Raw genomic sequence first — 71,322 nt, 5'->3', positions numbered from 1 at the left:
CAGAAACACATGTTCTCCCCACCCCTCATGGAGCATTGCATCACTGGGTGTGGCCCCTGAGGCTCCTGAGCAGCATATCAGAGTTCCCCAAATTAAAACATTCTATATGGCAAGTTTCATTTGGTGGTTCTAGTGTAGAGGAAGAGACATGCAATCAGGAAATTGAGTCAGAGGAGACCCCGAACCCAGCTGGGTTTTGCCTACTTGAAGTCCTCCCAATGGGCCAAGCCCATTCCCAGCATACTCCAGGACTCTGGGCCTCAGTGACAGACCCAAGTCTAGCAACTAAGGCCTTTAAAGAGAAATGGCTATAGTTCCCAGGCGTGGGCAAGAGGGTGGTGTGTGCAACTGATACCATAAGAATAACCATATCTAGTACTTGGTGTCTACAGAACTCTCTTTCTCTCTGACTCTCATCTTCTCAGTTTTTATTGTCTCAGTTTCTTTGTATAAGATGTCTTCCGTTTTTCTCACTGCCGCCTATCTATGCTCTGTGATGACAAAAATAGATGACCTCAAGCACCTACATGTACCCTGTGATTCTAAAGGCAAGAGACAATTTCTCTCATCAACTCCAGGAGAAAAGTCCAGGAAAGGCTTTGATTGGCATCTTACGGGTGCTGCACCCTGATTGGCCAGTTTGGGTTGACCTGGATAACTTGGGTTACCAAGAAGAGCATGCTTCTTATGCTCCAACCTGGAAAGGGTAGGGCTGAAGAACTGTAGTTGATGGGAGATCAACAATGAAAGCCTGCAGAGCAACAAGGCTGGTGACCAGCACATCAAAAAACAAGCCAACCACAAATAAGCAATGAGTAAATATATAAGCTCACAGTTAGATATTCTAAGCATGTAAAGATACTCTTTAAGATTTCACTCTGGTATCACCTCCCACAGACTCTGACAGCCCCTCCCATGTCCCAATAACATCCTGCCTTGAATCCATCAAGTTTGTCTCCCCCGTGTGACAACAAATTCTGGAGGACTGGGGTCCGACTCATCCATGCCCAGTTGGCACAAGTGCTGTAATGTCTGGCCAATTGTTGTACAGTTTCCCATCTTTCCTAGGGCTATTTCATCGAAACAGGCTAAAAACCACCCAAACAAGAGATCCATCCAACCTGCAGTCAGTATAAGACAGAGGTGGGAGAAAGTCAGAGCAGCTGCACATACCACCCACAGGGCTGTGGTGACATGTCTCTAAATAGCTGCACAGATGGGAGAGTGCGTGGAGTTGGCAGTGTGGCCAGGGGCTGTCCAAGAGCAGGAGTATGCAGTGGCCCATTGAACAAAAGGACAGATGCCCTTCGTTCTGCCTCTACTGCCTGCAACAAGCAGTCACCTGGAACCCATAGCCCAAACTTTCCCCCAGCTTCCTGGGGCCTCAGACAAGATGTAGCATAATAAATATGACAGCCTAGAAAATCCACATCTGTGTTGCAACACCAGTCACATTCTCATGTGCACACAAAGGGGTCACAAAGAGATGCTATGGCATAACTTTATAGAGGTAAAAAAGAAAGGAACCTAAATTTCTGTTAATGAGAAAATCTTTTTCTTAAAAATGTAAATCTAGGGGCCAGAGAGATAGCACAGTGGTATGGCATTTGCCAATCCAAGATAGAAGGTGGTTTGAATCCTGGCATTCCATGTGATCATCTGAGCCTGCCAGGAGCGATTTCTGAGTGCAGAACACGGAGTAACCCCTGTGCGCTGCCAGGTATGACCCAAAAACAAAAAAATGTAAATTTATGGGGTTAGAGACATAGTACAGGTGCTTGCCTTGCATATAGCCAATCCTAATTCAATACATAGTCTTCAGAAACTGCCAGGTACATTGCTACAACTGCCAGTACATCCTAACCACCATAAACAAGGAATCCTTGCATTGTCAAGCAGTACAACATCCTTATAACCTTGCATAGACCCACAAATCAGTTAGCCAGGAATAGCCAGGAGAAACCTTTAAACCTCAAGAGCACAGCTTAGGAACGGGTTCCTCCTCAATAAGAAGGAAAAAAAAAAAAAACATTAATTCAAATCCAAGGGCCAGAAAGGTAGTACAAGATGTAAAGCACTTTCCTGGCATGCAATCAATCCTAATTTGACCCAAGCAACACATATAGTTTCTTAAGCACTGCCAAGATTAATTCTTGAGCACAGAGTCAGGAGTAAGCCCTGAACACATCTGGAGGTGCCCACACAAAAGAAATATGAAAATGAAAATCTGTGCCATAGAACTAGACATATGGCTTCATTAAGATAAATGAGATGCTGTCCAGAAAGAAAATACAATGGGTAGAGCACTTGCCTTGCCTGAGGTCAAAACAAGTTCAACCCCCAGTACCCCATATGGACCCCCAAGCACTGCCAAGAGTAATTCCTGAGCACAGAGCCAGGCAGTTTGCTAAGCACTACCAGGTGATGCCCCAATATTTGTGTGTGTTATTTTAAAATGTTATAAAGAATGAGGTTAGCTTTGTGTTCACCAACATATAAAAATATCTGCAATGCTAGAAAGAGGGGCAAAGGAGAGCAGATACATCAAAATCCCTCTTGTTGAATATCCTTGATGCTTCTTAAAGTGTCCAGAACAAAACCACACACATGTGTATCTATATAAATGAAAGGAACTGAGTCTGTCAGGGTTATAACACACTGACGAATAGTTTCACTGTGGAGAAGGAATTAAAATGTGGAGGTGAGTGATAGAGGAGAGTAGCCCAGGGAAGCTTCTCTGTATCAAAATTGCACACTGATGTGACAAAGAGAATATATGCATAGGGCACTTGTATAATCAAAATTAATATTTGCAACAAAAATAAGAAAGTCAGAGAGTTCTGTGCACAGCAGCACCAGCAGTATTAGCAGAAAACGCCAAACTACCTAAGCATTCACCTTTCAGAACCAGCTAAACCAAGGCGGCACTGCTGACAATAGGCTACCGGCAGCTGCTGGAACATAATGGGACAGATCCACATAGGAAAATATTCTCAAATGGAGAAAATAAGATGCAAACTGGTGCTTTGAGCATGAGCCCACGCTCATAGGAGCTGGATTAGTTTACACTAGGAAATCCCATTTATGCCAAAGCACGAACAGTGAGTAAAAAGAGGGATGTTGTTTCCTGAGGACATGTGGAGGTGGGTTCAGTCCCTGCCCTGAATCCATAAAGTAGTCACCAGGGGCCAACAGTTAGTATGCCACTCAGAACACTTTTGCTTCTCCTCAAAAATGACATATTAGAAAGGGTGCAAGGGTAAGGTTGGGCTGGAGTGAGACTCAGACATGGGAACAACTGCACAGTGACAGATGGAGGCTCACTTTGGTGGTGATTATGACAGAGTATATTGAGATGGAGTTAGAATTTATGCACCTGCAGTGTGCATGTTATTGACCAATATAAAAAATGTTCTTATGCACATTTAATATACTCATGAAAAAGGAGCAGGATGGCAGAATCTATCTTCTGGGTCCTCCTCCAGCCCAGTAGCCCAGCGTGTCCTGGCATAGGAGCCCCCAATTCACTTGCTTGGTACACCAGGTTACAAGTACGTAGATCCATGGCCCACCCATGTCAGTGAAACCTCCCAGGTAGTCTAATTTTAAGACTGATTATGGAGAAGCACAGGTAAAGTGAGACCCTCAGAGCATGACACCCCCTCCCTGCTTCTGGTTTGGCACCAGGGAATAGACAAGAGTTGGTGATAAGGTTCATGCCTCCTGTTTGCATTGTGTGGTTTTAGAGAGTGCAGGCATTTCTCCAGAAATTCTGCAGTTAAAAAATTAGGGGAAAAGGTGGAAACAAGGGTCACCGGGACTCTGGCTCTCTGGCACTTTTCACTCAGTTCTGCCAAGAAAAGCTGGCACCTAAAGCTGAGGTCAGTGCGGAAATGGATGAGAATGAGGGAGAAGACATTGAGAATTCCAAAAATGCTCATCCTTGAGAGTACCTGAGTCTATTACTGGTTTCCTGTCAGAAGGATGCCAGGAGGCTCCATGCAGCTGAGCAGGAGACACAAACACGCATATATGTGCACACCTAGGCATGTACATACATGCATGCACATGCACACACAGTGCTGGCAGTGGATGCTGTGCACCTACTGTGCGTCCAGTTACAAGAGCCCCTATCCAGTTACACAGGGATGCAGTGACAGATCAGGCCCTGCCCCATTGTCATGGTACAGAGAAATCATTGGTAGTATAGTAACAGCATCATGGTTCTTGGGTGACTGCCCTTTACCCTCTCTATGCCACATGTTCTTCGTGCAGAACAGTGCTTCAGAGAAGGCAGCTCAGAGCAAAAGCTGTGCAAAGGCATAGTTTTGCAAAGAGCTCTCTGCAAGGTAGCTTTGAGCATTGAGCGTGGGGTCTCTTGTGTGGGTACACAGCCGGGTAGGCCCTTCTCATCTTTACAAACCACTCTGGGTATTCAGGCATGTGTATCCACCACAGTTGAGAAAGTATGGCACTGAGTGAGCCAAAAAAACCTGTCCAATTAGCAATGCCACTCCCATATTGTCCATGCTTAGGTAAGTGTGGGGCAGAGTCGGGCACTCAAATTCTCCCAGTGGCTCCTCTGAGCAAGCGCAGAGCTGAGCTTAGAAGTGGCCAGTAAATTATGCCCCAGCTGCCTGTGATAACTGTGCTTCACCCTCTCACATGGTTGCACCAAAGTACAGTTACTAGGATCCACTCTGGGTGTCTGGGGACAGAGACATGAGAAACCCTGTGCATCCAGAACTGCTCTGTGCTGCATGCTATGCATAGTGCTGAACATAGCTCAATGAAGTGAGGAACACAAAGCAATGAGTATGTAAAACTGGGAAATAGCTCAAAGAGCATGATGTACATTTTGATCCCCAGCACCTCAAGATTTCTGTAACTCCATTAGGACTATCCCTGCTGACCCCCAGTATCCCTGGGGATGATCCTGTGAGTTCAAAAAAAAAGACATAGTAAATGTATGGATGTCTCTAAGCAGCCAGGAAGCACTTGGTGGATGCCTGGAGTGGTTGGCATCTTTTGGTTGATTTGGATGGTTCTCACCTCTGGAAAAACCTCCCAGATACAGCACTGGCACTTTCAATTCACAAAGGTGGCCTGCAGGAATGAGTTAGTGATGGAACTGGGACTGGACCCCAGGTCTTTGTGATTCAAACCCAGCCCCTGCCCAGAGCCAAAGCTTCTGCTTCTGGCTCAGACCTGACTTGCAGGTAATGGACAATGTGGCCAGACCTAGAAATGAGCACTCAAGGCAGAGCTTCGCAGCCTGCCAGACAGCTGGCCCAGCACTAGCATCAGTCTGCAGTGGCCAAAGAAGGGCCAGAAACAGAGCAAGCAAGGGAATAATCAGAGATCCCTTCCCCTGCCATGCGCGTGTCCCACTATCCTCAGGGTCAGCCACTACTCTGAGACACAGCTCCTATCTTGACGCTATTCTTTTCTTCTCAAAGGCATTGTTTCATATGTGGTCAACTCCTATTGATCCAGTAAAACCTGACTTGGGTCCCCAGCTTCTACCTTTCCTTCTAGACCAGAGTCTCTCAATCTCTTCTGATCGTATGTCTTTATAGCTTTCTGTTGTACCAGCTGGCTCCTAATCTTGTGCCATAGCTCTCTCTCCATCAGCATAATTTTCACCTGAGCTATGATGGTAATATTTGGTAATATTTGAGAGTCTAAGGGGCATATGGCACCCCGTTGAGAAACACTTCTACAGTGATCTTCTCCCTCCTCTCAGAATCTTCTTAGCTACACAATGTTCATTGTTAGGTGTGTTTCCTGTCTACTAGACAAGAGGATTTTAACGTGAGTTAAACCCCATAGTACCTGACTCACTGCCCACTCTCTCAACCTCTGGAGCAGGCTGGCACTGATGAAGTGATGTCACCTCTCCTCCCAAAAGTCTGATCCATAGACACACCTGAGGGATTGTTCTTTTGGTTTTGAAGTCAGTCAGCCGTGCTTAGGGAGCACTTCTGGTGATGCTCAGAGGACCACTTGTGATGCCAGAGATTGAACCTAAGTTTACAACATTCAAAGCAAGTTCCCTGCCTATTGTACTACTTCACCAGCCCCCTTAAGACTGGTTTCTGATACACAATCCCAGACCAAAGAACAGTAGACATAACACCTTCCCTATGCTTTCCACTTTGTCTTCACTCCCTTTACACTCAGAGCTTCTTGTCCTAGTAAGGGGAATGGAGTGGGAAGGTGTGACAGTCTGGTCTTGCCCACCTTGCTTGAGAGCAAAGGGGTTCGCACAAAGTAGATGTTCAATAAACACACACCAATGTCAGGTCTTGGTTTTTGTTGGGTTTTTTGTCCTAAGAATATGTTTACAATTCCTTTTACTGTTTATTTGCCTTCTTGATTTTCCTCTTAAACAAAGTCCTACAGGCTTTGTCTCTCTCCTCTGAGCCATGTCACCTTCCATGCCACTGTTGGCAAGTGACTGTGCTCCATCTGCTCCTCCCAGCTGAATTGTTTCTCTGTATATATAAGCCACTCCTTTAACCACTCAGCCAATGGCTATTCAAGCTGCTTCAAAGTCTCAGTTATTGTAAAGAGTGAGAACATATATCTTTTCTGTTCCGTATTTTCCTGACCTCTGGATTAATATCTACAAGTGGAATTATTGAATCCAGATGGAACTGGATGGTTCCATGTTGCATTTCTCAAGAATCACCCATTACCATCTTCCATAGTAGCTATACCAAGTTCCCTTTCACCCACACCCTCACCTTCTTGACCTCTCAATAATCTAACCAATGCTAACCAATGTGAGGTGACATCCTATTGCATTTCTCTGATAAGTGACATAGAGCATTCCTCTTTTATCTATTGGGCATCTGAAAGCCTTCATTTGACAAATGCCTGTTTACATCCTCTGTTCATTTTTTAATACTGTTAAGTGTTGTTTTGTGTCTGAGCTGTGTACGTTTTATGGTTTTGAATATCAACCCCTTGTCTGACATATGGTTTGCAAATCTCTTCTCCCATTCAGGATGGCTCTCTTTTCATTTTAATGATAACTTCTTCTGCTGTGCAGAAGCTTTTTAGTTTGATTTAAGCCCATTTGTTTATACTCTCTTTTGTTTCCCTAGCTGTTGGAGATGACTCTGCAAAGACATCACTAAGACTGATGTCAGAGAGCTCATCACCCTTATTTTCTTCTCAGCATTTATGGTTTCCCGCCACTTTTAAATGAGTTCTTGATCCAGCAACCCGAGTCCTCCAACCCCATCCCTCCCTCCCAGGTTGTAGCTCCACTTCTAACTGACCTCAGCTGTATTTTTTACATCATTTATCTGGATTGTGTCTGTCAGGGGAGGGGCATTGATTCTATCCAGATATTCAAATTTTCATTTTTTTTCTTTGTATTCCCCCAGACCCACACCTAAAGAGCATAGACCAGAAGGTGGAGACAGGACTCAAGAATGGGAGGTGTCCTGCCTCTAAGAGAGGGAGCCACAAGCTCCTTCCTCAGCAGACATCCTCAGGCTGCAAACCCAGAAGGGGCACCTCCCTTTCCCACCCCCAACCCATCTCTGACTCCTTTAGGAGCCCCAAAATTTGCTTCCCTAGTAACACAATTTTGACTCCTGAGCCTCTGCATTCAGGGATCCAGTCCTGCCTATATAGGATCACTATCTAATTACATTATGCCCCCAGGGGTATATAAGAGAGGGACTAGGATGTGGAGCAGTGGTCCTCAAACTATGGCCCGCGGGCCACATATTGTATTTGTATCTGTTTTGTTTCTTCATTGCAAAATAAGATATATGCAGTGTGCATAAGAATTCGTTCATAAGTTTTGTTTTTACTATAGTCAGACCCTCCAATGGTCTAAGGGACAGTGAACTGGCCCCCTGTTTAAAAAGTTTGAGGACCCCTGATTGTGGAGCATGGAACTGCTGCTGACTCACAGCCCCTGCCTCTCTCCCCTCTTTCCTATTCCATGAGAGCACAGGAGGGCTATGAAAGGCAGGGGTGAGCAAAAAAACCAGGAGAACCCTCAGCAGGCAAAATTCAGGTACCCAACTCTTCGGCCATTTGCATCTATCTACATCTATGACTCCCAAGGCCTCGGGCACAGGCAATAAAATAGACTAATGAGTGCAGCCAGCCAGCAGGCTTGAGCTGCGGAAAGCCCTTAGATAGAGTACGCTAACTACTCTCATCACCTCTGGGTCAGTAAAGCAGCCTGAAGCTCCCCAAGAGCCCCCATTCCAGTTCAGAAATGAGATATTGACAGGACAAAAAAATCTATAATTCTCAGACTAAAGAGTCTGCTATATTGTGTTCTTGTGTCATAATACAGCCAATAAATGCAGAGCCGTGAGTAGCAGGCAGCAGGTGCTCCCGGGCTGAGCTCAGCAGGTTCAAATAGCTCTCCTGTGGGGCCAGGCCCTGGGGGAGAGCGAGGGCACTGCCCCAGCCCACATTGACTGTGCTTTGAGCACCAGCCCCACTCCCACATGATTGATCTGATTATTTCTTAAGGCCACTGACTGTAAGGGTCACCCTGACCCATTCAGTCGGAGAGAAAGCAGATTGGGGATCTAGGGGTCCTGAGGAGCTGTGGGATGCAAAACACATAGGGTGCACAGCTGGGACTCTCAACTAGGTAGTATACCCAGAATCTACACTTCAGCTCTGTTTTGAGTTGGTCCCAAGCCTGATGCTCATTGGGAAAACCAGGCTTTTCCTCTTGCCCCCATCCCAATAGACATCCAAAACTCTGAACTCTGCTCCTGTTGTCAAATGGTGCTGGCTTCACCATCAAGCCATCTTCTTGTTGGCAGAAATCTGGCTGGAAGAACATCTCCCTTTGCCAGTTTGCAGAGGGTTCAACATGCTGAGTCAGGAGTCTCTGCAGCTGGCCAGGTGACCTGAAGGCAGGCAGGCTGTAGGGGCTTGTTGTGTCCAGGCAAAGCCTAGAAAGAGGTAGTGGCTGTTGGTGACAACTGTCATGGCCAACACCTTTCTCAGACCATGCTCTCAAGCATTGTGTACATTAGTCAGGAGGTAGTTATGTCTCTGCCTCATCTGTGAAACTTGTTCCACACACCTCTTCCAGGTGGATAAAGAAAGGCAGAGATGGGGCAAGAAGAGAATAGAAGGACAGATATAAATATATGTAGCTATATATACATATACATACATATACATATATATATATATGGTCTGTAGTGAGACATTTTGTCCTGGCAGGTAACAAGCAGCCTGTCCCTAAAAGAGATCAGACAGTGAAGAGAATTTTCTATAGGACAAGAGGGAGTTAGACTAAGGTCATATTCTCTGCTAATACCCTGATTCCAAGATTTCTATTTCAGCTCAGAGCTGACTCTCTGATTCTCTGTTGTTCCAAGTCTTTTGTAGAGATTCCTAAATCTGAAGGTTCTGTGGTACTTGTGAGCCCATGATTGCATCTGTGATCCTCTAATTCTAGGATTCAGTAAAAAGCCAAGATGCTCAGATCCTGCAATTCAACAATTCTATAAAATGTATCTTTGAGACTATGAAAGATGTGCTAATTCTGGGACTCTGGGCCGCTCAGATGCTATGAATGGTGCTGACAGATTTGAAAAAGCCCCAGCTGCCTGGGAAACATGGGAAGAACCTGGGCTTCTTATATTCAGTATCTTTAGGGGAAAAAAGTGGTTCCACTGATTGTCTCAGCACTAAGTGGAGTCCCTGGGAGTTCCCACTCTCCCCTGTTCCTCAGTCTCACCTGGCTCACCCCAGCCTCTCTTCAAGGATGCAGAGCCATGAAAGCTGACAAGCATCCACCTGAGCCAGGTTAATCTGCCAGTAGAGACTCTGTGTGTGTGTGTGTGTGTGTGTGTGTGTGTGTGTGTGTGTGTGTGTGCATGCACACTGGGGCTCTCTTTTATTAAGGGGGATTTGGACCACACCTGATGATGCTCAGGGGCTAGCTGTGCTAGGTGAGGGGCTATAGTTCCTGCTGGTACTTTGGGGACAGTAAGGTCAGAGATCAAACCAGGAAATCAAACAAGGAAACGCACTAACCCTTGAATTTTCTTTCTCTTTCTCTCTTTCTCTCTTTCTCTCTCTCTCCCTCTCTCCCTCCCCTCTCTCCTCCCTCTCCCCCCCCCCCCCATTGGTTTTCCACCTGGCATAATCAGGTAAGTTCATCACAGATACTTACTCATGCACTTCCCTATGATTGTTTGGGCTTAGAAAACCTCAAAAGCCCAGTTAGCAAGAGGTATTTGATAAGCCCCAGGCAGGTGTTGTTGGTTCTGCTCCTGGGAAGCTATATGAGCTTCATTAGAGTGTTCCAAGCCCAACGGGCAGCTCTAAATGCCAGGAGCTGGGTGCCCACTTTCATGCATCCTGCATGCATCCTACTCAGCCCTCACCCATTCCTCCTATCCTCGCTGCTCACGTAGGTCGTGCACTTAGCAACTCTGACCTGCGGATGTGGCTGAATTTTTCCTAGAAAGAATTGTGCAGAAAGGGGAAGTGGCAGTCAGGAGGCAGAGGCTGGGATCTGGGCAGAGACCATCTCTGAGGTCAGTTCTCCTGGGCACCCCACAGTGCCAACCATTCCAACCTCAGCAAGGAGGTAAGATTCTGGTAGCCCATGGCAGAGGGTGGCTGGGAGGTGGAACCCAGTAGAACTTGTCATAAAGTTGGGGACAGGAACAGGTAAATAGGTTGAAGTCCAGACCTCACATGCAGAGGATTGAATATGAACAGATGGGGAGTCATTCAGATAAGGGGTCCCCATAGTCTACATCCTTCATCCTCAGGCATGGCTAGAGTGTCCTGGCCAGGCCAGCCCCTCTCTGGCTGGATGTGAACAGTAGCCTTGTACCTACCTAGTGCCAAGGCAGGACAGACCTTCCTCCAGCATCCAGCTCTGGTGCTTTGTCTCTGTCTTGTCTGTGAAACTTGTTCTTCACATTCTCCTCTTCCAGGTGGTTGAGGGAAGAATGGGCCAGGAAGAAAGAGGTGGGACAGATGGAGACATTTCTGCGGTGAGACATTTTGTCCTGGCAGGTAACAAGCTGGCAGGGGATAGCAGAGGAGAGACTGACATCAGGAGGGCAGTACACTGCAGGGCAGATGCAAGAGGGACACAACTCAAACTGGGGGCAGTGCAAAGGTGAGTATGTTGGAGACAAAGGACGCAGGGAGAAGAATCAGCCTAGAAACAGGGAGGCCAGACTCCCTGGAGCTCAGTGTGATCCCAACTGCAGTGAATTGCCTCTGAGAGCCCTGGGCCTTCAGGTCACAGACTCTATCAGAAGGAACTGAGAGAGAGCTCAGCAGACCTAGACTCATCCCCACTACCTCTGGTCCTCTGAGCATGGAGTCAGGAGTAAATTTTTGTTTGTTTTTGTTTTTGGGGCCACACTTGGTGGTGCTCAGGGGTTATTCCTGGCTCTGCACTCAGAAATCACTCCTGGCAGGCTCAAGGGACCATATGGGATGCCAAGGATCAAATCCTGGTAAGCCACATGCAAGGCAAACGCTCTATCTGCTATACTATAACCCTGGCCCCTAGGAATAACTAAAGCACTGCCAGGAAAACAAAAATAAAAACAAAGGAGAGAGAGAGAGAGAAAGAGAGCCCCCTGCTGGCTGCAATAGTAGAGATGGGGGTGAAGTGAGGGCTGCAGAAGAGGCTGCATCTCAGAGCCAGCTCACCTGTTGGGCCTCTTCTCACTTAGAGGCTCCTGGTTTGGGGCTGTAGGGGCCAATAACTCAGGTCCTAATATCAGAAGAGAGCATACCCTCTGTACCTCCAAGAGAGTCAGCCCCCACCAGGACAGTATCACCAGAGACCCTCACTGACTCTCTCCTGCAGGCTGGATTCTGCTGGTCATGTTCATGGCTTCCTTCCTGATAGGGATCCTTGGCAGGGCCACAGCAGCTGTTGCTCCTCCTCACTCACCCTCACACCTCATGATGATGGGTGCTCCATGCTGGCTTCTTGGCTTTTCACAGGTACCATGAAGTGGGACCTCAGCTGAGTCATTAAGGGTTTTCTGTACCACAGTACCTGGCACAGGGTAGGTGCTTCATCACATGTATAAGATAAAAAAATGGATGGATGGGTCAATAAGGGAGGGAGGGAGGGAGGGAGGGAGGGAGGAAGGAAGGAAGGAAGGAAGGAAGGAAGGAAGGAAGGAAGGAAGGAAGGAAGGAAGGAAGGAAGGAAGAAAGGAAGGAAGGAAGGAAGGAAGGAAGGAAGGAAGGAAGGAAGGAAGGAAGGAAGGAAGGAAGGAAGGAAGGAAGGAAGGAAGGAAGGAGGGAGGGAGGGAGGGAGGGAGGGAGGAAGGAGGGAGGGAGGGAGGAAGGAGGGAGGGAGGAAGGAAGGAGGGAGGAAGGGAGGAAGGAAGGAAGGAAGGAGGAAGGAAGGAGGGAGGGAGGAAGGAGGGAGGGAGGAAGGAAGGAGGGAGGAAGGAAGGAAGGAAGGAAGGAAGGAAGGAAGGAAGGAAGGAAGGAAGGAAGGAAGGAAGGAAGGAAGGAGGGAGGGAGGGAAGGAAGGAAGGAGGGAGGGAAGGACGGAAGGAGGGAAGGAAGGAGGGAAGGAAGGAAGGAGGGAAGGAGGGAGGTGGGAGGGAGGGAGGTGGGAGGGAGGGAGGAGAGAAAAGGAAGAAAGGGGGGAGGGAGGAAAGGAGAAAAGGAAGGAAGGAAGGAAGGAAGGAAGGAAGGAAGGAAGGAAGGAAGGAAGGAAGGAAGGAAGGAAGGAAGGAAGGAAGGAAGGAGGGAGGGAGGGAAGGAAGGAGGGAAGGAAGGAAGGAAGGAAGGAAGGAAGGAAGGAAGGAAGGAAGGAAGGAAGGAAGGAAGGAGGGAAGGAAGGAGGGAAGGAAGGAGGGAAGGAAGGAGGGAGGGAAGGAAGGAGGAAAGGAAGGAAGGAAGGAAGGAAGAAGGAAGGAGGGAAGGAAGGAGGGAAGGAAGGAAGGAAGGAGGGAAGGAAGGAGGGAAGGAGGGAAGGAAGGAAGGAAGGAAGGAAGGAAGGAAGGAAGGAAGGAAGGAAGGAAGGAAGGAAGGAAGGAAGGAAGGAAGGAAGGAAGGAAGGAAGGAAGGAGGGGGGGAGGGAAGAAAGGAGGGAAGAAAGGAGGGAAGAAAGGAGGGAAGGAAGGAGGGAAGGAAGGAAGGAAGGAGGGAAGGAAGGAAGGAAGGAAGGAAGGAAGGAAGGAGGAAGGAAGGAAGGAAGGAAGGAAGGAAGGAAGGAAGGAAGGAAGGAAGGAAGGAAGGAAGGAAGGAAGGAAGGAAGGAGGGAGGGAGGGAAGGAAGGAAGGAAGGAAGGAAGGAAGGAAGGAAGGAAGGAAGGAAGGAAGGAAGGAAGGAAGGAAGGAAGGAAGGAAGGAAGGAAGGAAGGAAGGAAGGAGGGAGGGAGGGAAGAAAGGAGGGAAGAAAGGAGGGAAGGAAGGAGGGAAGGAAGGATGGAAGGAAGGAGGGAGGGAAGGAAGGAAGGAAGGAAGGAAGGAAGGAAAGGAAGGAAGGAAGGAAGGAAGGAAGGAAGGAAGGAAGGAAGGAAGGAAGGAAAGGAAGGAAGGAAGGAGGGAGGGAGGGAAGAAAGGAGGGAAGAAAGGAGGGAAGGAAGGAGGGAAGGAAGGAAGGAAGGAAGGAGGGAAGGAAGGAAGGAAAGGAAGGAAGGAAGGAAGGAAGGAAGGAAGGAAGGAAGGAAGGAAGGAAGGAAGGAAGGAAGGAAGGAAGGGAAGGAGGGAAGGAAGATTGAATGACTAATGAATGACAGATGGACAGATGAATGAATAGAATAGAAGGTTGGATGAATGGATGGATAAATGGATGGATGGATGGATGAATGCAAGGTTGGTTGGATGGATGAATGGATGGATGGATAGATGGATGGATAATAGATGAACATCCATGTCAAAGAAAACAAACCTGACACTCAGATTATCCAGAATAGCCAAGATTGCTCCAAATTCTGTCAACAGTTCTTCACCCTGTGGAAAGACTAAGTCTCAAACAGAATGAAGCTCTGCCTGCCTGTGAATTTGACTAGCTTCTCATTACTCATGGCCCTGGGGAGTGGATCTCCTGGTCTCAGCCCACAAACAAAAATGTCAGACCCCCCAAAGGCTTTCACTGCTCCAGGGTGACCATGTTGACCATCTCCCCATGCCTGCCTGGCTGAGCTGTGGGTAAAAACAAGATGCTCCCAGAGGGGTGGTGGTTGCTTACCTGGCACTGTGCTGAGGTTGGTGACACGAGCTCCCAGCCCCTCCATGGTGAAGGTCTTCATTCCTCCAGCCAGAACAGCCCTGATGATAACCAGGATGCTGAGGCTAAAATACTAAATACTAAATCCACCAGCCCCCACAGTACAGGATGCTGACCCTGTTAAGTCCATGTCAGCTCCCTCTCTCATTCCCATTGATCCCTCACACAGGGGCACTGTTCTACTGCTCACCCCACATTATAGGTGAGGAAACTGAGTCTCGTGGAGGTAAAGAAACCTGCCTAAAGTCCCTCAGTCATGAGAAGAACCAGGCTGGACCTTTGGACTCTCTTCCAGACTCATAGATCCACCCCTCCATGTTTTGGTAGCTTCTCCAACTCAGTTAAGTATAGCAGCAGATTCTCCTCCTGGGGTCCCTGTCTCACCACTGTGCCCAGACTCAGCCTTGTAGAGGGCACAGGATGGCAGCTGAAGGGGTCCTGGCCTGCCCTCTGGAAAAAAAATCCCTAGATTTGAGAGCCAATTCCTGGCACCGTTCACCCACAGCTAAGCAGCAGGGAGGTACTGGCTATCAGCAGGCCAAGGACTTCCACGGGAACTAAGACAGGAGAGTACTAGGGAGGGTCCGAGACTCAGAGTCTGAAGCTCCCTGAGCAGCCCTACCAGCCTTGAGTACGGGGTGACAGCCACAGACCTGTGGATGGGATGCAAGCAGTGGCCAAGCTGAAGAGATCCTGAGGAGGACAAAACCCCAAAGAAAGCCCAGGGTCATGTTGGGCAGTCTATGCTCCTGTCATGGAACTTCTGCTGCAAGTTCATGGCTCTGACTTACTTTACAGGACCTGTAAAATGTTGATGGACACTTTTGGGGGTGGGGGGGTCACATATCTGGCTGTGCTCAGGAGACTCAAGAGACTATGCTGTGACAGAAATTTTACCCGGGCCTCCTGCAAAGCATTCAATCCATCTTCACCAGCAGCCCTGGTTCAGAAAAAAAAAAAACTCTGGACTCTCCACCCAGGACCCTCCCAGAGGCTGGAAAATTGGCCAGGCTGGTACATAGTGACACCTCTGGGGACAGTGGTTGCCCCTGGAGGAAGGCCTCTGTCCCCTTGATGCCTTTGTGTGTCTGAGGAAGGGGACACTCAACCAGTGCAGCTCCCAGAACCACAGCTAACCAACCACCCACTTACCCCACGCCAACAAATAGACCCTCATTCCTGGATCAATGCTGCCATCTGATGGCCAGACTTCTCCACAGCAGCCCAAGATGAGATTCCAGCCCTTCTAAGATCCCAGAACCCCAAGGTCCAAGATCTCGGTTTCCCAGGAGTCCACTTCACAGAAGAGGAAACAGGGTCACCCACATAGCAACCAACAGTGGTGGGAATCAGGGAAATTTTGCAGTCCCCAGGCCTGTGTAGCAGCCAAACCATAGAGTGCCTAGAGCAAGCGTCTGTATGGGATTGTCTATGCTGTCACAGATTGTCCAGTAGCAGTGTGCAGCACGTACTAAGAATCAGGGAGCTGCCATGGTCATAATCAGTGAGAAATACCAAAAGTCGTGTGTACTTGGGAAGAGCCAGGAAAGGGCCCAGCACTGCCCACAGGACCGGGTGACATGTAGCACCCAGCCACGCTGGTGAAACAAACATATGAAAACAGTCACTGAGACGTTTGTATTAAGACTGTATCTATCATCCAGCACCTAGAGTTGGTCAAAAACAGTGAGACTGTGGAGGGTTAGCTCAATTCCATTGACCGGAACCACTGAACAGGAGCTGCCATACCCATGAACAGCATCAGGGGTGAACCTCCAAGCTGCAACCACATGGTAGCTCTCAGAGTACAGAAAGCTAGAGAAGCACCCCATTCCTGTGGTGGTAATTGCACTCGCATTTGCAACAGATGGATGCCTGCACCTTCCCATCCCCTGCCCCCATTTTTACAAAGTACTAGTCCAGGAGAAAGGGGTATAATTAAAAGAGGAGATGCAGAACAATCCCCTGAAGCACTGTGCCCTCTTCTTTCCCTTGTAAATCCATTAATGAACTCTATTTGCAAAGACAAACCTCCTATTGAAACCCAGGAACCAAATCTCTGGGGACCCAGAGACTCCCATTGTGTTCACGGCCTGAGAAAGGGAAGAAAAAGAAATCCTAATTACTTTAGTCCTGTTTATCTACACAATCATCAGGAAAACAAAACTATCGGTTACAGCACCACTTGTCACCTGCCTGCCCCTGATGCCTGGCTGCCTGATGTCTAGCTCTGGCTCGAGCAAGGCTGCCTGGGGAAAGGCACTTTTCTCTCTTTCTAGGAGGTGTTTTTAACCTCCTGTTAGTCTGCAGGAGTGGAACAGAGGATGGATCACAGGACTCAGAGCAACTGTGGGTGGAGGGAATTGAGATAAGTTAATGGGTTCGAAAGGCCCCACAGAAGCTGACTCCCCTTCTGGGAGCCCTGTGATATGGGAGCCCCTCAGAGAGCACAAGGTCCAGAGTCTCCCAGAGAGAGACCCTGCTTGGTTGGTTCTGTATACCCAGTTCCCAGGCTCCCTCCTGCAGGAGCCATAACTTAGCCTTCTCAGGCATTAGCCTCGCCCAGCAGGGCCTCACATCATCCTGGCCATGGCAATGCTCAGGGCTGGAACCTGGGGTCTGAATTCTGGGAATGCCAGGGCACCAGGAGGGGTCTCCTGGGTGGAGGTCCTCACAGTGGAGAGCCGAGGCAATGGATAAAGTGGGTCCCCAGTGGATAGAGTGGGGACTATACAGCAGGCAGGGCACTTGCCTTGCATGCCACCAAGCTGGATTGGTTTCCAGCACCAGATATGGTCTCCCAAGATCCCTAGGGAATAATTCCTGAGAATAGAGCCAGTAGAAAACACTGAGCACTGAAAGGTGTAGCCCCAGACCAACAACAAAAAGAGTAGACAGACAATGCCTGTGGGCTTTGCTGATTGTGTAGCTTCTGGGTCACAAGCAACCAAGAACCCTAGCTAACCTTTCTGACCCCAGCCTGGGGCTGGCTGCTGGTGGCTGGTTCACAGCTTCTCCCCCAGTGTTCCTGCCACATAATTCCAGGAATATTGTTAATGGGAAAGACCGGACCTCAGTCTCCAACCTCCTTCCAAATGGCTAAATTCCAAGCATGTGTGTGTGTATGCCCACACACACACACACATGTGTGCATACACACACAAATGTGCACATGCACACACCCTCTGTGTTTGCTTTCCTGAGAACTCTTTGCAGCAGACTCTCAAAGAGAGTGAATGGGTCACACTGTGCTGCAGCTGAGACCCAGCTGATGACACAAAGGACAGAACCACCCACCATGCAGCCCACAGAGCTGCGATAGCCAAAGGTTTGTCTTAGGTACTGGAGTGATGTGTTATAATCGGTACATAATTGACTTAGCCCAGGACTAGAAAGCTACCAGCTGGCCAGGAAATGTCACTTCTTTTTTTTTCCTGAGGGCGGTGAGGTCCTGTCTCTGCCCTTGGACACACCTGGAAGAAGATAAAACCCTGCCTGCTGGATAAGCAGAATCCCCACCTCGACCTAATTCCCACGAAAGACTTAGTGGCCTGCCTCAGTCTGCGTATTCAGCCACATCCATCAGCTGCACCCAGATGACAGGTCTGGGACACAGGGCAGGAGGCAGGGATTGTCTCAGAAGAAAGGAAGCAAGGCCACAGGAGGGAAATGACCAGCATCCTTAGGACCCAGACCCAGAAAGAGCTTGTGAAAGTGGAGGACAGGGGCATCCTATGTGCCAGGGGGTGGCTGCGATGGCCCAGCTGTCTATGAAGCTGGGCTGGGCTCAGATGTGGTTCTGCCACTTCCAACTCTCCCCTTAGGATTTTCTTGAAAACTTTACAGACTTTTTCATGTGAATCTAGTCAGAGGACCCATTAAACCAGTCTTTCAGAATATCACCCCCAGGGATACAAGGAGTCAGCTCTATCGTAATATCTGAACCCCGGGATTCTGGGAGAACTTAAGGAAGAGCAGGTGCTGATTTTCAAAACTGCACCTGAACCTGTCAAACATTATAAGACAAAGCTGCTTTAATTCTACAATAACAAATAAAAGGAGTCCTAGGTGACTCAGGGGTAGCCCTCCTGTCTGCACCTCAAGGACTCATTTAGACCCTCACCATCCCCCAGCCCAGCAGCACTGCCCCCTGGAGTCCCAAAAACTACAGCCAACGTGTGTCACCTCCAGTGACACTGCCCAACTGTGTGTGACTGAAGTATGCCACTCCTGGAAGCACTGCAATTTGGAAGCCACTGTCCTCACTGTCACTCAACAGCCATACCTATGCCCAGCACCTCCCACTGCCCAATGTGGAGGCACTGCAGGTAATGGCTATGTACATGGAGCAGTGAACTCAGGAACCACCAAGCACTGCTCTGTCGCCCTCCTCCCGACTGGTTCTTCTGGTGTCTTGTGGTGTTGCTGCTCTGCCCTCCCACTCCCACCTTCCCATCTGCAACATGCCTCTTCTGGAAACCCTAGGATGAAGAAACAAGATCACATCAAAGCATTGGTGGCTGAAAGGCCAGAATGGGAGGTGGTTATACCCCTGGCATCTCTGCTGCCACCCCAATTATCTCACTACCCCCAGCCTCACGGAAACTTTCTCCACTCCCCCAAAGAAGCATGCAGACAGTGCTCCTCTTAAATCATGTTTAATTGTTCTCCCAAAGACAGGATTCATCAAAAAAGAGTTCACAGCACTTACAATCAAGAAAGGTCAACTAAGAAAAAAAAAAAAAGGGAATATATTAGGCTTTCGATTGAAAAAAAATAAAATGCAAACACCATCCTTTTCATTTGCACCCTTATGTTCTCACTCCCATACAAGCATCCCTGTGCCTAGATACACATACATGTATGTGTAAGCACACAAACACACACACACACACACACACACACACACACACACACACGGACAGGGGCAAGAGGTACAGGGGAAAGAGGGAGGGGAAAGGGGATAGGTCCCCAGGACCCTGGCTCACCCAACCCTCTCAGTAACGGGCAGAGCAGTGCTACATGTGGGACTCAAGGGGACACACGCAGAACTCCTCAACTGTGCAGGGCAGAAATGGGGGTGAGGTGGTGGACACTGGTGGGGACAGTTGCCTTAGATGACTCTGTTCTCCAGGACCGCCAGCCGCTTACTCACAGCTTCCAGTGGGCATGCAGTTAAGGAGCCAGCATTGCCAGCAGGCCAGAGTAGCAGGCGTGAGGTCGCCACCACCCTGAACTTCACTTCCTGCTTTCTCCAGACCCCTTTTCCAGATCTTCCTTTCTCTCACCCCCACATGTGTTCACACCAGTGTGTGCCCCACCCCAACCTCAAACCCCATTACTGTGAGCAAGTGCCTGCCTGCACACACCCTGTGCAGAGCTCCACCACAGAGGCTGGTGGTGGTCTGGGTCATTCCCCTGAGTCCTGAGGGAGGAGGAGTCCATGGGAGCACTGTGACTTTCTGAAAATGTCTAGGAACCTGTGAGGGGCGTGTTCAGTCTAGGCTTCTCAGTTTCTCTACTTTCTCTTTCCTTGGAACAGGCCAGCGCCCAAGCTGTCACCAGTCCTCCTGCTGAACTCAAGGAGGCACAATTTCCCTCTCCTGTTCCCCTCCTTCCCCTGTATCATGTACTTTTACCCTAACCTCCCTGCCCTACCCAAGTGGCCTCTGGGAAAGGATATGTTTCCTGGTCAGCGCCTGCAGCAGCTCCTCCACTTTGCCCTGAAATTTGACAATGGACTCACAGGCACAAGGGTCCTCCTCTGGAACAAAAGGAAACAGAGAGAAAAATGGGAACAGTGAGTGGACACGGGGTAGTCACTGACCAGGTTGAGGACCATGGAGTTTGGGGGCTAATGAGGTCCAGGAGCAGAGATCTCTGAAACAGAGCACCCAAGAGGAATAAAGAGGGTCACTCTTGAGAGTTGTCCTGAGAATTCCTGTCTTAGCTACCAGGCAAGTGGCCAATGCACGGGCTGAAAAAAATAAAATGCAAACACCATCCTTTTCATTTGCACCTTATGCTCTGTCATCTCAGTGTCTGCAGCTTAATCTTACATTTTACAAGTACAAACCCAGAGAAGTAAAATTCTTGTTTTTTGTGGCCAACAGTGTCCAAGCAAAGAGGCAAACTTCAGGCATGCCTGGTTCTGGGCCCATGTTCCTTACAGACAGCTGTTTAGATCAGGGAGATGTCAGGGTTCAAACCACCCCATCACTCTGATCCATCTAACATGGGAATGATACTCAGACAAATAGGATTAAAGATTTAATATTCCAACAACACTGAGCACATCTATCCTTGCCATAAACATGCCCTGTGTCTGCTGGTCTTGTCAACCAGGCCACCTCCAGATTCCATACTCCTGATGCCACCAAAATCCCACTCCAGGATGGGTCCACCCCAACCTGCCATTGATGCAGACACTGACCACACTCACCCACACAGATCTTCTTCTGCAACTTCTTGCCAATCTGGTTGATGGTCCTAAAATCTGCAGTGTAGAAGTAGTGCTCTGCCACAGGCTCTGAGGCAATCTCTCTTAGCTCATCCTCCACAGCATTGCCCACGCCCACAGCAAACATCCTAAAGCCTGCCAAAGGAATAAAACAGGGAGGAGTGGCCTTGGGAGCCAAGAGCCACTGAAGAGCCCTCTGGCAAAACCAGCCTTCCAAAACCAGATACCTCCTGGTGGCAGCTCCTTGGAATTGCAAGCACAGTATTTAGGTCAAAGACATGGAAATCACATTCGACTTTCTGACTTCTTTTCCTGAGAGTTTGCTGGTATCACTTATCATCTATCTTGTGATTATTATTACCTTATTTAACAGGTGACAAAGCAGATGTAGGCTTGTCCCAATACAAGATTGCCTTCCAAAACCATTAATATGCACTTGGGAACATTCAACAATTCCATGCTCCACCTACAAAGGGTCTATCAAAACAAGTCACACACTGTTGTGAGGAGCTCGGTCTTGTCACCAATTTAAGAAAGAGTTGTACAAACCAGCTTAACAAATCTTATGAGAATAGACATGAAGTTGGGCTGTGCCACGTGTCACATCAGCCAGGGTGTTTAGAATCTAGGCAGTCAGTACCTACCAAGGTCCTTGGCCTTCTTAGCTGCATCATTAATGTAGTCCTGGCTCCGACCATCAGTGAAGACAATGCCCACCTTCTGGGCCCCAGGCCTGGCACCACTGGACACAGTGAAGGAATTGTCAATGAGATACTTGAGGGCGGCCCCTGTCATGGTGCCTTTCTCCATGTATGACATGCTGCGCACTGCTGCCTTGATGTCCTTCTTGGTGTGGAAGCGGCCCAGAGGGAACTCCTGGCGCACAGAGCTGGAGTACTGCACCAGCCCCACCTGAGCCAGCTTGTCCGACACATCCAGTGTATCCACGATCTGGTTGATGAACTTCTTCACCAGCTCAAAGTTCTCTGGCCTCACGCTCTTGGATCCATCAATGAGAAAGACCAGGTCCGTGGCTGAGCTGCTGCCACCACCAGTGCACACTGGGAAGGGAGAGAAGTCCACAAAAAGAAGCTTGAGGTTCATAAAACCCTGCTGCTCACTGGGCTTGGGGCCCATGACATGCCCAGCTCTGTGCTGGGGAGCAGCCCCTTTTGCCCTCAAACCCCTCTTTTCAAAGTCAAAGTTACTGGCTAACTTTATAGCAGATTATCCCAAAGCTGTTAAATCACACAGCTCAAATATGGGGGCATTGAGACTTGAACACAAACCATGTGGCTCCTTATTTCTTCATAGGGACACAGTAGGGCCAGTGAGATTATACAGAAGTTAAGGTGCTTGCCTTGCACACAGCTAACTGGGTTCAACTCCTGCACCATACATGGTCCCCTGAGCACAGCCGAAAGTGATCCCTGAGCATAAATCTAAGGGTAAACCCTGAGCACAGCTGGGTTAAAATTAAATTAAAATTAAAAGAGAGATTGAGAGAAGAACCAAAATCATAGAGGCTTTCTGCAGACACCAACTTCTAGAAAGGCATCTTTGCAGAGTGGTTCAGAGGCAAAGTGCACTGAAATCTGGGTAAATTCCTGGGGAGTAATCAAGACCCTGCCTCTTCCCTCCCCATTCTCCCTGGGCTTGCCTGTGTCCAACCCACTGACCATTGCAGGTCTTGCCATCACTGTTCAAGGTGAAGCCCTCTCGGCACGCACAGGTGTAGGAGCCTGGGGAGCTGACACACACCTGCTCGCAGTCGTGATCTCCAGTAGCACACAGGTCTGACACCACTGTAGAACACAAGACAGCACTTCTCACAATCACAGGCTAGAAGAGATCCTAACCTCAGGGAAACTTAGCACCCCCAACAGTCTCCAGGCCCCAAAGCCTAAATCAAGACACCAAGGCTGAAATCCCTAAAGAAGTTGATAAAAACTGCTATATAAAACTTTCTGCTTAAAAGGTAAGGGTCGAAGGGACATGTCTCTAGAACAGCAAAGAAAATAGCACATGGCACTTTATCTGATACTGAGACTGGTATCACACCCTGGATCAATGACTCCATTAACACAGCACAGGCCATCTTTAGAGCTCCCTTAAGACCATGTGTTTTGAGTCCACACCGCAGCGGTGATCAGGGCTGGTTACTCCTGATTCTGCACTCAGGAATTACTCTTGGTGCTGCTCAAGGGACTAGATGGAGTGTCTGTGAGCAGACAAGCACCTTATCTGCCATATTATCTCTCCAGCCCTCTGCACAAGCCACGTTTAAAGAAGATGGGTAGTCACCATCCCTCCAGACCCACCTCCCTCTGCAATGGCTCTTAGTCAGTCCAGTGCCCAGGTGCTCAGAGCCTCTAGCATCACAGTAGACTTGGAATCCAATTCCTACCTTGGTATACAAGCTCTTGTGGGTATTTAGATCTTTGCTTCACTGGGTGCCCGACCCTGCTCTGGCACACTGCTCAGCGCTAAACCTAACTCAACATAGCCCAATCTCTACTTCCAACCTTGCACCCAATGCACAGTTTCCAGTGCTGTTTCCTTACTGGGCCAGACCCTGCTAGGAACTCTGACTCTGCCAGGACCTAATCAGCATCTCCCAGACAATGACCCCTCAAGCCCACCCCTGCCCAGACCTGTGCAAGGTCCCCCTGATCCACCCTTCCCACCCACATACTGACTCTCAGGAACTCCAGTAAAGCCACGGCCCCACCCAACCCTATCCCAAACCAGGCTCGATCTCATCCACATCCCGGCCCAGCTCAGATTCTGCCTCCAGGCCCTGCCCCTCACGGACTCTCAGCCCAGCCCCAGGTCCTGCCCCCTTCGGACCCTCAGCCCTGCCCGGTAACCCTCCACCCTCCAGCCCCAGCTGCCGTCCAGCGCACAGCAGAAGGCCTCCTGGAATTTCTTGGACAGCTTCTCGATGACATTGTAGCTCTCCACGTAGTCCACGTGCTCGTCCTGGGGCTCGCTGGCGATCTGTCGCAGAGTGGCCTTGTCCACGCGACCCACACCGATTGCAAACAGCTCGATGCCATTGGCCCGAGCCTGGGCGGACACGTCCCGCACGCTGTCCTGGGGCCTCCCGTCCGTCACCACGATGACCACCTGCGGCATGAGGAGGAGAGAGTGATGAGTCAGCCCTCTCTCCCCACGTTGGTCCTGGGCAACAGACCTCCAGTGAGTCTTGGAGAGCCTAGACTGGCACAGCCAGAGAGGTTGTGACTGCCCAGGTCACAGCAGTAGTTAGATCTGGGCCTTCCCGCCTGAGTTCTTCCCCCATCCGGCTAGCAGAAGAGTTTGACTCGGACTGAAAAAGACATGGTGGTGTTCTTCCATCCGACTAGCTAATGTCTCCAGAGGTCTCCTCCCTCTGTCCCGCAGCTCTGAGATCTCTGAGAAAAGGCCACGTCTACCCTCTAGTCATTAGGGCCCCGCAGACTCGCCCTGCAAACCTATGCATCCCACCCCTGCAGCTCTGCTCTTAGCCAGCAGAGGGAAGCAGAGGCTGGATTATAAAAAGCTATTCTGTGGGGCCCGGAGAGATAGCACAGCGGCCTTTGCCTTGCAAGCAGCAGATCCAGGACCAAAGGTGGTTGGTTCGAATCCCGGTGTCCCATATGGTGCCCCATGCCTGCCAGGAGCTATTTCTGAGCAGACAGCCAGGAGTAGCCCCTGAGCACCGCCGGGTGTGCCCCCCCCCCCACAAAAAAAAAAAACTGAGAACTGGCAAGGGAAGTCAGGAAGATGTCGCCTTTTCTCCCTGTATTCCCAGGATGCTCCTTGCCAGGGATCTCAGGGAGGAAGGTACTGCCCAGCCCTCCCACAAGGTCTTCCTGCTCTGTATCTGGGAGAATCTGAGTCTGAACCCGGTGCTCTTATCTATGCCTAAGTGTGGGGCTCAACTTCCAGGCCCTCTCTTGGTACTGGCTCCAAACAGACTGGGATACCTGCAGTTGAGGTGCTGAGTTTGACAGGCAGCTCCACCAGAGTGGGCACTCCTTAGCCTACAGCTCTTCCCCTGGAGAAGGGGTTTGTGGAGATTCCCTCCTGCAGCTTCTAAGGAAGAGTAGGGCTCTTCAAGACAAGTAGAGTTGTCTTGGTGTCACGGGTAGGGAAGAAGGGCCTGCAGCTCTCATCCTCTATGGAGGCCCTTGGCACTGAGTTTGTCAGACTTTCCCTGCTGCCTGCATCTTCCCATGGTCCTTCTGCCACCCATCTTGGATCCCTCCCATAGAAGTTCCCATAAGTAAATTTCTGTTTGAGGATCTGATGTCTGCTGAGTGCTGCAGACTCCTGTAGCATGTGCTGTCCTCTTCCACTCACCTCAGCCACTGGCCTGATCTGAGTGACCCAATCAATTCTGAAAAAGTGACTGCTGCAAAGGCCATCGCCATCCCTTTCCCCTTCTCTTTATGAGAGTCACCAAGGGCCACTACATGGCCCTGACATCTGCATGTCAGTATATCTGCAAGCACTCCCAGGACCAACAAACTGTCTGAGGAAAAGCCTCAGGTTGTGGTGGCTGTGACCTCTGCTATTTTCTGTAGGAACAGGCATACCACATATCAGCTGAGCCAGTCACTTAAGTACCCAGAACCTCATCCCCAACTCTCATGAAACCTCTTTCAACTCTCGTAAGTCAGTGCTTTTGAGAGTGGGTGGGGATGGCCCCTGACTGTCCCAAGGATGAACCTGCCTACAGAGCTGTTGGCTGACCCTTGTAATGCCATTTGGCTACTGTCACTGGTGTTCCTCAGTCAGGAGTTGTGCTGGACTGAGTTTGGTGTCCCCTGAGTTCTCCTGACTACCTTGTGAGAAGGAACGAAGTCACACACACACACAGACACAGACACAGACACACACACACACACATACACACACAAACACACACACACACACTATTCCAAGGGAGGAAACCAAGGCATGATGAAAAGTAGCATCTTATCCAGGTGGGCTGAAGTGGAGGAATGAACCCAGAGCAGGGAGGACACAGTGTTATGATCTTACTCAGCCCAGGGCCACCTGGCTGACTTCCCACTCTCCTGCAAAACACCACGCCAAGGGGAGAGCAGGGATTGAGTCCAACCAATTCTCCCCTGGGATCCGAGGCTGGCAAAGACATTGGTTAGAGCCCCATGTCTGCCCTCTCTCCACCTCAGGTCTGCCTCCAGCTCTGAGATGCCGAGATGCCCACCTGGCAAAGGAAACAAAGCTGTCAGCAACACCTTCCAGCAGGAACTCCGCAGGACCATGCACGTACCTTGCTTATGTGGGGGGACCTGGCGCGGCCGCCCTCAGCTTGGCTGAGGGCCTTGGTGATGGCGAACTGGATGGCCAGGCCGGTCATGGTTCCGGTGGACAGCGGCCGGATGCGGTGCACAGCCTGCAGCAGTGCTGCCTTGGAGCCATGGGCACTCAACGGGAACTCCTGCTTCACGGTGCTCGCGTAGTTGACCACACCGACCCGCGTGGCATTGGGCCCCACGTCAAGTGCCTCGATGACCTGCGACAGGAACACCTTCACCTTCTCAAACTCCACTGGCCGCACGCTGCGGGAGCTGTCCACCACAAACATCAGGTCCGTGGGCCGGGTTCTGCAGAGGTGTCCTGGGAAGGATCGGGTGGGAGGGACAAGGGTCAGGTTAGGTGCTAAAGAAGTCAAACATTAGGAGTAACTCGGGTTCAGGACCAGCGGACCAGCCTTGAGTCACTGGCCCAAATCGTTGGCCAGAATTTGGGGACACAAGTAGTCCTTTGTCCAAGGTCCGTGGCTCAGCCCTAAAGGAGCTCTGAGCCTCTGCACCCCTCTGAGCCTATTTCCTCCTCGAATGAGCTGAGGATCCTCTCCTCACAGGGATGTGGAGGGCACCACTGGGCAAGCAAGAGTTGCAAAAGGCCTCAGCCTTCAAACAGCATATCTGGTTTCAGCCCAGGGACTCCCTAAGCAGTAAGAGCTTTCCCCTCCTGGCTGGGCTAAGGGCATCATGTCGGGTCATGGGGCCTAAGGATCTTCCCACCCCAGGGCTGCCAACACAATTTTCATCCTGAAATCAAAGTGAGTCACAGATGGGGTGAGGGGGAGATAGCACAGTGAATAGGAGATTTGCCTTGCACATGACCACCCAATTCGATCCCCGGTATCCCATATGGTCCCTGCCAGGAATAATTTCTGAGCCAGAGCCAGGAGTAACCCCTGAGTGCTGTCACGTGTAGCCCAAAAATCAACAATAAAAAAAGTGGTTCACTACAGTGACTATGCAGCTCAGGGCATGAGACCCAGGGCAACCAACAGAACAATTCCCAGTGGCCACCTCCAAACTAACCAGAAGGACACACACACCCGCGGACAACCTCTACCCAAGAGAGCAATCTCTTTCCATCTATTCTTTGAGTCAGCAGCATGCTGGGAAGTGCAGGAGCTGATTCAAGTCCCCTCTCAGTCCTGTGACGCTAGGTAACTTCCCTGGTAGAATTTGTTTTTCCTCTGTTCAAGGACCCCCAGCCCCCCCAGCCTCTGAACCAAGTGTGAGAGTTCCTGAAGGGACCTTAGAAACCTCTTACAGCTGGGTCCCTCCTTTCCCCAAAATCTACAAATGAGGCCAGAACAGCAAAGACAATATAGCTCTACCTTAGAGTGGTAGATGGCAGCCAGGGAGCCCTGAGCAGGCTCATAGCATGAGCAGCTTTCCTCTCAGTCTCATTTCCCTATCCAGCAGGAGAAATGGGCTTGTGAGGACCCTTAGCCTCAGGTTAAACTGTGGGGTGGGTTAGGTATAACTGGAGTTCCTAGGGAATCCTACTCAATGTGCTGGAGGGACTGAGAGGAGAGCTAGTCAGCTCTGCACTCATTCACCCACCTACCCTCATGCACACACACAAACATACACACACACACACACACACACACACACACACGCACATACAACTTACTGGATCTCTGTAGACTCTGCTCTTTGACCCCAAGGCAGCATGCTGGGGTGTCTGGGAAGCCATAGGGAGACCTCTGTAACAACTGGGAGTCCAAAAGAGGCCTCAGCACTGTCCCCAAACAGGACCCCTGTCCCTTTTTCTACACCCCCTCCCAGTATCCCTCATCTGTCTGCTCCTGTGCCCTCCAGCTGCTGCCAGTCTCTCTTTCCATCTCTCAGCCTCTACCTAGCTCAGCGACATTCCATCACCCTGAGTTGTCAGACAGGGTCCCCCACCTCACATAGGGCCCCCTCACCTCTGGCCTGGGGTTCGAGGCCAAGTATGCATGGGGCCCAGATCAGCAGCAGCAGCCCCCAGAGAGGGAGGTTTGCATGAGAGAGAGCCCACATGGTTCTGGCAGCCAAGGCAGCAGCCACACGGTGAAGTATGGGGCATGCAGCAGCCGGGTCTTATCAACCTCACTCCTGCCCGCCCCCTCATGCACAGGGGCCAGCCCACCCTGGCCCCCAGTCCCTGAGCAGAGGTGGGGCCAGGTTTGAATGGAGGTATGTGTGTGTGAGAGAGAGAGGGAGGGAGATACCCCGCCTGGGCTCCAGAGACTCCACTGACCACAAGGGCTCCTTTGCCTACAGAAGCAACCAGAGCTGCAGCTGGAACCCAGGGACTCTCAGGTGGGGGGTGAGAGGCGCCTCCAGGGCTGGAGCCATCATGGACTGAGTCTGCCTCTTCAAAGCCAAGCAAACCTGAGTCCAGCAGCCTCATCCCCTGCCTAACTCCTCTCCCACCTGCAGAACCAATGCCAGTTTCCTGCTGGAACACCTCCTTGTGGTGCTCCTGGGTTGGCCCCTGCCTTTCCTCTCACGCCATGTTCTCCAGCTGCACCTAGATTCTTGGGCCTTTGCAGACTGGGCAGATGCCAAGAATGCCCTTCCTTCCCCCTGGCTCACAGCCCTTCAGGGTCATGACCGAAGTAGCACGGACTTTAGCAAGCAGGAGAGATGAGGGCTGCCAGATTCCACCACCTCACCGCCTCATAGTCACAGTTTTTAATGCCCAATTTCCTTTCCAAAAAAAAAGGGGGGGGGTGTAAGATAATTTTATAAAAATATTATTTTTAATTTGCCTATATAACTTAAAAAGCAATGATTATTAAAGGGAACGTTTGTAAATATAGATTAAAATAGAATCATCCAAATTGACACACACTACTTCTTTGTGACCATTTAGCCACATTTTTCTGGTTTGAAAAAAATAATGTAGAGCTTAAGCAATAGTACAGAGGATAGAGCATTTGCCTTGCACGTAGCCGAACATGGTTGGATCCCCAGCATCCCATATGGTCCATGGAGCCTGCCAGGGATAATTTCTGAGCTCAGAGCCAGAAGTAACCCCTAAGCACTACTGGGTGTGGCCAAAAACACAAAACAAAACAAACAAAGTTAACACAATAGTAGCTATTGATTTATATACTCTGTATTACACTTGAGAAAATTTACTACAGTACCACGAAGTACAGACTTGGAGAATTTCATTTTCTGTGTCCACCAATCTGACCCTTCTGGTTGGTTTGTTAGCTGAGGAATATCCTCAAGCACCTCTCATAGAACATGTGTTTGCTTTATGGCCTTTCATCCCATCTACTGCATCTAAAATTCTTGCCTTTTACAATCTTGTCTTCAAAGATTATTTCCTGTAGTTTCTAACTTTAATCATCACAATTGTTCCAAGGATGGGCCTTAGTTTCCAAGAGGGCCTTAATATATCATTCCTCAATGTAGAAGTAATGCAAGTGGCCTTTAAGGATATGTTGACGCACACTGATAGTCTCACAGTTTGCAATGCATAATAAGACAAATATGCAACCCTGGTGATCACGCTGCTGCTCTGTTGACCTTGGAGTAGTGTGGGAACTTAATTATGACCATGTAATAATTGTGCAAAAATTTTGTTATAAACCAATTTTAAGACTGCATAAAGAATATGATGCAATGATCATGTGATGAGGCATGGGAAGAGCCAGATTTGAAAGCCACATGACCTGGTTTGCTACAAACTACCCATGTGACCTTACACAAGTTAATGACAACACACACAGAGCTCTGAAGTTCCTTGGCCAGGCTAAGGTACTGCTTCTGGTTCAGCCAATTCTTTCACTGTTTGAATGTAGGCTAATACTGTTCTTCATGCCCACATCTCCCTCACTTCCCTCACATAGGCCTCTTCCCAATGCTTCTGGGTATTATATTTCTCACCCATGAGAGACACATGCTCAGCTGATTGATCTTTTCATCCTGGCCTACCTAGCCTGTGCCCTGCACAGAGGAGATAAAATCAAACTCATGCAGAAGAGAACATACTGAGAAATGGTTTCTACATCTGCATATGTTGACGGTGTTTGATGGGGCAGATCAGGAAGAGCATTTTGCCAGTCTGTAAGATTCAGGTTCAAATCCATTTCTTTGAAAGACCATCTACGTGACCTGAAACTGATTACTTAACCTCACTGTGAGCCTCAGCGTTTTTTTTTTTAATATTTTTTAAAAATGGCAGCTCACTGGGTCCATGGGATAGACAACAAGAGGACAGAGTGGAAAATTGAAGGACTATCATCTTTCTATCAGGGGTCCTCAAACTTTTTAAACAGGGGGCCAGTTCACTGTCCCTCAGACCATTGGAGGGTGTGACTATAATAAAAACAAAACTTGGGCCCGGAGAGATAGCACAGCGGTGTTTGCCTTGCAAGCAGCCAATCCAGGACCAAAGGTGGTTGGTTCGAATCCCGGTGTCCCATCTGGTCCCCCGTGCCTGCCAGGAGCTATTTCTGAGCAGACAGCCAGGAGTAACCCCTGAGCACCGCCGGGTGTGGCCCCCCCCCAAAAAAAAACCAAAAAAAACAAAACTTATGAACAAATTTTTATGCACACTGCATGTATCTTATTTTGCAATGAAGAAACAAAACAGATACAAATACAATATGTGGCCCGCAAGCCATAGTTTGAGGACCACAGAGGGTCTGGTTATTAACACTTAAGACCTGCACATTTCACTCTCTAAATCATGCCTCTGCCAAAGGAGTTGCAGTCATTTTCTAAAAAGTGGTTTAGAACTGGCCACAACTAACCCAATCAATATTTCAATGATCTTCAACAAGAAGGATAACCGGCATCCTCTCACTCATGACATAGCTGTCACTCTGACACTTTCCTTCATTCTCCCAATGAATCTGTAAGGTCAATGGATTAGAGCATGTTGGCCCATTTGTCAGATCAGAAAACTAAGGCCAAGAAGTTCCTAACCTGCCTGGCTTACCAGCCAATTCAGGGACAAAGCCATTGAGGTCTAGAACCCAGACCTCATTCCCTTTTGCCTGTTACAAAAAGCAAGGAGATTGAAAGCATTTCCCCTGAACTAGAAGTTTTCCCATTAAAGTTCTATTCATTATTCATAGTCCTTCTCAATTCTAAAAAGCTGATTTCTTTCCTATTAACCATTTACATGTAATCCCTATCTCCAAAGACACTGCAAGTCATGGTCATGGCTGTCTCATCACTTTTCAAAATGTTCTAAGTATTCTAAGCAGGCACCTCTGGAGCTGATTCTGCCTGCTAAATCACTGGGCACCCAGTGTGGCACTGGGTGAGCAAATGAAGAAACAAGTGCAAAGAAGGGAATTCATGATGAGCTAGTTCAACTCTGCATGAATCAAACAGGATCAGATAGGGGCTCTGTGTTGAGAGAGATCCAGAAGCCCCTCCTCCCACAGGGGATCCTGCAGAAGGTGAGCGGATTCCACCAAGCCCCAAGTTTAGGACACAACCCCCTTGGCCAAGGCAGCCTCTGAGCCACATGAAACAGTTCTTTCAGTTCCAGCTCTAAATGGCAGTTCTATGGGCTGGTCTGCAGAACACAGCCGCCTTTTCTGGGTCACTTCTCTGCTCATTAGTGGAGCCACAGAAATGTGCAAAGGGACATTTTTAGGAACAGAGATGGGCTCCCCAGAAAGGCAGCTTGAACATTCCATAGGGGAGCAAGGGCTTTTCAGGAGGAGACCAGGAAGTTCAGATATATATATATATATATTGAGAATAGAAAATAAATATTTGTGTGCCTAACACAGGAAATGTTGCTCTCCAGGAATCACAATCAGGAACTGTATATTCAAAAAGGGCCGAGCTCGTGGGGGGGGGGGGGGAACATGCATAAAGGGGCTAATCCCAAGTCAGACGACCTCGTGAAGGATTCCTAACATTCCTTTCCTTGTTTTCACACACCTCGGGTTTCCTGAAACTTAAAAGTCTGCAGTGTTTTATCCAAGAGTGTTTGTGATCAAGCGAGAGGCCCCAAGCAGAATTCAGGACTCTTCACCCTCTGGCAGTTCACAAATGTTCTTTTCCTGGAGAATAAACCTCATGAGGATTGAGGGGGCAGGACAGGATTTGAGACCAGGGACAACAAGGCCCCCTTGCCCTTCGTCGCAATTTTGCAGGACACACATACTCCTTCACTCTGATGGAATTCATTTGTCTCCTTTATGAGTTCAAACCAACTCACACTGGAAAACATTTTCTTCCCCCCCACACACACCCAAGAAATAATAACCATGTAATACTGGTTTGGTGTAGTTCATTTTTTCCACCGTGCACTCCAAATTAAAGTAACATTCTATTTTTAATTATTAATTAAATTAAATGTTTTATTCACCTGTCACCAAAAATTATCTTGCGTGTGCCAGGGGCAATGCAGACCAGACTTGGAGGAATTTTATGAAATGGAAGAACTTAGGAATCAGAGGAGGTTTCTAACGGCCACCAAGCCACAGGCAATCCGGCCACTTACAGACTCAATTGCGGTCACCAGATCCTATTTCAATGTAGAGATCCTAACAGTAATAGGGACCAGGATAAGTATTGCTGCAACCCTGTAGAACAGGAGGCAGAAGGAGAGCTCCCAGGAATTCAGGAATGGGGCAACCACCTCTCCCAAGAAGGAAATATCACCACAGAACACTATGGAACCCCAAACTGCAGAGATAGAATCTAAGCCCCAACATAAAACCTGGCCCAATGAAGAAGCGAAGGAAGATGGATTAAAGCATGTTAAAACTTTAAAAGGTACTGAGAGACAAGACATAAGAGGACTTAACACTAATATATATATATATATATATATATATATATATATATACATATATATACATATATATATATAATATTACCCCAAACAAAGGGACATTGACTCTGAAAGAACTGTTAATAAGACTGAAGAAAAACAGCAACATTAACACAACAGTAGAGGAGTGTTGCAAGTCAGCCCCTGAAGAGGTTGACTGATGGAGGGATGGAGGATGAGGTCTTTCCCCTCCAGCTCAGAGCACGCATCTGCCACCTTGTCCAGCCGACGGTTCTGAGGTGAAACAGCAGGTAAACAGCTCGCAGACAGTCAGGCATGTGGAAATATTAGCTTTATTCAGGGAACAAGACTGAAGTCCAAAGCCTCAGCATCAGTTCCTGACCAAAGCCTCTCGCCTTCCACAGACCCTTGTTTTTATCCCCCAGAATCAGGTACCACCCAATGGTGGGATCAGATACCACCCAATGGTGGAAGCAGAATCAGGTACTACCCTAGGGTGGGGGCAGAATGCCAGGTCACACCCTAGGGTAGGGCACAATCACCAATCAGGTTAGGGTCAGTAACATAATAATCCCCTAAAATATTTACATACACAACAGAGGAGAATTTGAATATCCCACCCTCACTGTTGGAAATATGAACATTGTAAACAGTCTTTTTTGGGGGATCAGGGTTGGGCCACACCTGGTGGTGCTCAGGGGTTACTCCTGACTCTGCACTCAGAAATCATTCTGACAGGCTCTGGAGACCATATGGGATGGCAGGGATGCTGCCCCAGTAAGTAGTCTTAAATGAGGGTTTGGAAGATGGGCATCTACAGGGCTTTCCATATGTCAAAAACTAAATAGAAGGGGGCTAGAGTAATAGCACAGTGGTAGGACATTTGACATTTGCCTAGCACGTAGCCAACACAGGATGGATACAGGTTCAATCCCCAGCATCCCATATGGTCCTCCAAGTCTGCCAGGAGCGATTTCTGAGCACAGAGCCAGAAATAACCCCTTAGGGAAACTGGGAGTGGCCCAAAAACCAAAAACCAAAACAACAACAACAAAAACCCTAAATAGAAGGGCCAGAGCAATAGCACAACAAGGAGGGCGTTTACCTTGCATACTGTTGACCTGGGTTTGATCCACGGCATCCCATATGGCCCCAGAGCCTGCCAGAAATAATTTCTGACTGCAGAACCAGGAGTAACCCTTGACCACTGCCAGGTGTGGCAAAAAAGAAAAAATGCCAGGACACACATAAAAAGTAATAATAAAGTTGTAAATGTTGAATAATATGAGTGTCTTTTCTTTTTTTTTTTTTTGGTTTTTGGTTTTTGAGTCACAACAGGTAGTACTCAGGGGTTACTCCTGGCTCTGCACTGCAGGCTCAAAGGACCACATGGGAACTGGGTCCATTCTGTGTTGGCCACGTACAAGGCAAATGTCTTACCATTGTGCTATCGCTCTGGCCCCAAAAGTATCCCAAGCTATAAAGATAGAAATTAGCAAAAAAAAAAAAAAAAATTTAACAAAAATCTTAAACATTTGGAGAATAAACATTATACTATTTAATAACTATTGGTTTGATTCAGAAAACTTTTTAAATTAAAATTGTTTCTGGGAACAAATGACTACAGAGACATCAGCGATCATAATGCATGAGACAATGAGAAAGCAGTCATATCAGGAAAGTTCATGACAAAGAGATATAATCCAAAGTAAGCAGAGCAAAAAAATTATGAAAATTAGAATGAAATAACAATGTATAAATTAATAAGACTGTGCCAGAGCAGGTAGTGCAAGTGGTAGGTGTTTGCATTGCACGCTAACCTAGGATAGACTGAAGTTCAATCCCCAGAGTCCCATATGGTCTCCCAAGCCAGGAGTGATTTCTGAGCATATAGCCAGGAGTAACCTTGAGCATCACTGGGTGTGGCCCAAAAAGCAAAAAAAAAAAAAAAAAAAGTATACTAAAAGATCAACAAAACAAAAAGTTGTTTCTTTGAAGGAAAAAAACAAAATTGGGTCTGGAGTAATATTACTCTGGATAAGGACTTGCTTTGCACATATTTGACCCAGATTTTTTTTTTTTTTTTTTTTTGGTTTTTGGGCCACACCCAGTGGTGCTCAGGGGTTACTCCTGGCTGTCTGCTCAGAAACAGCTCCTGGCAGGCACGGGGGACCATATGGGACACTGGGATTCGAACCAACCACCTTTGATGCTGGATCGGCTGCTTGCAAGGCAAACGCTGCTGTGCTATCTCTCCAGGCCCCTGACCCAGATTTGATGCTGAAACTTTCTATATATGGCTCCTGGAGTTCCACCATGAGTCACCTCTGAGTACAGAGTCAGGAATAAGCCCGAGCACCACAAGATGTGAACCCCCTCCAAAAAAAAAAAAAAAAGAAGAAGAAGAATCATATTGACAAACCCTTAGCTAGACACCCAAAAGCAAAAAGGAGAGAAGACCCTAGTAAATGCTAATAAATAGAATCAGAAATCTGAAGGGATAAAATAGAATCAATAATATAGTAAAATTATCTCACACAATGATGGGATTTATTCCAAGAATTCAAGGATGGTTCAAAATACACAAACTAGTTAATGTAATATACCATAACAACAAAAGGAAAATTTTAAAAATTGTATAGCTAGATCAATATATTTAAGGAAAGTTTTTGAAAATATTCAACATCTGAACTTAGAAAGATATCACATAAGGCAGGGAACTTGCTTTGCATGTGAGTAACCTAGGTTCAATGCCCTTGAGCCCCAACAGGATATATCCTAACACAAAGCTAGGAGCAAGCCCTAAGCACTGCCAGGTCTAGTCCAGAAACAAACAAACCAAAAAAAAAAAAAAAATGAGAAAGAAAATATTCAACATCTATTTATTTTCTGAACATCTCAACAAAATGGAGATAAAAGGAACATACCTAAATATAGCTAAGATCATATACAACAAACCCAGAGCTAAATAAACAAATATTCCATCTTCACGGGTTGGAAAAATTATTATTGTTAGAATGACAGTCCTACCCAAAGCATTATTCATATGTAAAACAATTACTATCTAAATTTTAATGATGATCTTCAAGGTCAGAGAACTAATATTACTTTGTATGAACCTTCATCTGTAGTAAATTTGTATGAAACTATAAAACCCCCAAGTAGCAAAAGTAATACTGAGAAAAAAATATGGGAATTACTGAATTTAACTATACTGTAAAATTATTGTAAACAAGGGCCAGGAGATATCCCAGGCATGCAATACAACTCTGGCCTGATTTCCAGCACCATATGGGTTTGATCCTACCCACTCCCAGCATTGTTGGGCATATCCCAGAAGGCCCCTAAATACAATAAGGTGGTCCTGGCACCATGGTCCCTGAGCAGTACAATATCCTCAGGTCCTCACATTGAACCATCTGGTTTAATTGACCAAATATCAATGAAGGTGGTCTCTGGATCTTATTTCAGAGCACTGTTTCAGAGGCCTCCATCAAAGTTACAGTAATCAAAACAAAGTGGTAGTAGAATAAAAGGAGACACTCTTGCCAATGGAATAGAACTGAGAGCTTGGAGATAAACCCTCATTATATAGGGACAGTTAATTAACAACAAAAAAGCCAAGAGCAAAAATGAGGAAAGTCTCTACAACAAATGATATTGGGGAAAACTAGACAGCAATATGCAAAAGAATCTAATTGCACTGCTTTTTTATTCCACACACAAGTTAACTCAAAATGGCTTAAAGATTAAGATATTCTACTTAAATCCATTAAAGAAAACATTCCAGAGACAAGCTTCAGTGGTGTTCTTAGTGATTCAACTGTTGGAAAAACAAAAAGCAAACATAAACAGTATTACATCCAACTAAAAAGCTTCAACACTTCAAAAAAAAATTACTGAAACAAAAAGCGAATCCTACTGGATGGGCAAAAATATCCATACATCATCTACTGATCAATGACTAACACCCAACATATAGAAACCAACTCATACATAAAACTCAATAATAAAAACACCATCAAAATGTGAGAAAAGCTGAGCAGATGTCTTTCCAAATAAGATGTGCAGATGGCCTACAAACAAGTGAAAAAGTGATCATCATCACTAATATCAGGGAAAGCAAATCAAAATGATGAGAATGAGAACGCCTTGCACCAGGAAGAATGGCTTGTATTAAAAGGAGGGCAACAGTCAGTGCAGTGTCAAAGGAACCCTCATCTACTGCTGGTGGGAGCAAACAGTGCTGTGTTTTTATAAGCATCTGCAATTTTGATTTCAAGCCTGTAAGGTCAGGATCTTAATGTCAATATCACAAAGTAGCTGAGAATGAAATGTCTTAAGAGCTGCCTTTGGGTTTGATAATTTTGCAGTGCTGTCTATGTGAGTTCAGCCAGGCTGAGCAAAACTGCAGTAACAAATGTTCACAAAGGTTTAGCACAATGACCTCTCATGTGATTGACAGAATTGGGTGGTAGATAGGTACCATCCTGTCCAGCTCTTCCCCATTCTGTCTCTATTTCTACCTGGATCTCCAAATCTTACTTGCAGCCATGTGCACAAGAGACAGCAGAGCTCTCTCTGCTCTCAGCAGACCTGAGTGCACATGTCCTTGCTCTACAAGAAGTTGGGGAGATGGGTGTTCAATGTGCAAAAACCCTCTCTCCCCACCCCCAAAAGAAAGTTCCGATCAGGGCCTTACATCACCTAGAGAAGGAAAACAGTGCAAAGGGCTTAAGCTAGTGCTCTGCACGAAGGAGTCCTGGGTTCCATCCCCAGCATCCACTACTATTAGTGGATCACCTCTTCAGATTATGCAGTCTGTAAGGCACACATTAGTATGTTGGTGCTGGCACACAGCAGAGTATATGACCAACAGGCCCATTTACCTAGAGAGAAGATATATCTGCAGCCTCAGATTTTAGTTTTTTTTGTTTTGTTTTGTTTTGTTTTTCGGCCACACCCGTTTGACATTCAGGGGTTACTCCTGGCTAAGCGCTTGTGGGGACCATATGGGAAGCCGGGGGATTGAACCGTGGTCCTTCCTTGGCTAGCGCTTGCAGGGCAGACACCTTACCGCTAGCGCCACCTCACCGGCCCCTGCAGCCTCAGATTTTGAGGGAAGCTCATAGACATGGAGACCAGATCCCCCTGCCCATTCAAATCTAAAGATGGGAGGCCTTGAAGGATAGGCTTCCCATAGGGTCCTCCAACTGTCAATCACTCTAAGGATGAGCATTTGGAAGTGAGGCTTCAATCAAGCCCTAGAAACTAGGACCATTTTCCATGACCTTTCAACCCACCTTTGAATTCAATTCCAGCTACGGCTCCAGTTCCTATGCACACTGGGCAAGGACAAGGCATTTTGTGGACTTAGCATGCCTAGGGCAAGACTTATCTAAGAAGGAGGATATGGATGAACACCACAATTTTCCATCCACAACTGGACAGTCCTGTGATGTGCTTTGCATTTCTCTTGCTCCCTCATATCTCTCACATCTTACAGTCCTCAGTTCCTCAATTTCTCAAAACAGAGCTCCAGTTACTCACAGAAATGACCTGCTTATGCATGCAAATTTGATTACCTAACTCCCTGGACACTAACCAAGAGTCTTGCTTGAGGTAGTTCTCTGGATCCCCTTTCCCATTCCTCTTTCTTGTTTTTTGGTTTTGGTTTTTTGGGTCACACCCGGGAGCACTCAGGGGTTACTCCAGGCTCTGCGCTCAGGAATCGCTCCTGGCAGGTAGGGGCGGGGGGAGACGGACCATATGGGAAGCTGGGATTCGAATCATCTTCTGTCCTGAATTGGCTGTGTGCAAGGCAAACGCCCTACCGCTGTGCTATCTCTCTGCCCACCCACCCCCATTTCTCTTGATAGTTATTGTCCATTAGGTGCTTCATTTTTACAGTTTACCTTTCTTCTTTTCATTTGGTGTTCTATTTGGATATAGAACTATGATTTTCAATTCACTGAATCTATTCACTATTTTATTATTTACTACTGTTAAAGATATACTATTTTTTGCTCACTATATATAAAACATTTCTATATATAAAACAAAATTTTTGGCAATGCTCAGAGCTTACTCCTGGCTCTGTGCTCAGTGATCATTCTTAGTTGAGTTTGGGGGCCAATATGGGTATTGGAGATTCGACCTGGGTCAACTACATAAAAGGTAAGTGTTCTAACTACTATACTATTTCTCTGGATCACAGTTACAATTTTTAATGTTCATGATCTTTGCCTGAAGATATTTTAAGTTATCTATTATGAATCTTATGTAATTTGCTCAGATTTTTCTGATTTATCATTGCCCTACTTTTTTTTCATTTACTGGAATTTTCTGAAATTACCTCTCATAGATAAATACATAAATTTAAAATACTTACCTTGGGATCTGCTTGAGGAGTCATGGTGACTTAAAAGGGGTTAAGACAAAGCTTTCTCAACTGAAGGAATCTAAGACCAGATTCTAAGACCAAGGGTGTGGGGCCACTTTGGGGGTCAGAGACAACAACTCCACCCAGTGAGGAGAAGAAAGGGGGTGCCTGCTCAGGATCTTGGAGGCAGCTGGGATCCCTGAGGCTCATTTATCAGAAGCCTCATTTAGCTGCATTTGCTGGTTTTTCTCTTATCTATACTTCCTTTTGTTGCCCCCAAATGGTCAACATTTGGCCAACAAATGGTCAACAAATATGGCTCAAGTGGTAGAATATATGCCTAAAATGTACAAGGACCCACATTCAACCTCCACACTGCACACCCTATCAAGCATTTCCAAGTATAACCCTGATAACTTTACATCCTCAATCCACACACTGCCTGAGCACCACCAGATATAACCCTGCTCCCCGCAGCCCAGCCCAGTACCATGAGGCCAGTGCACCACACTCTGGCCCAAGGATTAAAGCATCAAGGCTGTGCTGCCGGATCAAGCATTAAGCAAAGTGGTATACATATAAAAAGGAAAATGAACTGAAGAGAGAGTATAGAGTTTAAGGTGCTTGTAAATGACCTCAGTTTAATCTCTGGAACCACAACTCATCCCCTGTACACTCCACATATATCTTAAATAACAAAAATAAAGAAAAATAATATAAAGTTCCAAGACCTATTCTTCCAAGAATCTATTCTTCTAAGCTCTGTAAATGACCCTTCTACATGTAAACCACCAATCTCATCTCCCCTCTCCTGTGAAGCATAAATTTAGTCTTGGGGAAGTGAGTGTCCAGACAAAGGATGCTCTCAGATGCTCCATTCAGCTCAGAGAGTGAGTGAGTGTCCTAGTGGACCGTGTTCAGTATCCTGAAGGTTATGTTTACATCCCACACTTGATTCTTTCTCAAGGAAAACACCCTTCATTCCCTCCACCATCCATTAGGGTTCATGGGTTCTAGCCCCCAGCAGCTTACTGCAGGGAAACTGGAATCTCTTGAGGCCCCCAGAATCCAGCACACAGAAGGGTGCAGGACCCCTTATTTATCCTGGCCCAGGTTGGCTGCTCAGCTCTAGTCTAGAACTCTCCTGCACTGTACCTGGCATGGAACCTGAGACACTTTTTTTTATTTTTTTTACAGTTGCTTTATTAGATGTGAGCATGCCTAAGTATATCATATATTTTTATACATACGGATATAAATAAATTCATACAAGATGTGAGAATATTAGAGCATGAACGTGAGATCATCTGGGATCAAATCTAGGCATTGACACATATAGATCATCTGCTCTCAAAATGGAACCACATCCCTAGTCGCCTCCTCCTCCTCCTCTTTCCTTTTCTTCTTTTTTCTTCTCATCTTTTTCTTCTTCAAAACCTGAGATACTTAGAGGCATACTTAGAAGACACACAATACCCAGGGACTCTCCCACTTCCATCTAGCCCTAAGAAACTGAGACCCCATTTGATTCTGCATACTCCCCTTCCCTCTAAGTGTCAGCCTCTCTGGCACACCCACCTGCAGGGCCCATGCAGCCCCCTCTTCCTGGGCCACCTCCTTTCTGGGCATTTAGCCCAAACAAGCCCTCTCAGTGGGCCTATCAAAGGACCCCTGTATGTGCTTCAAATAGGGCATTGATGGGGGCCCCCCACCAGTGCTGCTCAGTATGTAGAGTTGGCTTGGCTTGGCCAGGCCATGCGACTTCCCCAAACCCAGCTATTTCCTGTGCCTCACAGGCTCTCCCGGCAGCCTCGCCGCAGGACACAATCCTGCTATACATCACTGTCTACTCCTCACAGGCTTCAGGCCAGGAGGGAGAATTCTCAAACTCATGATCACGGCCCTTATTTCCTTCTTCATGAAGATGCTAGGCTAGAAACAGGGCCTATCCTCACCCTGTGCCCCTCACCCAAATCCCCACTTGATGGGAATCCCCTGGATCTTCACAAGAAACAAGAACTCACTGCTGGAAGCCTCTACTTGAAAAAGAGAACAAAGGCACTGGGGCCCTCAGGAAGTAACTTGATGCCTCTGGGCCTTGATTTCATCCTGTGGATTTCAGAGCCTGCTGGCCCTTGCTATGGTGCCACACTTTGTCAGTAGCTGAAGATCTGGTAAAAAAGCAACTGCTTCCACATAGGAATCTGCTGCCCCCAGGAAAAGCTTCCTGGAAGGCTGACAGAGCCTCACAAGTCCAAGCCCTTGCTCTGCTCACACCTGCTTGGTCCTCTGAAGGGTCCCTCAACTTCTGTCTCTTCCTCCCTAGAACCCAGAGCTGGCCTATAACATTTTACACTGCTCTGATAGGTCAGAGTGACTGAACCCAACAAGAGAAATGTAGATAAATCTTGGGGTCTGGGCTGAGAACAGTTTTTGATCATGACTGATTAGCCAGACATTAGCTGCCCCCTGCAAACTTCTTTCAAGGCTAAGACTGAGTCCTGGACACCTCATCTCAGACTGCTCTCTTGCCTCTCAGCAGTTGCAGAAGCGAAGGGAAGAGATGGAAAACAGTTGTTGGAGCTTGATCTCTAGGATCAACCATTCAAAAAACCTCTGGACTTTTCATTAATGTAGGTCAAGAAGTATCAGAACCACTGTATATAAGTGAACACATAAGCACTCAAACACACACACTTATATGCATGCTCAGACACATTCACACAGATACACATACATACGAACACTCTAGCGACTTATGCACACAATCAACACACACATGCGTATGCTTATATACCGACTCACACACTCACACTGATATATATATAAACACATATTCATATTCACATGTGTGCTTGCATACACACACATACCCCTTGGTTCATTTCGGTTTTTGTTACTTGGGCCCTCTTCTTTTTTTTTACATAAATAATATCTTTATTTAAACACCGTGATTACAAACATCATTGTTGAGTTTCAGTCATAAAAAGAACACCCTCTTCACTAGTGCAACATTCCCATCACCTCTGCCCCCATCTTCATCCTCCTCCCTCCCCTCGCCTGTATTTGAGACAGGCTTTCTACTTCCCTCACTCATTGATATGATATTATGTTATTATGATAGTTCTCAGAGTAGTTATTTCTCTAACTGCACTCACCACTCTTTGTGGTGAGCTTCATATCATGAGCTGATCCTTCCAGTCCTCATCTCTGGGAATTATTTTAATAATGTCTTATTTTCCTTAAAACCCATAAATGAGTGAGACTATTCTTTGTGTCTCTCTCTCCCTCTGACTTATTTCACTTAGATAATAGATTCCATGTAAATCCATGTATAGGAAAATTTCATGACTTCATCTCTCCTGATGGCTGCATAATATTCCATTGTATATATGTACCATAGTTTCTTTAGCCATTCATCAGTTGAAGGGCATTTGGTTGTATCCAGATTCTGGCTATTGTAAATGGTGTAAATGAATATAGATGTGAGGAAGGGATTTTTGTATTGCATTTATTTATTCCTAGGGTATATGCCTAGCAGTGGTATAGTGGGATCATATGGGAGCTCAATTTCCAGTTTTTTGAGAAATCTCCATATTGCTTTTTATAAGGGCTGGACTAGATGGCATTCCCACCAGCAGTAAATAGAGTTCCTTTTCCCCAACATCCTCACCAGCACTGATTGTTCTTGTTCTTTATGATGTGTGCCAGTCTCTATGGTGTGAGATGGTACCTCATTGTTGTTTTGATTTGCATCTCCTTGATGATTTGGGAGTGTTCCTAATTTTTCAATTTTATGAAAGAGCCTGAAAAGAATTGGTAGTAGTTCTTCTTGAAAGATTTGAATAAATTCATTAATGAATCCATCAGGGCCTGGGCTTTTGTTTTTGAGAAGACTTTTGATTACCATTTTAATTTCCTAAGTAATGATGGGTCTGTCTAGATATGTTAGATCACCCTGGTTTAACTGTGGAAGAGTCCAAGAATTTATCCATTTCTTCCATGTTCTCATGTTTCGTGGCATAGAGTTTCTCAAAATAGTCTCTGATTATCCTTTGAATCTCTGCAGTATCTGTAGTGATCTCCTCTTGTTTATTTTTAACCTGGTTTATTAGGTTTCTCTGTGTTTCTTTGTGAGTTTTGCTAGTGGTTTATTAAATATGTTTATTTTTTTTCAGAGAACCAACTTTTGCTTTTGTTAATTATTTGGATTGTTTTATTGACTTCCACTTCATTGATTCTTCTCTAAGCTTTGTTATTTGCTTCTGCCTAACTATTTTTGGTTCCTTTTGTGATCTTTTTCTTTTTTCTTTTTTCTTTTAAAGGACTGAAAAGCACCCTCAGGACTCGAACCACCAGAGGTGATTGGTTTCAAAGCAAAGCTTTGTGACAGCCAAGTAACCGCTGAGCTAAGGCCAGTCCTTGTGATCATTTTCTAATTTTAAAAGCTGTGTCATTAAGCTTTTTATATAGGCCCCTTCTTCCTTTTTGATGTGTGCTTGCAACACTATAAATTTTCCTCTTAGTACCACTTTTGCTGTGTCCCATAAATTCTGACAATTTGTGTCTTTATTGTCATTCGTTTCCAGGAATGTTTTGGTTTCCTCTTTGATTTTATCTCTAACTCACGGGTTGTTCAGTAGTGAGCTCTTTAATTTTCAGATGTTAAAGTTTTCTTCTGTGTCTCTTTGTAGTTCACTTTTTTTAATGGTTTTTGGGTCACACCTGACAGCGCTCAGGGGTTAATCCTGACTATGCTCAGAGATCGCTCCTGGCAGGCTTGGGGGAGCATATGGAATGCCGGGATTCGAACCACCATCCTTCTGCATGCAAGGCAAATGCCTTACCACTGTGCTATCTCTCCGGCCCTGTAGTTCACTTTTAATTTCAGTGGCTTATGATCTGATAAGGTAGTCTGTACAATTTCTATCTTCTTGATTTTATGGAGATATGTTTTATGGGCCAGCATGTGATCTATCCTGGAGAATGACCCATGTGTACTGGAAGAGAATGTGTATCCAGTTTTCTGGGGATGGAGTGCCATAGATAGATAGATAGATAGATAGATAGATAGATAGATAGATAGATAGATAGATAGATAGATAGATAGATAGATAGATAGATAGATAGATAGATACATAGATAGATACATAGATAGATACATAGATAGATACATAGATAGATACATAGATAGACAGACAGACAGACAGACAGACAGATAGATAGATAGACAGACAGACAGACAGACAGACAGACAGACAGACAGACAGACAGATAGATAGATAGATAGATAGATGATAGATAGATAGATAGATAGATAGATAGATAGATAGATAGATAGATAGATAGATAGATAGATAGATATCTACTAGCCTACTTTCTTCCATTTCTCCTTTCAGAGCTAGTATATTTTGGTTGGGTTTCAGTCTGGTTGACCTATCAAGGGATGACAAGGCAGTGTTGAGATCTCCCACTATTATTGTTCTGCTATTGATATCTTCTTTCAGATTTGCCAACAGTTGTATTAAATATTTTGCTGGTCCCTCATCGTGTGTGTATATGTTTAAGAGTGTGATTTCTTGTTGTATATATTCTTTGATTAGTATAAAATTGCGGCCCTCTTCTTTGTCTTCTTGACAGGAATGAGTCAGACTTGCAGTCAATGAGATCATGAGTACAAAGACTCTTCTCAGCCCAGACCCTAAGGTTTAGCTACATTTCCCTTGTTGGGTTGTCATTCTGAGTCAGCAGTCCTAGATCCTCTCCAGCCCTCCTTGGAGCCCATGCCTAAAACTGCTTTCCCATTTGATAACTTGCTTGGAGTCTTAGTGACATCATGTTGACACCTTTCACTTTTAATCTTGGTGACACCTTGTCTAAGAAGCCTTCCCAGGCAGGCTGAGGGTCTACAGTCTTTACCCATCATAGCCATAGGCTACTATAGTCATTTATAGATACTGAACCCCTAACCCCAGCTACAGACTCAGGACAACTAGCAAATCTATCGATTCAGTCCTGTCAAACTCAGGGCACAACGCAGAAACCAGCTCAAGGTAAGTTTTCTCTGTATAAGTAGGAACATGCCTCATCTAGGAAACATCAGATCTTAATGGTCTGTAATTCCACAATTGCATTATCAGAAGCAATGTCAGCTCCTGACACCCCCAGATGAACAGGCTCCAGTGAATTTCTGGACTGAACAAGTAGGTAGAATATTTGCACATATATGTGTGTATATGTGTGTATTGTATGTGCATGTTTAGTTATGTGTACATGTCCAAGTATATGTGCATGAAGTATGCATGTGTGCATCTGTGTGAATATATGTCTGTGTGTATGTGTGCAGATGTGTATGTATATATGAGTACATGTTTATGTGCATATGCCTGTGTGTTGGGGGAATGAACATACGGTAGATCTGAATTACCACCCCACCATATTCTAGGAACCACACCAGCCACACAGAAGCATGTTGCTATTTTATTTCAATCTTCCCCATCAGAAACAAAGCAATTACATAGCAGGTATTGGCAGGAATCCTCCTACATGGCCCTCTGCCTCTGCACCCCACTCACAGACTTCAGTGAACCAGCTTTCGGGATCTGATCTCTGCCTTTGGATCAGCTCCATCAAAAACCTTGGACACAGAGGAAAAGCCAAAAGAGGGGGTGATGGAACCCAAACCGCCAAAAGCAGCCATGGCAAATTTTACACACACACACACACACACACACACAATGAGTTTGCCTGTTGTGCTGGTGCTGCCTATGGCTTTTGTCCAACAAACATATTTGCTGATTTCAGGCAAATTTCTACTTGACCACACACCTCAGGCAGTTCAAGTTGCCTACAAATGAACTGGAGACAGAAGGACTGGTCTGTGCAAAGGTTTAAAACTGTACTATCAATGACCACCTGAACCTGATGGGCTGTCTCAAGGAACCTGCTGTTGTCTGAGAATACAGGGGACTGACTACAGCATTTTCATGAAATATTGCTCTGTTTTCTGGGCCTGAGGATATAAATGACAGTTGTGGCCTGGAACTAAGCATTGGATAGCAGCTTATCCATTGTTAAACAATTTTTCATTTGAATTCACAATTGTTCAGACACTTGGAAGTACCAGAGAGCAAGCCAGTTACAGGATTCAGTTGACTGGGATGGTTTGGGACTGGTTTATATTATTATAATCTTTATTACCATTATTATTATTATTATTATTATTATTATTAAATTTTATCACTATGCTAACTTGATCTTTGGTGGTTGGTTGACTTGATCACTAAACAAAGTCTGTGACGAAATTGGATAGATGATAGATAGGTGTATGAATGGATGGATGGATAAGTGAATGTATCAATGATAGATGGCTCAATGGATGAGTGAGGAGGACTAACTGAGAATAATTTGGCTACATTGCTATGTAGAAACCAGTGCAATGGTCTGTTTCAGTTTAACCAAATTACTTTATTGAACTTATAAGTGTGTTCTTGACCTGCTAGTCACTTGGTTAAAAGGGGTCAAGCTGACAGTTGCTTAATTGTTCACTGACTTGTGCTAGTTCTGAGACAAACATCAGAGCTGATCAACATAAGCCAAATGCTATTGGACTGAATTTGTGAAACCCAAGGAGGCATTCATTCTAAAGGGTTAACCCTACTGTCAGCATTTCCCAGGCCCTGCGAGGAAAGCAGGCCAGCAAGGTGGACACAAGCAATTGTCCTGCAGTCAGTCAGGTGGTTCACTCAGTCCACAGGACTCCAAAAGCAAAGAAGCAAGTTGTGAGGCAGCTCTGCCCCTGCCAGCACCACTGCTGGTGCCTGGTATACATCACACTTCAGTATAAGGGGGTGGTGATGCTGGGTCTTCCTCTGGAGTCTTCTGTGGTAGAACCAGTGCTTCCTCATAAGATGGCAGGTACACCTGGGAGGGGCGAAAGAGGAATGCTGAGAACTGACTGACAGACTCACATGATGCTGCTGCTCATGGGGCCTGCAGGAATGCTTCCTTTGTGCTGAGCTCTCAGCGCAAGACTACAGCAGACCCTGTGCCTGTTGTGGAGGCAGGAGAGGCCCTGTCCACTTCACACAGGGATCCTTGCTTTGGTCACTATAGCCACATTTTCCTTGGAAAATATTCAGTGTGTGTGCTTTCAGGTAGAGCTGCTCAGATCCAGAGTGTGGTCACTCCACATAAAATCCCATCTCAAACAGTTTTCTCCTGGTCTGGGAGCCACCAGGGATCCAAGATGGCCCAATGAGACAAGCTTCCTACTTGTCTGAAGCATTGCTGAGAGTGCCAGTTAACTGAGGGATTCTGGCAGTCCTCTGGCTCACAGGAGGGAAAAACTTTTCAGAAGAGGATCAAGACCATGGAAAGGAGAAGGAAGAGCTGCAAGAAAGGTGTCATATGCTGACATCATCAGAACTCAGCCACACTGCATTGGCCTTTCAAGTTTCATGGCTAATAAATATCCCTCTTAAATCTGACAGGCTTAGGGCCGGTGTAATAATACAGCACAAAAGGCTCATGCTGTCACATGGTCCACCTGGATTCGATCCCCAGGAATACCTCTGGTTCCCTGACACTACCAGGCATGATCCCTGAGTATCACTGTTTGTATCACGCCAAAAAATGTCTGATGGTCTTGAGGTTTTGCCACTTTAAACAATAAAAACACCCTAACTCATTCAATACCTTTTTTTACAGATGAGAAAAGTGAGCCATAACTAAACTTTCCCTCTCATTTCTTTGTTGTTCTTTTTCTGGGGACAAGGAATGGTCTACACCTAGTGATACTCAGGCTTTACTCCTGGTTCTATGCTCCGGGATCATTCCTGGTGGTGTTTGGGGACTATATGGGGTTCTAGGGATCAAATGGAATTATCTATGTGCAAGTCAAGAACCCTACTCACTGTACTATCTCTCTGGAACCCCTTTTATTTCTTCAATTTTATGCTTCAACATGCACTTTATCTCTCTTCCTTGATCCCCTAAATACAGCCAGTGCCTCCTCTGTTTACCGGTAACTGGCATTCTGAGCCTTAATTTTCTCTGGTTCATACTATACTCTAGATCAAAGGGGCATTTTAATTCTCCCTGTATCTTCAGGGCAAATATAGAGCCAAAAAAGAGTGTGTGTGGGCATAAATGAATGAAGTTGGAATAAATTATTCGAATCTTAGACTATGGTGCTAAAAGAGATGCTCCATGCCCCTTGTTCAATGACCCCGTTCAGGAGAGGGACTTGCCCACATGATACAGTTAGTGTGGTGGGATGGGGCTTGCCCACATGGCACGGTCCAGAGCAGTGATGGATGGGTGGGGGTTGCCCCCAACAAGACTTACCTTCTGCAGGTCTTTGCTATCCTCCTTGTCAGAGTTCATGAACTTGATAAGTTCATAGCATCTCTGCACACATTTTATCATGTAGACCTGAGAATAATAGTTCAGGTTAGGCTGTGTGGACCATCCATTCTCCTTGGTCTAACACAGGTGTTAGGACTTCCTGAGATACCCCAGGTTTCTTTTGTAGGCTCAAATCTCAGCTCAAATCAGTTCAAACCCCAGTCAGTCCCAGGCACTGCCCATCCCCAGTCCCAAGGACTTGGTATAGGAAGGACCTTTCCCAGGCTGCAGACCCTCTGTCCTCACTGGAAGTCCCATAAATGCTACTTGTCAACCCCAAACAACAGGAAGATCTAGACCTTCTGCACATGCTTCTCGTACTCACGACCTCTTAGAGTAGGGCTCTGAAAGCAGATTCAGACTATCAGTCACCCACACCCTCCTACCTTTTCTATCCCACTACTATCATAGGAACTCAAGCAAATCACATAGAATTTCTGTGAACAAAGTCAGAGGACCCTGACTCTGCCAGGTTGAGAGCCCAGATGCAGGGGTAGAGTGGCCACTACTCAGCATGTGCAGGAGAGCTGGTGTACAAACAGGCCTTTCTGTATGTGCTTCCCCTGACCAGAGCTTCCCCAAAACCTGAACACACAACAGTTATCACTGATCTACCCAGGGACCCCAGGTGAGGTTAGAAAAGCAGTCTCAGGCTACAGGAAGAAGCAAGAGGGGAGGACAGAGATCCCTGCCCCTCCTAGTACTGCAGGCAGTAGTCACTCACCTTCAGGATGAGAACAGCAATAAAGGCAATGGATAAGATTATCATCTTCTTGATGAGCTGGTTTTGGGATGTGCCTTTTTGGATGGAGAAGAAATTCTGCAACAGATTTGAGAGCCCTTTTGTGCTTCTGGTCATAAGGAACTATAAGAGCACCCTACCTACATCACCTATGACAGGCTGGAATTCCTATCTCTGAGCTGACAGCAAGCCTTACCTCTGCCCTTTTCCAGAGCAGGATCAGGGTTAATGGGACCCACCTAAGCCCTGAAATGCTTGGGAACCATGCAAGCAGCATTCAAGCAATAATAGAGCAAGATGAGGTGGCCACTGATCCCAATAGGCCAACCCTCACTTTACAAACACACACACACCCATGCACCCCACATCCATTTCTTCCAAATGCAGAGCATGGGGTCTGGGGGATTGACTTAAGCTACACATTTCCCAGCTGGAGTGTGGCACAGGGGAATCTGACTTCCCAGAAGGTGTTACATAGATGTGCTAGGGACTAGAGCCATGGTACCAGATAAGGTACTTGTCTTATACATGGTTATGTAGATCTTTAGTTTCCCATATGATCACCCAAACCCACCAGGAGCGATTCCTAAGTGCAGAGTCAGGAGTAAGCCCTGAGCATTACCAGGTGTAGTCAAAAAATAACCAAAAAAGAAAAGACACACCAGTTCCTCCTGCCTCACTACCTCTCAGGTCTTCAACCCCCCAGGAGGCCAACAGCTATGCCATTAGGTGTCCAAGTCAGGACATTCAAGGCCCCTCTGAGAAGACAGACAAGTAAAGGATGGGCATCTTGGAGGTGGCTGTTTAGAATGACATGAGCCTCTAGAGCACAAAATCTCTTTCCCAGCTTGGGTACAAGCTCACCCCAAGTATGCAAGTGGCTCCTTGAGCTCCTACCGATTCCCAACCATCTGGAATAGGGAGAGACAACCAACACTTGCTGTTTCAAGTCACTGCATTGGAAAACTAGCACTTAGTTGGCAATCAAGAGCAAACCCCAATGCTCTGTATGGTGGAGTCTCCCTCCTGGGATCAAGCTGTTCCTCTGACCAGCCACATGCCTACCTGGCTTCCTGCTCAGTCTAATTTGCCCCAATTACCTCCCAGCTTCTTCCTGCATCAGCTTTCTATCATTCATTCACATAGACCCTCCTCCCACAGTCTGCAGGCAGAAGTTCAGCCTACAAGGCCCAATCTGGGCCAGCCAGTCAGCAGTTACCCCCACTCCAGGCCTCACCATGCGGTCCACAGCCTTGAAGTCAAGGTAGCTGGGCATTTCTATGAAGAAGCTACAGAGTGTCACAATGCTCAGGCAGAAGTCCAGCAGATGATTAGGGACCTTGGAGGGGTCCTGCAGAGGACAGACAAGGAGGAAGAAGAGCAATCTGAGATCAGAAGTTCACAAGAGGCCCTTTCCTCAGGGGCACAGAGGGGGTTAGAAAGTCTCAACCAGGGGCCGGGCGGTGGTGCTCGAGGTAAGGTGCCTGCCTTACCTGCGCTAGCCTAGGAGACGGACCGCGGTTCGATCCCCCGGCATCCCATATGGTCCCCCAAGCCAGGAGCGACTTCTGAGCGCATAGCCAGGAGTAACCCCTGAGCGTCACCGGGTGTGGCCCAAAAACCAAAAAAAAAAAAAAAAAAGAAAGTCTCAACCAGAGCCTTCAATATTGCCTTAGTCCAACCCCCCACCCACAAAGAGATGTGGATGTCAGACATTCTGACAAGACCAACCCCAATAGAATAGGGGTGTTTGAAGGCAGAGTGATGGAATTATGTACATGAGAAAACATTATTAGTACAATAGTTAACCACAGAATCTAAATTAAATGCAAAATTTATTATAACACTGTGATTTACCATTTATCTATAAAATAGTTACTTCAGGCATTAAATGTCCAAACACCAGTCCCACCACCAATGTGGCCTTCCAACTCTCCCTTCCAACTCACCCCAGTTTCCCATCCACCAATCTAACCTGCTCCCTTGCAGCACATTATTTACTTCATATTGTTTGTTACAACACAGAGGCAAAGGAAGTATCAAAATTTAGATTAATAAGGGTTAATTTGAAATAATTGTTATATCTTGCCATGAGATATAAAGCCATTGAGGATTTACTGGGCTGTAGAAAGGAAAGAAGGAAAGGAAAGGAAAGAAAAAGGAAAGGAAAGGAAAGGAAAGGAAAGGAAAGGAAAGGAAAGGAAAGGAAAGGAAAGGAAAGGAAAGGAAATGAAAGGAAAGGAAAGGAAAGGAAAGGAAAGGAAAGGAAAGGAAAGGAAAGGAAAGGAAAGAAAAGGAAAGGAAAGGAAAGGGGAAAAAGGGAAAAAAAGGAAAAAGGAAAAAGGAAAGGAAAGGAAAGGAGAAAGGAAAGGAGAAAGGAAAGGGGAAAGGAAAGGGGAAAGGAAAGGAAAGGAAAGGAAAGGAAAGGAAAGGAAAGGAAAGGAAAGGAAAGGAAAGGAAAGGAAAGGAAAGGAAAGGAAAGGAAAGGAAAGGAAAGGAAAGGAAAGGAAAGGGGAAAAAAGGAAAAAAAGGAAAAAGGAAAAAGGAAAGGAAAGGAAAGGAGAAAGGAAAGGAGAAAGGAAAGGGGAAAGGAAAGGGGAAAGGAAAGGAAAAGAAAGGAAAGGAAAGGAAAGGAAAGGAAAGGAAAGGAAAGGAAAGGAAAGGAAAGGAAAGGAAAGGGGAAAGGAAAGGAAAAAGGAAAGGAAAGCAAAGGAAAGGAAAAAGGAAAGGAAAAAGGAAAGGAAAGAAAAGGAAAGGAAAAAGGAAAGGAAAGAAAAGGAAAGGAAAGGAAAGGAAAAAGGAAAGGAAAGGAAAGGAAAGGAAAGGAAAGGAAATAAGGAAGGAAGGAAGGAAGGAAGGAAGGAAGGGAGGGAGAGAGAGAAAGAAAAAGAGAGAAAGAGAAAGAAAGAGAGAAAGAGAAAGAAAGAGAAAGGAAGAAAGAAAGAAAGAAAGAAAGAAAGAAAGAAAGAAAGAAAGAAAGAAAGAAAGAAAGAAAGAAAGAAAGAAAGAAAGAAAGAAAGAAAGAAAGAGAGAAAGAAAGAGAGAAAGAAAGAAAGAAAGAAAGAAAGAAAGAAAGAAAGAAAGAAAGAACGAAAGAAAGAAAGAAAGAAAGAAAGAAAGAAAGAAGAAAGAGAGAAAGAAGAGAAAGAAAGAAGAAAGAGAGAAAGAAGAGAAAGAAAAGAAAGAAAGAAGAAAGAAAGAAAGAAAGAAAGAAAGAAAGAAAGAAAGAAAGAAAGAAAGAAAGAAAGAAAGAAAGAAAGAAAGAAAGAAAGAAAGAAAGAAAGAAAGAAAGAAAGAAAGAAAGAAAGAAAGAAAGAAAGAAAGAAAGAAAGAAAGAAAGAAAGGAAGAAAAGAAAGGGGGCCAGGCAGTGGCGCTAGAGGTAAGGTGCCTGCCTTGCCTGCGCTAGCCTTGGACGGACCTCGGTTCGATCCCCCGGTGTCCCATATGGTCCCCCAAGCCAGGAGCAACTTCTGAGCGCATAGCCAGGAGTAACCCCTGAGCGTCACCGGGTGTGGCCCAAAAACCAAAAAAAAAAAAAAAAGAAGAGGCTTTGTGGGTAGTCAAGTCAGTGATTGGCACCAGCCTTTACCATCACCCCCACCATGGCAGCAACACCCATGAGCTTTCATCATCTTTCTCTTCCTGCCTTCAAGTTGCTTCCAAAGGAGCAACACGGGTGAAGAGGGGAGGGTGTTCCCAGTTCTCTGGGACTGTCTCATGGCTGCCCCACCTCACCATGAACCCTGTGGCACCGAGCCCCCCGGCACAGTCCTCACTGAATGCTCCTAAGACACCACAAGAAGATGCAATCACAGGTTGTGGAACAGACTTGGTGGGGTCTGTGTGAGTGCACATGCATGTATGTGGGGGCACATGTGCATGTATGTGTATGTGAGTACACACATGTGTGGCACACATGAGGGGGGGGGCACTGAGCTCAGAGACTTGCTTATGCTCCCAATAAAGAAAAGGGCTTAAGAGTTCTTTCCCATACCGTCTCCAACCCACATGGAGCCAATGGAGACTCAGGGCTGGCACTCACCACTTGATCTCTGTGGGAGTTGAAGTAAGCGGGCAGCTCAATGTAGGAGGCCAGCAGCGTCATCAGGCACAGCAGGAAGTCCATGATTTGCAATGATATGAAGGGCAGCAGGTATTTCTCTCGTCTCTGAAAGGCAGATCAGCATGTCAGGGTGCCTCTGGCACTCAGTCATGGCCACAGGGGCCCCTACAGTCTGTGCTATGGCCTGTGGGAACCCACATGTTCCTCAGCTCTGGCCAGAGAGACCCCCAATAGCAGATCTGGAAAAATGGTGGAGGGAGGGGATTGTTAAAGCAAAATGTGGGAAAAGCCTGCTAGAGGCAGGACACTTGGTCATAACCAAAGTGGAAGCCAAATTAAAGTCCCCTCCTTGGGCTAAGTACAAGTGACCGATGAAGTTTGAGGCCACATATGATGACAGAATCACTGAAGAGCACTCTGCAGTAGTTGTCTCAAATCACTCTGAGTGCTGGGAACTATCAGCTTCTGCCCCTGTGGTCATGGTGCCTGTGCCTGGCCAAGTGGGCACAGGGCTGGTGGGGTTGGGGGGGGGGACTTTCCTCTCTGCATGGGTGGAGCCACAGCCTCACCCCTGCAGGGTGGGAAGACCCAGAAATGTCCACATTTCTGCCCTGCTGGGTTCTTCTCATGGGGGACAGCACCTGCAACCCAAACCACTCTTCCTCTTTCCTCTGTTGAAATTCCCTGCTTCTGCTTGCAACCTCGAAGGATGTCTCCAGCCTGGTGGAGTAGGGTGAGAAGTGAGTGGGGGCACTAGGCTGCAACCACCCTCCTCCCAGACATCCATGGAGAGAGTGTTGAAACAGAGCTCTCCAGTGCAGCCCAAAGATCTCCCCTCAGGATCTCCTAGAGCTCCTCCCACCCTGAGTAGCCAGTGGAGAGGACTGGCCAGGGGATCAATCAGACCACTCGGGTTCCCTGCCTGAGCCCCAGGCCCGGCTCAGACCCTCACCGTAACCACTCCCATCAGCAGACTCAGGCTGATGATAAAGAGCATGTAGATGAGCAGGAAGCTGGACATCAGATTGGCTGAAAGGCAAGGGGAAGCTGTGAGGATTTGGTGTTGCTACTGGGACTGCACCTGGGGCCCAAGATTGCACTTTGGACAATTTTGGTGCAGGGACAGTGTCAGTCAATAATGTAGTGCTCGGGCCGCACCCTTCATATGACCCAAACAGAGCATTCTGGCTGACATAAAATTGTGTAAGAAAGGCAGTGAGGGCTGGGAGACTGGGATCTGCTTTAGCAGCATAAGATCAGACAAGATCTCTGAGAAGGTGGTCTCTGGATAAGGGACCAGGAGTCCAGGCAGGGCTCCATGAAATGCCAGTCCTGTGTGGACAGAAGCTCACGAGCCGAAGGACCCTGGAGAGGTCAGCAGGGCTGGTGAGGGGCACAGCTGCAGGCAGAAAATGAGCAGCTATTGACAGTATGAACAAGAGGCCCATGGCACCTTCTAAGTTGGGTATGTTTGCCCAGTACCACCCTCACTGCCTTACTATCCATAGATCAGGTGGCAACAAGTGTCAAAGAAGGGAAGAGGATAAGTAGTTTCCAGCCCCCACCAGGGCCACCTACCGATCCGTAGGTAGCCTGTCTTGGAGAATCTGCAGGAGGCCTTGCCATGGACCACCTCCCAGGAGTACTCAATGAACAACAGGACACTCATCATCTGGAATAGATTAGAGAGAGTGTGTCAGCCTGCAACCCGCATAGTTCCATGCCCAGTCATCTGCAGTCAAGGGGCCTGAATAAACAGGGGCCGTGCAGGGACCCATCGCCCCCTTCTTTCTCTCTTCACCCCAGGAACTCAGGGCTCTTGGCTTTTCAGCCTCAGCTGCCAAAGCAGTGAAATAAGGATCCTTCTAGAAGTTACTTTCTGATGCAACAAAGAGTGAATGAAACATGTTGGACAGCCAGTAGGGAGGAGGCTGAAGGCTCTGGCCAGAACCTGGGACCCTCCTCTGCTTTCCATTTCACAAGGATCCAGACATCAAAGTATTGTAGTTGCCGTCTCTGAACATTATAGGACCCCAAGTTCTTGGAATTATCAACACAGACCCGAGAGCTTTTAACTAACCCATGAGCCTCTAGGATGCCCTGTGAACCATATTCCCTGGCCCCTCCATGTGCTCATCTGCAAAGAGGGGATAATAATGAAATCTGCCTCAGAGCTGCAGTAGCACCAGAGAGAATGAAGCCTTGTCTCTGTACCATGCACTATGCTATGTTCAAGATGGCTGTTATTCCCACCAGGTTCCAGGTTAGAAGGAAGTGCCTGACTGTCTAGCTGTTGTGTACAATAAATGAATGAACAAATGAGCCCTCTCTAGGAATGATGGAGAAGGAACAAATCAGGAAGATATTATTGTCAGTGGGCTCTGGAAAGAGATGAAGTCCAGCCACAAAACAGCAGTTTAAAAGGACCCTGGAAATCACTTCCACCATCCTGTACCAAGTAGTCTCAGCTAAAAGGCTTCCAGCCACAAGAGACACAGTCTTTTGTGAGTCCCTGCCATTCTTTAGAGACCATCTGCCTTCTCTGAGTAAAACAAGATGCATCTCCTCCCTTCTCATGGATGTCCTACCTCTATTAATATGGCCTCAGTTTTCATTGGCCTTCTAGGTGTCCCTGCAGAGGTAACTCATGCTCAGCTGACAGGCAGCCAGACACCCACCATCTGTTTCCTCCTTGCTGACACAGTGGTTTTTTTAGCTCAGACACAGTTCTCCATCTGTCTTCCTGCCACCTTACATCCTGTTCAGGGGAGCAGAGAAGAGAGATGAAGAGCCGGACTCCAGAGCCAGCCAGAAATGCATTTGAATCCAGGCCAGCATGTGACCTTGACCCTGTCCCTTCATACCTCTCTCTCTCTCTCTCTCTCTCTCTCTCTCTCTCTCTCTCTCACCTGAATTTTCCCATGGAAAATCAGGTGACCCTGGATTTGTTAAAGGAAACCTATCATTGTATATGCACAACATTGAGCTTGGGTTCTGATCATGGGCCAGCAAACCCAGTCTGCTTTGGACTTACATGAGGGGGACAGGCCGAGGTGGGGGGGGCAAGGAGCATTGCCAGGAGCACAGTGCCAGGGAGCAGCTTGTGAGTTCTCTGGCTTCCCAGGAAAGGGAGAGTCAAAATGACTCACTTCACCAAGAAGGTTCAGAATGGCCCAAGGAATAGGCAGATGATGGGGTCAGGGCGACAGAAGCTGTCCTTGTATGGCAAGAAACAGCATTAGAGAGACGAGCTTCCTAGGTCCTTGAAGGCAAAACCCCTGAGCCCCAGACTCCCAGATGCCTCATTAGAGAGAAGAGAGGGGCGGGCAGGCAGGTATCAGTCAGTCCAGGGTAGAAGAGGCCCCAGAGGGGGAGAGCGCCTCCCGCTGAGGTACAAGTAAAGCACATGTGATTCACAAGAGCATCTGTGCCTGTAATGACCACAGCACCCCAAGTCCCAGGAACTCATGATTGTCTGGACTCTGGAGCACAGCTAAGTCAGACAACGCTACAAGTTGCCCTTGGGGCTCTCCTGCATCTTCTGCTTCCCTTGTGAGTTCAGAGAAGTTTCTGGTCTTACCCATGAACAAACAGCAGCAAGTTGGGATCAGAGTGGAGGTTTAAAACCCCAGCTCTGAGCTATCAGGTATAGCCTTCCTATATACCCTGCCCTCTAAATGCATCAGAGCCCCCATTGACCTCAGCTTTAGAGGCCCAGAGATTCATCGTGCACCTTTTTCTGTTACTTCTAAATTGCATGCCTGGGTTCCTGTCCTGGGCGGTCACCAGCATCACTACATACGTGCATGCATGTACGCACACACATGCGTGCACACACATACACACACCAGAAATACTAATAGTGCTCTCTCGGGGCCTAATGGGTCACCCTTGTACATCACTCTACTCTACAAAACACTGCTAACACATAGTTGCAGTTCCTCATTTCTGTTCCCAAACTCAGAGCCTGCCTCCAGGCCTGCCGTCTTCCCAAACCTCCTTTCCCAAAGAGCAGGTGCCAAGAAAGGGGCCCTGGAAAGTCAGCCTAGTTCCATTTAGGAGTCACAGCCCCAAGAAGAAACACACCTCCTTCAACCTTCAACATTCAACTCTATTCCTAGGATAGACAGCTTGCCCACAGTCACTTGAGGCTAAGAAGTAGTGTCCAGAGCTTAGCACAGAATGCTGGGCCCATCTCTGATTCTCTCCCCAGTGCCTCATGGTTCTCCCTAGGGCCTGCCCCACTTGCCAACCCCATGTCTGGGCTCCAAGTCTGCAGAAAAAGTACCTCTCTCCCCTGATGCCCTGCAGTTTATGCAGAGCCCTGGAAGGATTACTTGCTTTGTAAAAAAAAATAAATACATATATACATACACACATACATACACACATACATACATACATACATACATACATACATACATACATACATAAAATAAAAGCCTAATTTAAAGCTGCCAGGTTCACCTTCACCCTATTTCCCTTTCTCCCATAGTGAGGCCTCTACTGTCAGCCACGTAAGAGAGGAGCTGAGGCCCACAGAATAGGGAACCAGCCCTGGGCCAGAGTCACCGCAGAGTGGCTCATACCCTCTGTGGAATCTACACCACTTAGAGCTCTCCAGCTTCCATGAGGGGCTCCCGGCTCTACAACCCTGGCCTATCTGTCCCCCTGGTTATCCCCAATTGTCAGCAGGAACGCCAGGACAACTGAGTCTTTACAAATGAGATCACATAACATGGGGCAACCCAAGGCTGCACCTCACCCTAGAGCCTCGCTCTGTACACTGGGTGTCCTCATTGTCCTTGTAAAAGTACTTGGCTCAGTCACATCGTATTCTTGGAGAACCTCAAAAACCCAGATTTCTCAGGCACCCTCCCTCCCTAGGGAAGCTGGAACAAGAGTATTGCCTCCTGCACACACACACACACACACACACACACACACACACACACACACACACACCAGGAAAGGAGGTACTAGAAACCCCCACCCCTTTTGCCTCCACTACCTCCTTCCAGGCCCATCCCAGCTGTGTGCCTTTGAGCAAACTACTGCCCCCTCTGAGCCTCAGTCTTTCTGCCTAGGAAATAGGGTGAGGCTGTTGTGGGGTAGCCAGAGCAGCTCTATCCAGGGTGTCTAGATAAACCCCCCACCTGATCTCATGGCCTCTGAGTGTGTGTACAGGAGACATGTGGGTGAGGAGTCTCAGGGCCCCTCAAGACAGAGCCTAGGCTGCTGTTTGGGTTCCACACAGGAAATGTCTGAGCTATGAAGGGTGAATAAGCTCTTTGCAGCTAACAGCAAAGAGGTACTAAGGCCCAAAAGGACAAGTACATGGCAGGGAAAAGCGGGTGGACAGGGGATTCCCTGAGAGATGGGAGGTTGCCAGTGGAGAACTGGGGCCAGAGGAGGCAGGGTCAGGACTGAGGTCATACCAGCACCCCATAAAGCATCGTCAGCCCAGCCCAGCCCAGCCTCACCCCACCCACCCCCTCCATTTCCCTTCTGCCCCTCCTCTGCTCCTCCTGCTCCTAGTTCCCTTTCCTAACCCCCCACCCCACCCCTTCTCAACAACAAGCACAACTTCCCTAACTGAACACCCAGTAGGTCAGACTGGAGGCCAGGAGAATTCCTATTGCTTTCCCCCAAGCAGTGACAGGGCAAGATCAGAGATAGAGATGGCTGGAGGTGGGGGAAGAACCGTGGTCAGGCTGAACAGTCGTGAGCATACAGGGAGGGACCCGCCAGCTGCCCTGTAGCTGAGTCTCGCCCCATGGTGACAGCTGTGATCACATGTACAGTGATAATAGAGATGACAGTGGAGGGTGTGGAGATGGCAGTGATCGAAGGACTTGGGGGAGGGCCTGCTGGGAAGGGATAATTAACTGCCACAATCATGTGGCTGTAAGTCAAAGCCATAGTTGCTGCTGACTGCAGTGACATCAAGTATGTGAGTGATTCCATCCCCCCCCCCCCCCCCAATTCTGGCTCAAACACCAGGTCCCTCTCTGAGAAGCTGGGCTCACAGCAGGCTCTGAAGTTTAGGAATTGAGGCCCTGATGTTTAGAGAATATTCACTGGGATTTTAGGCGGGGAGGAGGAATAGAAAGGACCAGTTACAACGGGGTTGAGAATGGCTCCTGGTGAGTCCTTGCCTCATGAGCATGAGGACAGAATGGGTGCTAACAACCCCACTCCTGCCAGGCTGAGCAAGTTCCTACAACCCTGCTGTGGGTTCCCCAATCTCACAAATGTCCCTCGCCGAGCATACGGCTGAGATTACAGCCTCACCTCATGGTGCAACAAAGGCCTGGAGAAGGCTCTAATGTCAGTGCCTCTAATGATGAGCATGGGTCAGGGAGTCCCCGTTCACCAGAGGACAGTGGGGGTCTCTCTGTGTCACATGAGAAGATCGTGCGGGAAGTCATGTCAAGGATCATCTTGAGGTGCCTGAGAGATACGAAGTTTGCAGAATGGTTGCCAGACACACCCTTCTAACCCTTCATTCTCACGGGGCACCTCTCCACCGCTCTCCAGGGGAACCTGCCACTTGGGGTGTTAGTATGATTCTGATTAACATCTCCAGTTTTTACTGGGCCCCCCAAGGTTTTAGGGGCAAAGATAGGGGATGAGAACCAGTAGCAAAAGGAAGCTTCCACCCCCAGCTCCAGCCCACACTTCCTGCCTCAGCTTATCAAGGCAGCCTGTTGGGTTGGTCTCCCCACCCAGCACTATCTGCAGCACAGATGTCATCGCGAGGCCCCTCACAGAGCACCCTCAGGCAACGAACACCCCTTGCTTTAGAACCCAGCTTCTCTGGGAGGCTGCCACCCTCTCTCCTCTTGGCCATATCGCTTTTCTGTGCCTCAACTTCCTTGACTGTGGAACAGAAAAAAGGGACCATATAGTAGGAAGCAGTTGATGTTTGTCTCCTCCTGACTCACTTCTGCCTAGAAAGGGTCTGAATAGAGTAGCGCTGTGTATGGACACCAAAGCGCAGGGCTTGTAACAAGTCGATGTAACAACCCTGAATGAACATAGTCGCAATGTCCTCCACAACACAGTCACACATGGAGCTGGGTACCTGAAGAAACATGATGGAGCTCACCTACATAATGCAGAAAGAAAGAAGACAGGCATGAAAGAACAGGTGCTGTGCAACCTCTTTTCATCATAGAACCTTCTAGAATTATATGTGTTGAGAGGAGTTCGGCAGTGACAAGAAGGATAACCAAAGATCTCTCTGGGTCTTCTCCTATCTTCCTGTTTCTCCATGTGGGTGAAGGTGCTGGGTGCATCCATTCTGTGCTCTTGGGATATGCAAATGAAACACAGTGAAAGGTTTACAGACATAAAGTGAAATTGAGGGGGGGGGGCCTGTGCTGCTGCGGAGCACAGGGGAGCCAACCTGGTGAGGGGAAAGTTAGGAGCACAAAGGCTAGGAGTAGGTTAAGAAAGGCCACAGTGAACTGTATATGAGCTGTGTACCAGGCACGCAGGAGCCTTCAGAAATGGTAACAGCACAAACAATAAGATGTAGCAGACACTAGGAAGCATGTGGTCCTCCAAGGGCAATGACCTGGAGACTGGCATGGATGGGAACAAGAGAAGTCAGTGGAGCAGCTGAACAAAGGCCGAGGCAGCAGAAAACATAGTTGGTATTGGCTGTGCTGGAGGAGAGACCTCCTCCCCGTTATTTAGTCCCTCCCCTGCACCTGGAATAAGGCCTGCCCTCAGCCCTTGGCCTTCTGTTCTCTCTCCATTACCCTCCAGACCAGACTCTGGGAGAAAAGGGAATGAGGAACCTGCCCTGGAAAAATGAGAGCACAAAAGGGAGTTCCCAGCCCAGTGAGCCCCTATAGCCTCTTTTATCCTTGGAGGTGAAGGGTTGTCATCAAAGCACCTATAGATAATAATTTAGAGGCTCAGCTCCTAGACTTGACTCAAGTCCTTGTCATCTTACACTTCCTAGGGAAGCCCCTTTGGCCCCAAAACTATCTCCATCAGCCACTGATTTTCCATGTCCCTCCTGAGCCAGGCTCCTCATTTTCAGAAATGCTCCTGGCCTGAGCAGCCCAGGGACTCTAGTCCCCTGGTAACACTCTTCCATATCCTCCCCTGGCCTGGGCAGCACCTAGTATCTATGGCCCATGACCCAGCTACCACTCTCCCACTTCGAGCTATAGCCAATTTCAGACTCCATTAGTCCCACAGAGGCCCTTGGTTTCCTCTTCCTTCAAACAGGGCTCTGTGGGGTGCCCGCCATGCATGGTAAACCCATCTGGTTTCTCTTGATTCCCTACAGGCTATGGACATTGGCCCATGGACAGAAGAGGAAGTAAAGGTTGAGGCGAGTACACTCAATCATAGCAGGCTAAGGGTGGACGAGCAGGAGCCAGCAAATCCCTCTGCAGTTTCTGACTCAGCTTCTGACCCTGAGAAGGCCTGTGTCTGCCCTCACCCCTACACTGACCACCTGTACCAGAACTGTCCCCTGGGAGACCAACACAGTCATCACCCTGAGCACAGCGTGAGAGGCTGGTTCCAGACCATTGCCTGGGGCTCAAAATAAAACTCCGCTTCCGGGAGAATAGGGCGGGCAAGTGATGGACCTTGACCCACAATCCTGCCCTCAAGTCCTGGTTGTGGGTCTGGGGTACCAATTGGCCACCAGGAAAGGCCCTCTCCCTCTGAAGGTGCTTCTCCCTGATACAGCCTATTGGTAGCAACTGTCCCTCCATCCTGGGTGTGAATGCAACTATCCTTCCACCCTGATGATCCCCATAACTGTCCCTCTATCTCAAGTGACCCCCACTACTATCCCCACTCTGGGTAACCCCCAAAATTGTCCCCCAAACCTGGGTCATCCCTGTAATTGTCCCTCCACCTTGGATGAACCCAGCAACTATCTCCTTACCCAGGTGAACCTGCAACTGTCGCTCTATCCCTGTTGACGCCAACAACTTCTTACCTGAGGTGACCCCACAACAGCCCCTCTACCCCTGTTGGCCCCAAAACAGCTCCTCCACCCCAGGTAACCCCACAACTGTACATCTGTCTATACTAGGTGGCCCTGCTCCAACTGCAGCAGGCACCCCAGCTCCTGCTCCCAAACATGATTCCCTGATCATCTCCAGCTTGAGAAGCAGAAGCATGATGAAGAAGTGGCCAGATAGGTGTCTGCACCCAGATCATGGCACAGTCCCCTCAGGCCCATGTAGGAGGAGCCCCCAATACCTCCAGAGGTCCTATTTGGCAGCTGTCTGGGGGTCAACAAGTTAAGAGAGTCTCCCAATGGACAGACTATGCACCCCTAACTCAGTTCCCAGTGAGCCTCTAGGCCACAATACCAGTAACAGACTCAAGGACAGAAAGTAAGTTGGAGAACCAGGTCTGTGATCTTTGTGATACCAAAATGAAGGGGCTGTGAGAGGAGCCACTAGGTTTCTCTGAAGGACAAATCAGGAGGGCTTCCTGAAGAGAAAATTTCTCATAAGCTGCATGGTAAGAAAGAAATGAATCCTAGTGAGAGAAGCCTCCTAGACACACAGGCCACCTCCCCTGATCTATGGGCTCGTCACCCTACACACTTCTACCCAGTCTTGGAGTTTGGGGTGGGCCCTGCTTCACCCATGGGACCTGGAATAATCCAAAAGCCCCTCCTGAACCTCATGTTTAAAGTGAAGGGACTGGATCAAGCAGAGAATCTTCCTTGTAGCTTGAAGCCAGAAGGAAATGAGGGTCTCTTTCCACCCTCAACCCCTGCTCACCTCTGCACACCTCAACGTCACCCCCAAAGTCAGCTTTAGAAGTTCTCAGTGTTTCTAAAGTTCCCAACTGCCCCTGAGCTTCTGTTCATGTTTCTCCCTCCAACCCAGCTAGGTATGTCTTTGTGTTCAACAGTTCCCTGTTCATCTCTTCACTTGGCCTCCTCTAAGAAGCAGCTGCTGGATCATTCATACCCCAGTACTGGGATGACGACAAAGACCCAGCAGCAGCAGCATTGATCACACTTGTTCCTTGATGATGGTAAGAGAGCAGAGGCCATGACTGAGCCTTGTAGTTCTGGATAGGACAGATCAAGAGAATCCAACAGAGCTATTGCATTCAGTGCAAGGTCAAGGGAGCAGAGCAGGCTTCCCCTTTGCTTCCATTTAAAAAGCAATGCCCTGGAGCAGTAAATAGAGTAGATTGGGATTAAAGCCCAGTGTAGAAAAAGAAATTCATGGATACTTACTGATTCAAATATATAAACCATTTGTGTAATAAATGAGGAATATACACAAATCTCCCAGAGAAAATGCAAAACCCAAGTGTAGCCACCTTACTCAAGAGATAAGCAGGGATTCCTATCCAAAACACACACACACACACACACACACACACACACACACACACACACACACACACACACACACACACACACTGAGTCTTTCTCCCAAAAACCACATAGAAGGGGAACTGGAAATATCTCCTAGTGGGAGCCTATGTTACATGCTTTCTGTCACCAAGGGACAAGGATAGGATGTGCTGAGACTGGAACTTTCCCTCCCAAAATCACACAGGTTAAGTCAGCCTCAAAAACCCCTTCAACAAGTTGAACTTGAGGAATAGTCAACCAAGTGCATGACCAAAACTCCCAGCACTACAGAGATCATCCAAGATAGAAATATCATGGACATGTGACTCCTGGGTAGGGCACCTGTCTTGTAAGCATGAGGTCGTGAGTTCAATCCCTGGCACCAGCCCAGTGACTATAATCACTGTCATTGTGTTCCTATGTGCCACAACTTGTGTTGATACCTAAATACTATAACAGCAAACAAACACACAAAGGAAAGGAAGAGCTAAAGTGTGAGTTCTGCCCCAACCCAGAGGAATCCAGAATCCCATCTCCTCTGAAATAAGAAATCTACTTTCAAAATTGGCACCTATGAACCAGAGTGATAGTTCAGTGGCCTTGCAAGAGGACAACCTGAATTTAATCCCTGATATCCTATATGATCCCCTGAGTACTGCCAGGAGTAACCCCTGAACATCAATGGGTATGGCCCAAAAACAAACAAACAAAAAAAAGTGGCCTCATGTTGAAAAAACAGAATATTAGCACAAGCACAATCACAGTGCTGATGCCAGAACCAGCCAGGGGTCACTTGTACCAAGAACCAGTCTGCCTGGGCCTCTTGCTCACTAATCCTGCTTCTGCTAAGGTAAATGGTCACCATCATAAGGCAGTTCCTTACTGGAAATCACATTCATAGTCACACTTAGGGAGAGGTAAGGTGTGGGACAAGTGGGGAGAGATATTAGGGTCATTGGAGGCAGGGGCAGCAGCTGCTATTGTACACACAGGAGGAGCTTTGGGCTGACAAATGGGCCAATTAAAGCAAGTTCTTTGCATGCCCTTTGTGTGCAAGCTGATGTGGGAAGTCATCAGTGACCAGGTGCGTCCTCCCCACGAGCCCAACGAAGTTTCCCAGGCCAGGAACAGCTTGTATAGTGGGACTGGATGGACAAGACAGAGCAGGGCCTCCTCAGCAACATGCCTGAGTATCATGCTGTCTCAGTATGCTACCACCTGATTTAACTGTCCCCCGAGAGCTCTTCCACAAATAGCTGCCGACGTTCAGAGTCGTTGCTCATGACCAACTCCAGATGACGCACATACTCATCAGCACATCTGGGCAGCGCTTCTTTTTTCCACACAGATGTTCAAAGTCCAGACAACACACCTGCCACCCTCCTGTTGGCACTGGGAAAGCCCCCAAGTCCTGCCCCTTCTGGGAAGGGGCCAGAGCCTCCAGCAGAGAAGCAGGAGGACACTGCCCCACCCAACCCCCCACCTCAACTCAAGATCTCCCACCAGGAGTTGATTGCTTCCTCCTTTCCAACAATCTTTAGGTCTTGTCACCCCTCCCATGCTACCTCTTACTCTACAATATATCGCTGCTTCCCAGTAGTGCACAGCAGAGAGACAGCCTCTCTCCTGGGGAGTGGGACATGTGGTGGACATGACTAGGGGTGCTGTCAGCATCTCTTGGCTGGAGGCTAGGAATGCTCCCAAATTCCTATCATGTAAAATTCAGTCCCATCATGAATCCTCCAGCTCCAAATATCTATCCTACACCCAAGTGAGGCTCTGGATCTTCAGCTTGTCACAAGTCCCTACCCCAATCTGCTTCTCCCCAATCTGATACCTCCAGACCAGCCTGGACAGAGACATGACACCAATCTCTGATCTGTAACCTCCTCACCTTGCATTGGAATTCCCTGTTCACGCTCCTTCAGCCAACTGTGTGCCTCTGTCAACAGCACTGCTTCTGAGAAAACCTCCTTGATCCTATGCTCATCAATCTCCATCTCTGTGATGGGCCTAGCTGGCATTTTATCATGTGCAGGTGAGAACTTGAGAGATGGAGAAGCAAGCTCAAGAATCACAAAGTCAGTGGAGGTTGGAGCAATGGTACAGCAAATAGAGTGCTTGCCATGCATGCAGTTAACCCAGGTTTCATCCCCAACATCTTGTGCAGTCCCCCAAGCATTACCAGAAATGACTCCTAAGTGCAGAGGCAGAAGTAACTAACCCCTGAGCATCACCAGGTGTGACCCAACACCAAAACAAAAAATAATCACAGCCATGCCAGAGAAACAGCTCAATGTACAAAGTGCATGTAGGAACTAGGGTTCAAGTTTCACCTGGTCCCCTGAGCACAGCCAGGAATGACCCTCAATCACAGAAATAGGAACATCCCCTGGGCACCACTAGATGTGGCTTCCCACAAAAATAAAATATTACAAAGTCCATAGTCTATGGAAACTCTGGTCCTGGACAGCCTACACAAGAATTTATTCTCTACCTCAAGTCAGTCACCAACATGGAAACTGCAGGTGACATGACATGAAATCCTCTATCCTCTTTCTCTAAATTTGAGAAAGGCAACTGCCATCACTAACGTGCCTATGTGCCAGCAACCAGAGACCAGGAGAAGCTTCCAGATGGCCCCTATCATACTTACTTATGGGTAGCCTCCAAGACCTCTGTGCCCAAACAAATCCTCTTGCTGCTAGTTTTATAAAAGAAAAACTGAGGCACAAGACAGAATCAGTTTGGCTTTACCAGACAGTGGGACAATGACAACAAAAGGCCCTGCTTTAGGATCGTTTGTGTCAACCTCTCCCCCGTCCTCACTGGCAGGGGACTCGGCATTGGCACAGCCATGGCACTATCCTCTTCTTTAGGCTTCTTGCTGGTGCTGTGTCAGGCACTGATAACTGGCCTTACGGGTATGAGACCCCTTGACCCTCACACCCATCCCATGAGAGAGAAACCATCACTCTTGCAAAGGACAAAAATGAGGTCCAGAAAGGTTGAGTCCATGATCTGAGGCGGCCCAGTAGAATGCATTGAGGCCAGACTGGTTGGCTAGGGGAGGGAAGCTGCAGAGACCTCATACTGACACCCCCCCCCCCCCAGTCGCTCCTACTACCCCCACCTGCAGGACTGGGAGTTCCAGGAGGAAGCAGCTCAGGCAATGCACTGTGGGAGGTTCTGGGAGTGAGCAATTGTGAGGAAGCCTTCCAGCTCAAGAGAGAACTAAAAGCTAACCACAGGCCCTCAGTCACCTCAAGAGGAAGGCTCCTGGGTCTGGGTGAGCTGGGTGTGGCTGGGTTTGGTGGGGTTAGGGGTGAGTTTGGACAGGCACAGGAGCTCCAACACTAAACAAAGGTGAGAGTGGGAGGCTGTGCTGCCCTCAGCCATGCTGCAAGCAAACAGATACTGTGGGCACACTAAAGGGGCCTTCCTCAGCTGAGCCCCAGACACTCAGAAAGAAAAGACACCACCTTAAGAGCATAAGATCCCCTTTGGCTTTGGGGGGAGCAGGTGAATGTTGCAGACCTGCCTGAGCTAGGACTCTGGAAGCCCTAGGTGGAGACCCCCACTTCTCATCATTCATCAGCCCACAGATAAAGGAGGCTGATTTTAGCTCCCAACCCAGACACTAGTCAGCTCAAATTTCCCCAGGACCCCAGGTTCAAGTTTTTCTATATACTATTCTCTTGGTGCTAGACATCTGGAGGCTGCTTATTGCTCCATCTTACAAAGGCAGAACTTGAATTCCACAGCAAACATGAGTCCCATTTGCCTGAGACAGACTAAAGCCCAAAATCAGAAAGGGAATTGTCCAGGATTCCACAGAGAGGGGTGAAGGGCATACTAGGGGCTTTGGGAGAGGGCCTCCTTGAACATACACACACACACACACACACACACACACACACACACACACACACACACACACACACAAAGTGTTCTCAATACTCAGTCTGGCATCTGCACTCACCACATGGTAGATGGCCAGTGCTAAGGTAACGATTCGGACATTGAAGCAGCAGCAAGTCTTTCGGACAGCAGTCACTTGAGAAGCCATGGCTATGGTGTCCCCTTCTCTGAGCCACTGAGAGAGACTGAGCTGTACTGGGAGCAGAGCAGAAAAGGGGAAGCTAACTGCCCTCCTCACTTCCTTCCTGCCCCTTGCAGCAGACAGGCAATGGGGGGTGGAGGGGTGGAGGGACCAGGATCGTCATCACAGGGCGGGGCAGCCAGGAAGGGACCCAGCCAGCAACCCCAGCATTCCATGCCCTCAGTCATTGGGTGGGGGGGGTTCAGGGAAGGAGACAGGGAAGGGACACAGACTCACACACACACATACACACACACACACACACACACACACACACACACACACACACACACACATCCTAGATTCCTCAGGCTCACCCACCATCCCAAACATCAGGGACTGTCCCCAGATCCATTTCCTGATGAAGAAACAGGCTCAGAGCCAGGGAGATGACCCCCCAAGGGTCAGAACTCATGCTTTGTATTTGGGAACCCCAGGTTCAGTCCCTGGCACAATGAGGTCCCCTATGCACCACTTGAAGTAGACATCCCTACAGCAACAAAAAAAATAAAGATCCAGAAAGATTAAGGCATTACCTCAAATTACATAACAGTGCTGGTTGCAGGGCTAAACTCCAAATTCATCTAGTTGCAAAAATCATCATTACCTAGAGACTCATCCATATTACCTTGGCTCAACTCCTTCAGTCCTCACCACCACCCTTTGAGAATGACTCCCTAATTGTCTCCATTTCTCAGATAAAAAACTGGGGAGCAGATGTCTCCACAGTCATGAGGTTAATCCTGGCAGAAAAGGAACCAAGGCCGCCAGTTCAGAGCCTATCATCTCTTCCCTCTACACTCCACACCCAGCGAAGAGAGTAGCATATTCTTCCTGGGCTGAGCCAGGTGAGTGGTTCGAGCTCCAACCCAACACAATGACGGCTAAGCAAATCCATCCATCACCAGGCAGTCAGGCCCCAGGCTCAGCTATTCCCCCTGCTAAGTATGGCAAATCAGCAAATTCTCATCAAACCCTTTGTGAGCTGTAAGTTCCCCGATGATCAGATGCAACTCAGGGCCTCATTCCCTTCTCAGGAAAGTGGAAATTAGTAAGCTAGAACTATTAAACAAGTTACACTGGGATCTGTGAGACCTTCTTAGATGATAAATTGGCCACCGAGGAAGGGAACAGGAAGTCAGCTCTGCCCAGAGCCTGAGCTCATTCCACTGCCAGTAGCAGATACAGGAGGACCTGCAGGAAAGTCCCACCCTCTCACAAGATCATAGTTAGGATTGGCCATTACATCTGTCTATCAATTCTGCCCAAAGAGGGATTTTTAAAAATGTCTAAACTTCACCCGCTTGATAGGAGACACTCTCTTGGACCCATAAGACAAGGCTGCAGGACTTGATCAAACCTTCTCTGTGTACTAATGAAAATTAGGGGCCTCTCCAAGTTAGGGTTTCCCAACTTTTTAAGCCTGTTTCTTTTCTACCGTAGATGATATATCACAGAGAGGTTACAGAAAAATATTTACTAACATAAGCTCCAGGACTCTAGGTTTAAACCCAGACACTTTCTGTCTGAGTAACCAAAGTAGCAAAAGAAAGCCTGCTTTGCCCAAGATTGGGGGCAAAAGTGTCAGAGATGGATAAAACAGGGGCATGGAGGACTAAAGCAACCAAGAAGTCTATATTTAATATTCTGGGAAGCTGTTTGTCTATTCTATACCCTAATTATGAGATAACCATAAGTAATATTCTGATTTACTAAAAACTGAAGTAAATGCGATTCAATTCCCAAAAGAAGTCCAGCCCCACTGGAGAGATGTTAGTTCACTTAACATATAATAATGAGCACTTGCTATTGGCATAGTGATAAATTTATCTTAATGTGTATTGTGGAAATATGCATGAGTTCTATTGATTTTTCCAACTATGAAAGTAATATAAAGTCTTTTTTTTTTCAAGGTGTAGGGAGTAGAACCAGTGGTGCTCAGGGCTTAGTCCTGGTTCTATGTTCAGGGATAACTCTTGAGACCATATATGGGGTATCAAACTCAGGTTGCCTGTGTCCAAGTCAGTGCTTTCCCTGATGCCCCATATCTAGAATTTCTTTTTTTGTTGTTCTTTTTGGGTCACACCCAGCAGTGCTCAGGGGTTACTCCTGGCTCTTTGCCCAGAAATTGCTCCTGGCAGGCTCGGGGGACCATATGGGATGTCGGGATTTGAACCACTGACCTTCTGCATGCAAGGCAAACTCCTTTCCTCCATGCTATCTCTCTGGCCCCCCATATCTAGAATTTATATGAAGTATCATGTTAAAGCAGATACATGTGAATGAGAAAGCAATAAGTTAAAAGGCCAGGAAGATAGTAGAGAGTGAAGGCACTTGCCTTGTATAGCCTCTGAATATCCCAAGTACTGCCAGGTGTGGCTCTACAGAATTTTAAATACTGCCAGGGTGACACTGATGGTCCTTAGCACTGCAGGTCAACTTCCTCAAGCCCCTGCATGTATCCACTGGCCAGTCACTGCATATCACAGGTCCCCTGAGAAACACTAAAGTTCAAAAAATGGGGCCAGAAAGATAGCACGGAGGGCCAGAAAGATAGCATGGAGGGCTGTCTAAATGCAAGGGCATTTGCCTTGCATGCAGAACAATGGTTCAAATCCTGGCATCCCATATGGTCTCCCGAGCGTAGAGCCAGGAGTAACAATTGAGTACTGCCGGGTGTGATCAAAAAAAAAAGAAGTTAAAAAAATAATTAAGTAGGGCCAGAGAGATAGCATGGAAGTAAGGTGTTTGCCTTTTATGCAGAAGGTCACCGGTTCGAATCCCGGCATCCCATATGGTCCCCCGTGCCTGCCAGGAGCGATTTCTGAGCATGGAACCAGGAGTGTGTGTGACCCAAAATAATAATAATAATAATTAAGTAAATAAAAGAGAAATTAGTTAAGTGAAAGAAAAATATGGAAGAAGCCCCAGTTCAGAAAACAGGTAGATCTGCTCAACAAAGGTGGGAATCCCCACTCCCTGTTTAGTAGAGTAGCTGTGTGAGCTCAGACACTATTTTGATGCCTCTGAACTGCTATTTTGATATCTGCTAACTGGAGGCAGAAGCAACACTGTGGGAAGTCACATGTAGACATGTTTCCTCCTTTCTTCTCCACTCTGCCATCATAACCACACTCGGATGTTATCATAGGGTACACCACTATGAGGCCAGTCACTTAAGAGACAAACTTCAGAGACAGGCATCTCCTGGATCTGCCTCCCTGCCAGAAGCACCTGCTGGTCTCATGTGAGGTCTTTGTCATTCTCTGAGGTCTGCAAATCTAATTGTCAACCCCCTTCATCAAGCTGCTATAGGAGGGCTAGCTTTATCCCAAAAGTCTAGTCCCTTGGCCAAGGCTACTCTACTCTGGTAAGCAGAATAAAAGTTGGTCCCTATACTCTAAGAACCTGGAATACAGAGAACCTCACAGCCCAAGGGTAACTAGCAAGTTTTGAAATTTCCTTGGATTGTCCAAATG

General features: G+C 47.5%; 2 protein-coding genes across 2 annotated transcripts; both read right to left on the bottom strand.

The window, feature by feature from the left end:
- Positions 1 to 19,351: 19,351 nt before the first annotated feature.
- MATN1 (matrilin 1) lies at positions 19,352 to 28,041 on the bottom strand. Its single transcript, XM_049774836.1, has 8 exons — positions 27,948 to 28,041; positions 25,983 to 26,329; positions 23,605 to 23,827; positions 22,378 to 22,503; positions 21,343 to 21,759; positions 20,681 to 20,833; positions 19,922 to 20,002; positions 19,352 to 19,401 (listed from the first exon to the last, which is right to left on the bottom strand). The coding sequence occupies exons 1-8, from the start codon at positions 28,039 to 28,041 to the stop codon at positions 19,352 to 19,354; spliced, it is 1,491 nt and encodes a 496-aa protein (XP_049630793.1).
- Positions 28,042 to 46,343: 18,302 nt separating this feature from the next.
- On the bottom strand, positions 46,344 to 67,914 carry LAPTM5 (lysosomal protein transmembrane 5). The gene is made up of 8 exons (XM_049775008.1): positions 67,724 to 67,914; positions 54,957 to 55,050; positions 54,331 to 54,407; positions 53,358 to 53,483; positions 50,552 to 50,665; positions 49,297 to 49,392; positions 48,513 to 48,599; positions 46,344 to 47,087 (listed from the first exon to the last, which is right to left on the bottom strand). Exons 1-8 carry the CDS (start codon positions 67,808 to 67,810, stop codon positions 46,995 to 46,997), a joined length of 774 nt encoding a protein of 257 aa, XP_049630965.1. The 5' UTR covers positions 67,811 to 67,914; the 3' UTR covers positions 46,344 to 46,994.
- Positions 67,915 to 71,322: the final 3,408 nt, after the last annotated feature.

This window comes from Suncus etruscus, chromosome 6 (genome assembly GCF_024139225.1).
Source record: "Suncus etruscus isolate mSunEtr1 chromosome 6, mSunEtr1.pri.cur, whole genome shotgun sequence".
Lineage (NCBI taxonomy): Eukaryota > Metazoa > Chordata > Mammalia > Eulipotyphla > Soricidae > Suncus > Suncus etruscus.
This window is presented reverse-complemented; position numbering and strand designations above follow the sequence as displayed.

Bases quoted from the DNA above. Each gene is read 5' to 3' on its own strand.
- MATN1 (XM_049774836.1), bottom strand. From the start codon at position 28,041: ATGTGGGCTCTCTCTCATGCAAACCTCCCTCTCTGGGGGCTGCTGCTG. The intron at 22,504-23,604 runs GTGCGCTGGACG...TGTGTTCTACAG, and splicing joins ATTCCAGGAGGCCTTCTGCT to TGGTGTCAGACCTGTGTGCT. The intron at 19,402-19,921 runs ATATCCTTTCCC...CTGCATGCCCAC, and splicing joins GCAGGCGCTGACCAGGAAAC to TGGAAGCTGTGAGTAAGCGG.
- LAPTM5 (XM_049775008.1), bottom strand. From the start codon at position 67,810: ATGGCTTCTCAAGTGACTGCTGTCCGAAAGACTTGCTGCTGCTTCAAT. The intron at 55,051-67,723 runs GTGAGTGCAGAT...AATCTATTCCAG, and splicing joins CACTGGCCATCTACCATGTG to ATGATGAGTGTCCTGTTGTT. The intron at 47,088-48,512 runs GTAAGTCTTGTT...CGCCCCTCCCAG, and splicing joins ATAGCAAAGACCTGCAGAAG to GTGTACCTGCCATCTTATGA.